This window comes from Photinus pyralis, unplaced genomic scaffold, assembly GCF_008802855.1.
Source record: "Photinus pyralis isolate 1611_PpyrPB1 unplaced genomic scaffold, Ppyr1.3 Ppyr1.4_LG2, whole genome shotgun sequence".
Classification (NCBI taxonomy): domain Eukaryota; kingdom Metazoa; phylum Arthropoda; class Insecta; order Coleoptera; family Lampyridae; genus Photinus; species Photinus pyralis.
In genome coordinates this window covers 25,475,445-25,547,533 of record NW_022170403.1, presented here as the reverse complement: position 1 = coordinate 25,547,533, position 72,089 = coordinate 25,475,445, and the positions used below count along the sequence as shown (strand labels likewise).

The 72,089-nt window shown below is 37.3% G+C and overlaps 3 protein-coding genes across 4 annotated transcripts; 2 read left to right on the top strand and 1 right to left on the bottom strand.

Annotated features, from left to right (window-relative positions):
* Nucleotides 1–15,450: 15,450 nt before the first annotated feature.
* Nucleotides 15,451–53,433, top strand: LOC116163532 (collagen alpha-1(XI) chain-like). The gene is made up of 28 exons (XM_031477513.1): nt 15,451–15,659; nt 30,753–30,922; nt 44,465–44,695; nt 44,750–44,906; nt 44,955–45,117; nt 45,169–45,340; nt 45,389–46,153; nt 46,214–46,326; nt 46,729–46,947; nt 46,994–47,068; nt 47,129–47,239; nt 47,292–47,418; nt 47,470–47,603; nt 47,651–47,848; nt 47,903–48,208; nt 48,259–48,420; nt 48,478–48,729; nt 48,783–49,034; nt 49,092–49,415; nt 49,517–49,894; nt 50,078–50,204; nt 50,256–50,398; nt 50,447–50,608; nt 50,674–50,889; nt 50,941–51,173; nt 51,221–51,432; nt 52,587–52,771; nt 52,825–53,433. Exons 2-28 carry the CDS (start codon nt 30,823–30,825, stop codon nt 53,182–53,184), a joined length of 5,877 nt encoding a protein of 1,958 aa, XP_031333373.1. The 5' UTR covers nt 15,451–15,659; nt 30,753–30,822; the 3' UTR covers nt 53,185–53,433.
* LOC116163533 lies at nt 32,973–34,914 on the top strand. The gene is made up of 3 exons (XM_031477514.1): nt 32,973–33,408; nt 33,462–33,602; nt 33,649–34,914. The coding sequence occupies exons 1-3, from the start codon at nt 33,296–33,298 to the stop codon at nt 34,805–34,807; spliced, it is 1,413 nt and encodes a 470-aa protein (XP_031333374.1). The 5' UTR covers nt 32,973–33,295; the 3' UTR covers nt 34,808–34,914.
* LOC116163534 lies at nt 34,880–36,603 on the bottom strand. 2 transcript variants are annotated; one of them, XM_031477515.1, is made up of 4 exons: nt 36,521–36,603; nt 36,115–36,319; nt 35,480–36,065; nt 34,880–35,429 (listed from the first exon to the last, which is right to left on the bottom strand). In XM_031477515.1, exons 2-4 carry the CDS (start codon nt 36,310–36,312, stop codon nt 34,939–34,941), a joined length of 1,275 nt encoding a protein of 424 aa, XP_031333375.1. In that variant the 5' UTR covers nt 36,313–36,319; nt 36,521–36,603; the 3' UTR covers nt 34,880–34,938. The 2 variants fall into 2 exon arrangements, with proteins under 2 accessions (XP_031333375.1, XP_031333376.1); XM_031477516.1 differs by lacking the exon at nt 36,521–36,603 and having other exon boundaries at nt 36,115–36,368.
* Nucleotides 53,434–72,089: the final 18,656 nt, after the last annotated feature.

Here is a 72,089-nt window from a genome sequence, read left to right as displayed (position 1 = left end):
AGCGATTCCGAGTTAATTTTCCGTAAGAAATACCGAGGACTAGCTGAAAATCGTCTGATCATACCTTCGCAACTCACCACAGAGGTAGATCTGTACATTATTATAATACTCGTACATCAAAAATTAATATTGTACTTTTAGGTATTTACCACTTTGTTTTGCGTCCTCAAACATAATTATGAAGCATACTGGAGTGGTTCATCAGTTTTAAAAACACTGGAAACTGTAGTGGTAGATATTATTGCTAAAAAGTACCCGTCGTGGAACTTGAATAATAAATGCCAGGTCCACAGAAATTTTATTGTGCAATTTGCAATTTTATTGTTTTTGCACAAGAAAACTCTGTGGAAATCTAGAGAAATTCGGATGGAAGCAGATAGGAAGAAACGTATGAAAAGACCCGGCAAATTAACAATTTTACGCCATGAATGAAATAAAAATGCATAAATTTCTTTTTCTATTTCGGTGTCACAATGATGATTTTGTACAACTGTTTTCGGCCGAAAACAGTTGTACAAAGACAGTGATTATAGTCGTTTTTTTTGGTAACTAATCTCTTAAGTTGGCAGTTACTAGTTAGTACAAGTAGGTACTTCGTTGGGTACTTCCATGTTTGAACTTCAAAATGTCAGTCTTACTACGCTGCCAACCTAAAACTTAACGGCATAAAAAGTGTTCCCAACATAAAACATGTTAGTTCTAATGTTCCCTATAGTTTCTGATAATGATTTTTTTAATTAAATTAAAGCACCGAAATAGAAAAAATAGTATGAAAAACGCGTGTTACAATGCTTTATTGTAATACTCCTATCTTGCGGACACTCGTGGCTACGCTTCGCGTCGCCACTCGTGCCACAAGATAGTCGTATTACAATAGGTCGCATTGTAACACTTGTCTTTCAATATACTATTCACTTGTTTTATTTACCGACTGCACATCACTCGACTTGCAAACACCGACATATGATACCTATTGAGATAACGCGCCGAAGAAATAAGTTGACCTTCAAAATAATAATATACAATTAGGTTCTATGTTGCATTGGGCAACTTTAGTTGTGGTATCTAAAAGAATATTGTATCGCGGCGACACCTGTTACTTATATCAATAATAAATTTTACTCACAATCGATCATTTAAGGTAAAGTATATAATTCAACAAGGTGTTACTTTAACTGTCAGTAATAGTGACACCGCCAATGTAACCATTAATGTTTACAACAATAGCAAATAGTTTCGTTCTTCTTCGTAATTTGCTATTGTTGTAAACATTAATGGTTACATTGGCGGTGTCACTATTAGTATAAGTTTCATATAAGGATAATATGAATAGCATTTGCAGGTAAGGAAAGTGACAGATGCTAGCCGGGAAAGTGACAGCTAGCCGGGAAAGTTACTTTCCCGGCTAAGGTGAGTAATGAGTCGCTTCGCAACCGCTATGAAGGTTAGGAATTCAGATAATACTAACCGATTGTGAGTAATAGTAGATTACATACCGAGCTGGGAGGTGGTTCATTACCTACCCCGAGGGCTTAAGGTAGCGAAGCGCGGAGGTGAGGTATAAGCGCGAGGCGTTGGTTATGAACCACTGACCAGCGAGGTTTGTATACTATTTTACTGACGACGTTATTATGTTTGAAGTAGCTGTCTATGGGGGAGTATTAGTCAATGGTATTACAAATACTATTCAATGTAAATGCTTAATAAATACGGAGTGAGTTAAATGACTTTGAAAACATTTTGCTTCAAATTATCCCTGTAGCGTGCGTGCGTTTAGTAGAAAGGCAGGTATAAGACTATTTATTGAATATGGAAAATACAAAAGTGATAAAATTCAACCCTCATTCTAATATCTAACCCAACACCCTTATCCTTAATTTTAAAGTACAAAAATTATACAAATTAAACTTATTTTCCTGGTCGTAAATAATACCGCGTACCTTCCGTAACTGAGCTTTCAGCAACACAGGTTATTTGTTTAGATTGCAACGTCGTTTGTTCTATCTATACTAAGGATTCATCCAAGGATCTACCTGATCTAATGTTGATGTAGGTATTGTCCGGATGTGCATTTGTCAGTTCCTATGGTGCCACACCATTATAATCCTGATTACTATAAAAGTAAAAATTGATCGCGAAAGCGCTCAGAAAAATTGTTTCCAAATTAACATTTACCGGCTAAATTGCGTAACGCTGATAAAAATTGTGTACGTCTCTTCTTTTTATCGAAAACGAAGCACGGCTTCTGCTCATGAGCGTCGGGTAGAGGGGAGCAGGGAGAGCACAATCAATTTGGGGCCAAATTACAACACGAATAATAACTGTTTTGTAACAATTGGGATTTGGGAGCGCTAAAACCATGTCATTTCTGCGGACGCCCATGCTTCTGCTCGTTCATACACTGTGTAATAGGGTGTCTAGCGATCTCGGCAACCAAGATACGAAGATGGTCAAATTAGAGAAAAGTTGCGTACTTAAATTATCATCTGTAACGGAAACCAGAGCATTCCGATTAATTCAGAAGCTATGCTTTATCTTTTTAAAAGTATGGCTCGTAAGAAAAGTACATACTGTATTCAGTAGCATTTTTTATTACGAATATAACGACGTACGGCACACAAAAACACAACGGTTGGAAACTATTGGTTTCAACAGGATGGGGCACCCGCACACAATGCTTTAATCGCGCTAGAATACCTATCAGACATATTTTCCATTTTCCAGGAAATTTGTGAAATTTAAAGTTCTATAAGGTGAGCTTTTCTAAAGATATATTTTTACCTTAAAGAAGGAAAGAGTGAGGAGTGATAATAATGATCATAAGGTGAAACCCAAATTAGTTTGATATTTCACCGAAAACTAACTTATAATTACCTATGAAACGATATTCCTTCGTGCGTGTTTTTTGGCTATCACTTCCATGCACTACAATGTACCATTATCCAATAATGTTTTTAATCGCACACTTCAAGACTTAAGGATCGCATAATCACGCAAATGAAAAAAATAACCAAACGTTGGCTCCGAAAATATACCCGCCACGGGCTTCAACGCGCAGCATTACCCTTGATAGGATGTTATCAGTCTCTTTTCTTTCATAGTCTAAGATTTTTACCATCTGGCAGCTGATATATTAACGACATGGTAAAATTCTATATCATTGCGCTTTGTTCGGATGGTAATGACAATGTAAGTAGTAGAATAATTTTTTTGGCCGATGTTAACTGTGATGTTAGACAGAAAAATTTTAAGTTCTAACACTAATATCTTACATTAGGTACAAGTCCCATTTACACCATGGATAGAAGATTGAGGAATTGGCGAATCCTTTACGGGTGTGGGTAAAACCCGGACCCGGACCCGCATCCGGACTACACAGCATTTTATTTCGATGAGACATTTCATTATAGAATACCACGAAAGGTAGAGTTGTCAGTGCTCAATGCTCAGTGCTTAATTCTCAGTGCTCAGTTCTCAGTGCTCAGTGCACGGTGAACAGTTCTCAGTCTCCAGTGCTCAGTTCGCAGTTCTCGGTTCTGAGTTCTCAGTTCTAAGTGCTCAGTGCTCAGTTCTATATGCTCAGTGCTCAGTTCTCAGTGTTCAGTGCTCGGGAACAGTTCTCAGTCCCCAGTGCTCAGTTCTCGGTGCTAAGTGCTCAGTTCTCAGTCTTCAATGCTCAGCACTCAGTGATCCGTGCACTGTGAACAGTTCTCAGTCCCCAGTGCTCATTTGTCAGGGCTCAGTGCTCAGTGCTCAATGCTCAGTGCTCAGTTTTCAGTTCTCAGTGCTCAGTCCTCAGTGCTCTGTATTCAGTGCTCAGTGCTCGGTGAACAGTTCTCAGTGCTCAGTTCACAGTTCTCCTCGCACTTCAGTATTTCCTCGCCAGTAATGTATCATTTTCCAGAGTTTTATGTACCTAAATAATTGTTTGTAACAACTATACGATCACTCGAAGAATGACTAATTTACAAAATATGTTATTTTTAAATTAGACGCAATATAGTTTACTTTTTCCTATTAATTAAGTGTACCTACACGCGACTGAAAACGCCTCTCTTTTTCAGGACTTCCATGGAAGTAGATTGATATTAAATTTATTATTTACAGCCAGCCAGTTTACCAAACTCAATTTATGAGATTTCGTATAAAACCAACTCGTTGCATTATTTAATAAAGAACAAACTGCCTTTTAATAGGAGATTTATATGAGAAGAATAAAGCGCTGCTTTATGTATGCCAAATTGCTTCCTGTAAAAGGTTCTCTCTAAATTGGGTTTATAAAAATTGCGATAAAACAGTTAAATTAAGTATAACAAATTTCGGAGCAATTACCCCAAACGTGAAAAGGAAAACTTGGTGTGCTCTTGCTTTTAGATTGGCGATTTGCCATATCGATATAACCGTCAGGTGTTTGGTGGTTTTCAAACAAACTATTAATGTAGGATGCAATTCTTTTGTCTGTGACTTGTGACTGTGACTAGGAGTAAATTAAACAAATTGTAATGTACCCACCCAGGCCAGCCCCGAGGGACTGCGCAACTCAAGATTTAAAATTCAAAACTTTCCCTCCCAAACTAACTGAACCCCATGGCACGTGATCGTCTCGAAAAACCCACCTAACCTGAATAACCAAATAATAGAACCACTTACTACGTTGTGTTTTTAAGAATCGCTACAAGATATGTGTTGCTTGTCGGAGTGAGGATCAAGTAAGGAATACAAATAAAACAAGTACATGCTTTAAAAACGGAGATTTAATCCAAATCATTCGCATTGCAAGATTAAATTTAGAAAATGGTAGTTCACCGAGTACAAATATAAAAATAGGCTGGGAAAAAAAGAACTGACCAAGAAAAAACCCAGCCAATAAATTAATATTGAACTTTATAGCAAAATTAATTGCCTATAATCGCATGAATGCATATTAGGATGGTTGTCAAATAAATTAGGATCATGTTGAATGACAGGCTCCGCTGGAATTCCTAAAGAATCAATATTTCACACACATAACAAAAAAAACAATCATTAAAACATTACAATAAATTCATATAATAGGTTTGGATATTGGATGGCCAGTCCAAATCCCACACAGAGTAGTCTTTAGTTGCTCTGGTCATGACATGTCAACATTGTATGAAATCGCTAGGAGTTGGCCTCTCAGAAGAGCCTTTCACATAGGAAGCATACCCCAAATTGATAACAAAAACAAAAGGTCACAACGAGACCACGCCGCACGCTTTTAGCGAATCCCTGTGCAAGTGAGGCCGGGTTTAGCCAGCGCCCTCATGTACGACTAAGCGGGACCCCAATTCTTTCATTCACACATCTCTAGGGCCAGTTCAACCCACTAGTCATAAAGTGCCGGGTTATAAATTACCGAACTCCAGGCTCTCTACCATGAGTACTGGCAGTAACCGATCAAAAGACAAATCATGACATAACAAAAATCACAGAGCAACCAACTGCAAACTCGCACGCATACATAATTATACACAAAATATACAGAATTTATGTAGGCGTTGACAGATGACATATTTGCACTGGCATAACAAAGACTGACACAAAACCAATATTCGGTCACTACATGTCAGGGATCGACTAATAGGATTGATTTGCAATATCGGCAAGATGGCTCTTAACAGTACATAAAACATCATCTCTGCGTATGTCAGTTCTGAACTTTAGCCAGCCTCTGCTACGTCAAATCGAGATATACTGTCGATATCAAATATGGCACAGTACATATTTGAAACAAGTCACCCCGTCAAATATTAATAATCATAATAACCCGGTTCAAATAAATAGTAGGAGCATAACGTTATGTACTTTCACATTCCAATAAAACAAAGGAACATGTCGTGGCAAACATTAGTGTAAAGTAATTAATTCACAATGCCAAGTGCAATACGTAACAATCAACCACCTAACGTACGTCACTCGCCCCCAGATGAGGCACCCTGTAAATAAACAGTAACATATTCATGCAAACAAAATCGAAATGTGCTGCAATAAATTCAATTATAAATTAAAATGTAGTTCTACATACTTGTATTGAATATTACCCCTAAGGGAACATACTGTATCTAAATATAAATAAAAACACGTAAATCGGTCAGTAATTCATGTTGCCAGCGTTTGGAACAAAGTAGTACTGTAAATTGGACAACATATTTATGTAGAATCTCTATGCATTTAATTCAAAGTATGACCAGTATAATTAAAAGTGCAAGTGGTATCTAGAATGTGTTATAAATAGCAATAATCAATACTGTACGAGAATGAAGTTAAATTGGCAAATAATCGAACACGTACATATCATTATTAAGGCGCGTATACATCTGAGCATTGGGTCGAATGAGCAAGGCGAGCGCGAATGAGCATTTGGAAAGGGGGCTGAGTACACATCTGAATGGGACACGCGATCGAGACACATGAGCTTCGCTCAATGAATGCTCGTAGTGCGCGTTTCAATATGGTATGTCCTTTCCGTTCCCTGTCGATGTCCACACTGAGCACGTATGAGCGTGTTCGCCGCAATCGCTCGCTTTGATCTACTGACAAAATTTGGATCGGGTCGAGCGTGCTCGGCGCACGTTGCTCAGTCGTCCACATTTGAATGCTCATTCGCGCTCGCCTTGCTCATTCGGACCCAATGCTCAGATGTATACGCGCCTTTAGATGGATGCAATAGACGTAGAGATAAAAAAACGAGTACATCACCTTTGTAATTGTCGAAGCTGCACTCACTATTCGAAACGTAAAAATTTACTTCTGCTCTCAACAAAAGCACCAATACCTCTGCCCAAATCTCTCCTTTTTAAACAAATCCTAGACGAAAATTGTTAATATCGACCGCGCTCCGAAACGTCGGGTCGATAGGGATCATTATGTTCCCTCGCATAGCGTTATATTTGACACTTTTATTGTAAATTATGGCCCATTTCAATGTAGAGTAGAGAAGAAAAAAAACACGTGTTCTACGGAAACGAAACAAAGCGCAATCTTGACTTTTTCGTCGCGCCAGGGTTGGTTTCGAGAATATTTAAATCGAATTTTAGCGGGCAAATTCGGTTCCATCACAAAATATGGAAAACGAGCTCCTCAGTATGGCAATAGCATGTGCAAAACCAAATTTTGCAACTGGTGTTACATTTGCTTTTATCCCAGGTGGCTATGTATCAAATTTCATTTAAATACCTTCACAAATAAAAACGTTTGCAATTCGGTTTATAAATGGTCGAGATGGGAAAAGGGCACTATGAATGTTGATCGATTGGGCTCAATTTTTGGAATTGCGGTTTATATGGCTAATGCCCATTTGCACCGACAAATTTAAGCGGAACTTAGCTTAAGCGTAGCTTAAAATCCATGGCAACCATTGTCCAATAATCGTTGCCATGGATTTTAAGCGACGCTTAAGCTAAGCTCGCCTTAAATTTGTCGGTGCAAACGGGCATAAAGCATTATGGCTCAATGGTAGAGCGTTGGGGTATAAATTCGAAGGTCGGATGTTCGAACCTGGGTTGAGGTGAATTTTTCATCTGTGGTAGAGATGGAAATTACCTTAGACCAGTTTCGAGCATTCTGCTGGCTACTCCGAATTAGGTTTTCCTGCAGTTTTCCTAATTCGTAAGGTAAATTCCGGAGTAGTATAGACCAACTTAAGACCTCCTGCAGAGGCACTTCTAAAAAGCATTATGCGGGTCACTCTGTAATTGGGCGCAAGCCTGTTGAGGGCCCAGAACAAGAAAGGAATAATAAATAAATAAATAAATATTGAATTTCATGCAATTTCCGATTTTCAAGAATGGAATAAAGATCGATTACAAATACTATACAGACCAATATCCATCCAGTCGGCTATACCGAAACTTTTCGAATCCATAGTTGTCCGGCAGTTCACCCAGGCCTTCTCGCAAGTGTTATCGGTTAATCAACATGGTTTTACAAAAGGAAAAGGAACATCCGTGGAAACAAACCTGTTTCTATACTTGAACCTGATTTTTGATTCTCTTGATCAAGGTATCGAAGTGCACTCGATCTACACAGATTTTTCCAAAGCATTTGACCGGGTTAACCACAAATTGCTGATATTCAAGCTAAAAAAGTACGGTCTAGGTAATCAAGCAGTGAAATGGTTGGAAATCTACTAAGCTGGCCGTAAAGCACGAGTCCTAATCGATGACACTTTATCGGATCCCATTGACATCAAATCTGGAGTTCCGCAAGGGACACATTTCGGCCCACCTCTGTTCCTGGCAGACGTCAACGACATATCTTCGATATTCTCCTCAAATCATGCCCTTTTTGCTAACGATCTTAAGCTCTACAGACCTATCGAGAACACCTTGGATGTGCTGATCCTTCAACAAGATTTGGTACAACTTGAAATATGGGTATTAGATAATGATTTGCAACTGAACTTAACCAAATGTTGTTCAATTTGTTTTTCGAAGAAATCATCGCCTTCTGTTCCGCTCTACCATCGTTGTGGTCAAGAACTTCAACATGTGGGCATCATCAAGGACTTGGGGGTAGTACTTGACACAAAATTGAATTTCCAGTATCACTACGATCATGTTATTTCGAAGGCTAGCAAAATGGTTGGGCTCATTCGTCGCCAATGCAAGGATTTCTTCAACATAACCGCACTGATGACTTTATACTTCTCCCTGGTTAGGTCGCATCTGGACGATTGCTGCACGATCTGGTCACCATACTACTTAACTCATGTCAGTCGGTGGGAAAAGATACAGAACAATTTTCTTCGCCTTATAAAGTACAAATTCCTTCTTCATGGAATCATATTGGATCGCACTGAAAATGTCCGACTTTACTTGGGAATACTGACTCTTAAACAGAGAAGAAATTTACTTACCGCATGTTTTGGTTTCAAACTACTAAATGGTCACCTAAACTGTCCGGATATTTTATCCACTATTAATTTAAACGTACCGATTTGTTCGTTCGGCTCGACTTCTACATGCACGACAATGCCGAACGCTATACTTCCAAAACAGCCCTTTAAACCGCATGGTTGACCTGATCAACAGCTTTCATCTGAAAATCGATTTCTTCGGACTGCCACTAGCCGCCTTCAAACGTTCTGGGAATTCACTGTTGATTCAATAAACAAGTTTTTCGCTATCTCTCCTACACGTCGATCTTCTCCGTTTTATTGATTTATGTTGTGTATTTTATTGTGTATCACTATAATTTTAATGTGTATGCAAAATGCGTTGTAGCGTTAATAAAATTATTATATTATATATAATTTGGTTCATAACTCACGGAGATATCGGGCCTTCCTTATTTTTTGGGCTACATTGCCAATTCACGAACTCCGATCTACAAATTTGATAAAGAATCCGTCTACTAAATTTTATCTTAATTGGTCCATTCGTTATTGAGATATCGTGCTAACGGACGGACAGACGGACAGACACCGCAAAATTATAAACTGCTTCAGAAACAAGATCGTTGCGTTTTGCACATATGCAACACAATTTTTTGAATTTGACAATTTTTTTCTCCGTTTTTTGATAATATAACCCGGCCCAATTTTTTGTAGGTTGTACACAGGAAAATAAGGTCTTCCAAATAATAGAATAAAAATTTTAGGTTGCTATTTGAAAAAAAAAGTTCAATGCCGTTACGGCGCCCCAAAATTTTTTTTCAAAAATCCGGCCCGTTATTTTTCTGTTCGGTATGCCTAACACATATATACAAAATTTCAACAAAATCCGTCGAGCCGTTTTCTCAGAAAATTGCCAACAAACGTACGTAGGTACGTACGTACGTACATACAGACGGAAAACCAGGTGTCAAATTCTTGACAGAATAGCTTCCTAGCTGAAACCAAAAATTGCCAACATATGTAGGTACGCACTTACAGACGGGAAAAATTTATTCTTTAAAAGTTGCTTAAAATGATCTAAAACGTCAACATTTGATGAAATTTCGCATTGTACCTAGCTCATGCTATGAAAAGAAAACCGTCAATTCGTGTAATTGTATGCAACCAATATTACACGATTTCAGGATACGTCAACACTATTTTTGCGCATGCATTTTGTTAGCTTTTATTAAAAGGACCTACCATCTAAATTTCGTTAAAATTGTTCCATAAATAAGAAAGTTGCATTTCTGCACATAGCTCGTTAATAAAGCTTAACATTAGAAAAATTGCCACAAACAGCTATTTCAATGACAAAAGGGTTGTGTTACAGTCACTTAGTCTTTACAATATTTTTTTACTAGCACAAATGTCAAATACTAACTCCTATGAGAAAGCATACAGTAGCCAAACGAAACAAAAAATCTGATATAGCCCCTAGGATGACTCAGACATGAAATAGATCGGTACTACTCTTTGAAAGTGATGTTCAAAATTCTTTTCTGATCTCCGCCTATCCCTTGATATAAATTTTACGGTGACAAACTGAAGATTTCTTTTTTTTTCTAAAAATTGACTTCAACCTGCTTTTCCAAATTGCTTGCTCGCAAAATTAAACACCACTATAATGAATAAAATCTATAGTTTACATTCCTTTTCACAGGTTTTCTATTGACAACTTTCCTTGGGATTTTTTATAATTTTTTTCGCGACCACGGTCTTTTGAACTATGTTCAAATACAGGGTGATTCCTATAGTACCTGCCACCGTTTGGGAGCGTGTAGGTGGTGCGTAGGGGAGTATTTTGATATAGGACACTTGGGGTCGGAAATCTAAAATAAGGGTGCCAGAGCCAAATTTACCTTCTGGAATTTCGCGCCTGTAGGTAGGCAACCCAACCGGCCGGCGGTGCACACGGAGCGATCTCAGGCGGCGATGTGTGGCTGACACTTGATCAGAATTTTGTTTAAACCCACGAAATCCCGTCTGCAACGACGCGTATCAAGTGAATAAACACTATGGCAATAGTATAATAATAGTTGGCTAGATGTAGGAAGTGCATTGAGAACAACGGTGGCCACGTTGAACACTTGTAAACGTTATTGCTTTTGACTGTCGTTTTCCCTCCTTCCCTCCCATGTCGCTTCCTCGCGCTAACTCGCTCTGCATCGCTCCGCGCGAAACGTCGGTCGGTTGGGTTGCCTACATACAGGCGTGAAATTCCAGAAGATAAATTTGGTTCTGGCGCCCTTATTTTAGATTTCCGACCCCAAGTGTCCTATATCAAAATACTCCCCTAGGCACCCCCTATACGCTCCCAAACGGTGGCAGGTACTATAGGAATCACCCTGTATAATAACAATATACGGCAACATTTTTCATGAACTAAACACACATTATTAATTTTTTGTAATGTTTTATTACTGTTTGTAATCAATATAAAATCAGTAAAACTATAATACTATAACGATGGGTTGACCGCAGAGGAAATCTCTTGTACACGGCAGGGGAAGTCGGGAGGAAGACCGGGAGGTCAGGAGGAATTCAGAGGAAGTTGGGGGAAGTCAGGGAGAATACCGAAGAAGTCAGAGGAAGTCGGGAGAACCCCGAGGAAGTCTTCAAGCTTTAAGTATTAAACGCATACGCATTGCTCTCGAGATGACATCATACTTGTCGCAACAACGATATCTGATTTGCCGTTTTCATTGTTTGGCGATAAAAAGACATTAAAACCGACGAAACCAGTTAATTGCGCATTCCTGTTCCGTGTTTACCAGTAGTTTAAACGTTAAGAGGAGAAATATTTTGCTAGTTAATTTTTGCATGCATATCGATGAAAATGTTGGCATAAAACGGGTTACGGCCGGTTATTCCTGGCTAATAGAATGCTTTGTAAAATTAGAGAAAGTTACGAACTGTAAAGTAGTTCTTTCCGTCGGATACCTTTTCTTCTACGAATTTGTCAAGGAGTTGTTACCTTGAAGTTTTTCGTTAACTTCCAATGTATATATGTTACCGGCAAACTGAAAAATCCGACATTTTGCAAAATGCCTAGGCATTTCGCGAAATGACGAATGCAACAGGCAAAGTGAGAAACGCACTTTGCCTGCCTCTCTTTAGGGATTTCGCGAAATGCCTAAACATGCAGGCAAAGTGCGAGGCTTCGTCATTTCCCACAGATTGCGCATACAGCGTTACCATTGGATGGTAAACGACACGACGATTGCGATTTTATTTAAGTAGGTACTCGCTAAATATTGCGCTCCCGTTTAGACTGCATTTCATCTATAAGTTTTCTGTTGAGTCAAGCTTTGGATTTACTGTGGAGAATATATCAGATGGGGGAAAGTACTAACGCGACGGTTTTACGTTTGGCACTCCCGTACGCACAATCTGTGGAAAATATCCGAGCATTCTCACTTTGCCTGAACGTTGAGGCATTTTGCGAAATCCCTAAAGAGAGGCAGGAGAAGTGCGAACTCGAGTTCCATTTATCACTTTGCCTGCTGCATTGGCCATTTCGCAAAATGCCTAGGGATTTTGCAAAATGCCGGATTTCGCAGTTTGCCGGTAACATATACATTGCATACAAGCAAAATTAACCGATCGACGAGAAATTCCTACTGGGCAAAATCGTAGACTTTAAAAGTTTTGTGAAGGATACGTGTGTTTAAATTCAGTTTATTAAGGATCCTCAGATCCTTTATAGTTTTGTATTGTCGTCCGTCCGTCCGTCCGTCCGTGTGCGCTCTAACTCTTTTTAAAAGTGGCCGATTGAGTTGAAATTTGGTGTACGGGTTCTTTGGACATTAAGGACGGACGCTATTGATTTTCAGGAAGCTGGTTCAATAGGAACAAAAGTTATAGGACTTCGAGTGAATCGGGAACAGGAAAAACTACGGGCTCAATATAATAGAAATCAACATATTTCATTCCCTAGGTCATGTATCGGGTTGGGACTTCCGCTAGATTATTCCCTATGACTCTTAGATGTGTTTAATATAACTCTTCTCTGTGGTATAGGTCGAAAGTTTTAGAGCAAAATGTAGCAAAAATTACACTTTATACATGAATTTAGAGTTTTAAAAGGTTTCAAACGCATTATCTTGATGCAGCAAGAGTACATCACGTGCACATTTGATAACCGCATGTGTGTGATTCAAAAATGTTAAATTATTGCCATATGGGTTTTGATCAAAATAATCAAAATCGTTATTTATGCACCAAGATCGTCGAGAAAAAGACTAGGGGCATTATCTCAATGCTCAAGACATAAATTTGATGCATTTCTGGCGACCACATGGATTTTGATCAAAACATGTCAAAATCGTTATTTATGCACCAACATCGTTGGGAAAAAGACTAAGAGCATCATCTCAATGACCAAAACATGAATTTGATCTATTTTTGGCGACCACATGAATTTTGATCAGAACATGTCAAAATCGTTATTTATGCACCAAGAACGTTGGGAAAAAGACCAAGAGCATTATCTCAATGATCAAAACATGAATTTGATCTATTTTTGGCGACCACATGGATTTTGATCAAAACAAGATTAAGAGCATTATCTCAATGGCCAAGACATGAATTTGATGTATTTTGTAACATTAAAATAAATTATCGTTAAAAGTTATTGTAATACTGAGGATCCTTCGATATTTCGTTGTATCGGTTTATTTTTGTTACGAATTCTGAGTAGGAATGCCAATCCCAAATTCACGCTGGATTGGCTGATTGGTTGTAAAATATATTCTGTTGTGGCTAAAAATAAACAAGACGCCTCGCCGCGCCGGCACGTTTAAGCGATTTGTCCTAGACCGGTAACAGTTGTATTTTATTCCCACAACTAAACACGGAAATTCAGTTACAAATTCATTTCTTTTTTTATTAACGCAAGTAATTTCTTTTCGCTTAAATTCAGATAATTACTTGACGACGCACAATATTCGTTCGGCTAAACCAAAGAAGTTTCTTCTGCTTCCAATTGCTTTCACCGCATTTTATTTGTGAGATTTTCTGAAAACTCGCGAGAAAATAACGTTTGAAATCAATGCCCAAAAAAATTGGAACTTCTGATAAACTCGGAGCAACATTCTTTACGGCAACCGGACGTAGTCTTAGACCGAACAGACACTTAGGTACTGCAGACTAACCCCTAATAATTTTTGAAATATCTTCTTATCGCTCGATTTGCACTATACGTTTTGGAAGGTTGTACAATTCGTTGAAATGTCTTTACGAGTTCATCATAAAACTTTTATTAATACAAACGATACACTTCGTCCGTCCGTCCGAGGCGTTTACTCCTACAGTGTTCAAGATTTGCATTCGGTAGCTTATAGCTGTGGCACCTCAACTAAGAAGAATCTTGACGATTAATATGCGCATGCGCAAACTGCGCAATGCCTTCGTTCTTATTTTTGGAGATATTTTTTAGAAATTTTGACCACAGATGCTTCTAGTAAAGACAGGTATATCAAAAATTTTAAAAATCAGATGTGCGCATGCGCACACTGCCCATTGTCAACTTTCTTATTCTATATTTCTTCTCAATGGTAACTTATGTTGGCATTCTCTAGATTTCGGTCACCAGCCGATAAATCCAAGAAAATTCGCGAAAAATTCGTTCGGGATTATTTTCTAGTGTGCACGGCTTCCCATAGTATTCACAATAGCTATACCTATACTGCATACACCCGCTAAAATAAACAAGTGCATGAGAAATCAGTCATTCGGAGGCATGTGGGCAGAAATAATTTGGGAATATTCGGACCAACCCATTCGGTCGAGTTCGTTTGCCATATAAATACGAACCTTTAATGACTCAGGCGGACGGAGATATTGTGTCTCACCGAAACCATTACTTTAAGATATTTCTTTTCAAAATTTCAGAACAAAAAGTATCCTCAGAGATCGAGCTATGTCGTAATAGAACAATCACTAGACTAGTATCTTTTATTCTAATTTCAGGTAAATAACACTCCGTAGTTTATGAATTGTGCTTCCGTTTCATGCACATAGCCTGAGGCGCATATTGAGGTTTTGCCAAAGGCTAGGCAGAAACGAAGCACAGCAAAGTAAAAGTTTTGATTCGTGGTTCCATTTTGTCTAAATTTTGTTACTGGTGTACAAGGCAGTAACATGCACACACATAGCGCACATAGCACAGTGTCCAAATTGCCTAAATTCATTAATTCTGCTCCTTACGTGATGCTCAATTTATAGGTATCAAAAAAATAGCAATATGTTTTATCGTTGAGTGATTGTTTTATCTATCCTAGATCGATTTCAAACTCGCATAATAAAAATAATCTTAATTAAATGTTAACTAATTTATATCCAAGGCTGGCTAATATAGAAATAGAACAAAATAATTGCTCGATATTATAATGTAATCCATTCGTTCCGTATCTTCAGTTCATTTTAATGTCAGTGGCCCGTTCTTATTAGACATTGCGAACTACTTACGTAAGACAATTCTGATTTCAGTGATTGTCATCTAAAGCTGTTTCCCATACGCAATCGTGGTATGCCATCATCATCAGTAAGAAACATGTGGTCTTAAGTACTACCGCAATAAAAAAAAAAACTAAAAACGCGTGTCACCAGTGATACTTCCGCGGTTAGTAGCAATTCTTGGCGCCTTCATTTACCATCGGTGCGTGAATTGATTGCGTAGCGGAGTTCGCGAGTGCGTCGCTTTGGTATGGATTTCCGGAGTGTTTAACATTTTCGCAGCAGCTTTAAATCACACATACAGGTGACAATTCTTTTAATTAACAGTAATTTAAATTGTGGTCCTATTTAGAAATACCTATACCTACTTTAAGATCCAATATGTACAATTAAATCCCTAAATATAAATTAACACAAGTTAAAAATCTGGAAACAATAAGGTACCGAAAATTGGACGCATTATTTCCTGCAGTAGACTTGTCAAATCCGAGGTTCGTTCAAAGAGGGGACTTCCGGAAAAATTTCGTGGAAGGGAACGATTTGTGATTCATTATTAATTTATATAATGCTCATCGGCTAAATTCCCATGTTTATCTCCACCACCCTTATTTTAAAACCCATTTTCTGAATATCTAGAAATCCAACATGTACAATCGCGGTTCGCGAATTTTGTACACCTATATTTTTGTGCATTAGTTTCCATCTATGCGGAAGATACTGTGCGATCAAAAATGAGTTGCTGTCGGGTCACCTTTGGAACTTTGGTTTACATGGGAAATCGTACTTAACTTGAACTCAACTTGAAGGCGACTCGACAGCAACTCATTTTTGATCGCCCGTTATGTAATGCGTACTTTTCATTAAAAAAAGGCCCAAATTGTTCCATCGATTGATACAATTCTCCATTTGAGTGCGATTATATAGTAATTTCGAAGAACATATCGTTGTGATTCTTGATTAATTTTAATTTTGAGTTGGGTATATAATATCTCATTTAAATACGGCGTTTGACAAAAATAGTGTACCTTTTGAAATCTTTTTCAAGAATTTGATAAGTTTCGAGTATGATGCAGCATTCGCGTTTCCTTGTGGAATGACTATATGACTATATCTTGCGCATCAAGAGTATTTTAATAAAGCCAACGCTTTCAACTGCAATACACGACAGCAGAAACGATTTCTCCATTTACTCCATGCTGAAAATGTGTTACACAGTTACTTACACTCAACATATTGCAGGATAAGTAAATTCGTCTGAAAATGGCTTTGAGCAACAGAATAGGCGATTAGAGAAAATGATTAAAATTGGCAATACATTTTTCCCGTACCTGAGTAGGTATATATGATCACCATAACGACGCCACAAGAATAAAGTTTTGGGATAGTTAATAATTATGCAAATTTCCGCAGGATGTAATGTTTTATGCAAATAGGTACGTATAAAAATACAATTCAATTCCAGAAAAACAATTCAAAAATTCCACTTCAGTATTGGTACGAGGAAAATGCCAACCAAAAATCGTTTCCGTTCCATTTCAATGTTATTATAATAATTACAATACATTACAAACCAGTTCCAGACGTTTTCGTCGATAACTTTCCTTCGGTAAATTGGATTTTTACGAAATTTTTACACGAGCCCCGAATTCCGGCGGCCGGTGCGACTTTTCCGATGCGCGGCTAGTACAATTTAAAAAGAATAATTCTAGTTTCGGACACAAGACTTTCTTCGGGATCCGATGATAGAAAACGGTTATTATAAAACAATAATGTTCCTTATCAAAAAGCGAAAGATTTTATGATGAAAAACTTCTATACGAAATCATACTCGGTTTACTTGTTTGTCCGACCGGAAGACCGGAACCTCGACCGGAACTAACACGAGAACTCAACAGTGGACAGATATTTTTATTCTCTTTTCAACAATAGGTAGCTTATACCTGCTGCTTCCAGTTCCAATTGGTCGGACGATTTCAGAATTATTAAGGATCCTCCCTGAGATCCTCAGATCCTTTATAGTTTTGTATTGTCGTCCGTGCGTCCGTGTGCGCTCTAACTCTTTTTAAAAGTGTCGGATTGTGTTTAAATTTGGTGTACGGGTACTTTGGACATTAAGGAGGGACGCTATTGATTTTCACGAAGCTGGTTCAACAGAAACAAAAGTTATAGGACTTTGAGTGAATCGGGAGCAGGAAAAACTGCGCGCTCAATATAATAGAAATCAACATAATTCCCTAGATCGTGTATCGAGTTCGGACTTTTGGTAGATTATTACCTATGACTCTTAGATGTGTAGCAATTCAATAGAACTCTTCTCTGTGGTATAGGTGAAAAGTTTTAGAACAAAATGTACCCAAAATTATTTTTAATACTTGGCACATTTCTCTGTTTCATTACTGCATTGCATTTGGTATGTAGTTTATACGTATTGTATGTATGTATTAGTCTAAGGATGTATTATAGAGTATAGACCGCGTTGAGTACGAAGGAGCATTGCTTACCCTCAGCAGTCAGGAATAAATTAAAGATTTTTAAAAGGGATACAACATACCTTTTAAAAGCGCCTTTTACGAGTATTATTAACGATCCTCAAGATCGTTTATAATTTTGTTATTGCTGTCTGTCTGTCCGTCTGCCTGTCCGTCCGTCTGTTTGTCCGTCTGCCTGTCCGGTTCTTCAGGACATAAGAAAGGTCCCAATTGTTTTTCGGCTACGTATACTAACGGGCCAAACAGTTACAGCCCAAAAACTGCCCAAACCTCCAAAAAAGGGTTTCTTTTATAATTCTTGTTACAAAGAACATATGAAGGTCCAGTTTTCTGTTTATTTGAATATGCGAAAACTAAAACGAGGTACTTTTATTCGAGGTGTCTACAAATTTTATTTAAATAGGTATCTTATTTCATCGTAATCGATCCATCCGTTCTCTTTTAAATCGACGGAGATTAAGCCAATGAGCGAGCGACCGAGCGATCGGACGATTTGGTGTTTATTCACAAGCATATATGTACCTAATACGTCAATTGCCAACTGTTTTGAAGTTTGGAAGTGAGCAATTGTTTAACATCTTTTGCGAACCTCGTCGAGATCGGTAAAGTACTTCCCGACTTGCACGCCAATGTCGACTAGATTTCAATGTTACGCTGACACTGGTGGAATTTGTTATAATAATGGGCGATCAAAAATGAGTTGCTGTCGAGTCGCCTTTGGAAGTTCAAGTTAAATACGATTTCCCATGTAAACAAAAGTTCCAAAGGTGACTCGACAGCAACTCATTTTTGATCGCACAGTATTATCTATTTAAGACAGATTGTGAATAATGTAAATAGTGTAATGGGGAGTATTTTATATAACAACAAGGGAAATCGCTAATTAAATGGGAGCTAATTGTTGGTCAGAACTCATTATTAAGATGCGACAAATCTACTGTAAACTCACCTTTCATTAGAAACGTCCTTATATGTAATCTACGCATAAGGGGTTGGAATGGCAGTATTCAGTCATGTGAACAAATATCGCGACTGCTTAACCCCGATCCTCGCTAATTAATTAAGTAAATCACCGGAGGGCGTTAGCTCCGAGCTGGCCCTAAGCTCTCCTGGAGCACTCCGGTTAGCGATTGGGGTTGAATGCGTCGTTGAGGATGACTTCCTGAAGGGTTAAGATGGAGCTCATACCTATTTGGGAAAGGGTTACGCCGCGCGCACGTGTATTATTTAGGATACACATCCCGCCTCGGCCCTCTGATCAGGACCCTCGGCCAATAGATCAGTAACGTCGATCTATGTCGCTCATTGCTCTACCTGGGAACGACATCCAGGTCAAGCTCACCCCCGAACTCTTTTTGTTAACAATGGGGCCTTTATTTGTCGTATTGGGTCGACATCATGATCTACTCGAGCGAGTAGATTACTCAGCGGTATAATCAACGGGAGCTACCCGCGGGACCGCGTCATAGGCACATGCGCATAATGCACTCTAAAAGCCTAGGAATATATCCGGATATCTACCAGGGGTTTTACCATAGCCCAACAACAAAGCACGACCAGCACGATGGCCTGCACAATACACTCACCACCTACACGTGGGAGACACTCACATTAAAGGCTATTACCGCAAACTCACTAGTACTTCCGATGCTCTACTTAGCATCCCTTACGATCGTGAGCAGAGCGCGTACGCAACTTAACTGCCAAGACCCTTGCACCCATATGTGCAGAATCGCGCATACTTGACCAGCCAGCTTGCCACATTTATCAAATAGGGATTGCGTTGACATTTTACTTTTTCGTTATCAAGGACTATCCTAAAATATGGTTCTTACAATAGTATACAAACCTCGATGGTCTGTGGTTCATAACCAACGCTTCGCGAGTCGGTGATGTATGTACCTTAATCCCTCTGCGTAGGTAATGAACCACTTCGCAGCTCGGTATGTAATCTACTATGAAATACATTTAACGTGTTCTGAAATTGAAGTGATTAATCTGAAATACATTTCACCTTTTCTTAAATGAAGTTGACGAATTCTGAACTACATCTGGAAAAGGTGTAGTACGCGGGGACACTTTCTGACCCCAAGGACCAATCTGTAAGTAGTATAACTTTTGTTTGAAAAGTGATTTTAAGAAACTGTTCGACAATTTTGTTCCATGTACACAACGAATTTCATGGAGTTCTCTCAATTTTCGTTGTTCGACCAAGAATTGCAGTGGAATTTTTTTTGAATTTTCAAAAACTAATATCATATTCGTGGTTTTCATTTTCAAAAACCCCCAGATATCAACTTCCATCGAAATCAGAATTTTTTCGCACCCCTCGATTTATTTATAGAAAAAATGTTTGTTTTGATCCCCTCTTCCGCCCAATTTGTTGTATATACTGGTATGTAACACTCTATACATGTGACTTGCGTAACGCATCATAGGGATTTCAATGTAAAATTCATAACATGCGATTATTTATTTATTTATTTATTTATTTATTTATTTATTTATTTATTTATTTATTTATTTATTTATTTATTTATTTATTTATTTATTTATTTATTTATTTATTTATTTATTTATTTATTTATTTATTTATTTATTTATTTATTTATTTATTTATTTATTTATTTATTTATTTAATTAATTTGAGTTGCAAACAGGACAAACCTAAAACAGCAACTACATCGTATTGAAAAAAATAAAAATCAATGGTAAATGTGACACAAGCATAATCAAAATAAAAGCTTGAACAAGGTTAACAGAATAAATTAAAATAATGTTTTTTTTTAATTTTAAACACATAAGTGATAAATTAGTATGCAGGACACAAACAAAATGTAATTACGTAGTATGAAATAAAATTAAGATACAGTAAAATAAATGATGTATGGCATGATAGTAAATGCGATGCGACGTGTCGAAAAGGAAAAAGGATAAATAACAAAGTTAATAAACCGAAGTAAGAGATCTCAAATAATATTTTAAATAATTTCTTTTTAAATAAATTAAAGCTAAACCAAAAAATGTCCAAGTTTCGAAAAGCATTGTTATTAATCAACAAAAACATTCTATTCATTGGGACATTATAATAGAAATTGGTTCTAGCTTGAGATGATAAGAGAGGCTGTTGACGAGTGACATAGGAAGGAGTAATCAATAGAATTTTGGAAAGTAAGTAGGAGTTGTTAAGAAGGTGATTGATAATTTTGTATAAGCACATAACATCAATCTTAGTTCTATGCAAAGATAAAGGACAGATTTTAAAGTTGACACAGGCAGTTTTATAATCCACATATTAGACACTTTTTTGAAATAAACTTGAGAAAAGTTTTCTGAACGCGTTTAATGCGATCACTGTAGGTGATGTAATAGGGATTCCAGATCACAGAGCCAAAATTAAGACGACTAAACACATACGAAAAATATAAGAATTTAAGAGCTTCCATAGATTTAAAACTCTTAGTGGCACGAAAAATGAATCCAAGTAGTTTAAAAGATTTGGCAACCATATATGGTCAATATGTGAGCGAAATGTAAGTTGAGAGTCAAAAATAACTCCTAGATCTCTAACTTCCTGCACTCTCGAAATTTGTTGATTACCTAAATTATAAAAGGTTGTTAAGTAATTTCGTTTACGTTTAAATGAGATGGTATAACACTTAGAAAAATTTAACGACAAGTTATTAATGCGACAGTAATTGAAGAGTCGATCAAGGTCGTTTTGAAGAAGTTTAGAATCATATATGTTGTTAACCACTCTGAACACCTTTAGGTCGTCAGCGTATAGTAAAAAATTCGAAAATTGAAAGCAGTGTTTGATATCATTGATAAATATATTAAAAAGCAAAGGACCTAAAAGTGATCCTTGCGGAACACCAGATGTGATACGAGACTGATCTGAGTGATAACCATTAACTACAACTACTTGGTGTCGGTTTTCAATATAAGATGACAACCAGCGATAAAGATTCCCACATATTCCAATGAGCAATAGTTTTTGTCTAAGAATTTCATGATCAATCCTGTCAAACGCCTTGCTGAAGTTCAGTATATACAGAATCAACCTGATATAAATTATCCATCTTTTCCGCAATGAAGTCACAATATTCAATCAAATTTGAATCGACCAGTCTCTGTTTAATGAACCCATGTTGCTCATCAATTAAGCGATGCTTGATTAAGAAATAAATACGGCGATAGACCAATTTCTCAAGTATCTTGGCAAAGAGAGATTGAATTGCGATGGGTCTATAGTTTTGAGCTACTGATCTATCGCCACTTTTGAAAATGGGTTTTACATGAACCGTTTTCCATGCTGTAGGATATTCACCTATGGAAATAGATTAAAAATTAAGAATAAGGATATGACAAAGATGACGCACAGTTCTTAATAAAAAGTGCTGGAATATTATCCGGTCCAGAACCTTTTTGTAAAGAAATTTTCAGTAATTCTGTAATAATTTCGTCTTCTTGAACAGTAATACAGAAAATGTTCGATCCCGCATAGATGACCTCATTATTGACGGGATGCTGTGAAATCGAAGTGGTAGTGGAAAAAGTAGAGGACAAATACTTAAATATTTCAAGAATTTGTACAGGGTCATTGGAGACAATGTCATTAAACGTAATTCGAGAAGGAAAACCTGATGAGTGTCGTTTGTTGTTAATAATGTGCCAGAAATGCTTAGAATTATTCAAAATATTACTAAATAACGTAGTTTCTATAATCCCTAGAAATCAAAAACTTAGCTGGTCCACGCAACAGACTGAAGGTGGCATAATCTAATTTGTTTTTATATTTTTTCCATTTCCACATGAAATTTCATTTTTTCTTTAACAGTTTTGATAGCCTCAGATGAAAACCAAATGGGATAGCGACTTTGATTAATACGTCTAATAGGAACATAATTAGTGTGACACTGTCGAGTTTACAGATAAATTATTAAATAAGTGTTTCCAATCATGAGAAAGTAAATATTCATTTATAGCAACATATTCGCTTTTTAGCGCATTTCCACAAAAATAAAAACAAGTTAAAAAGTAATCGTAAACGATTTACATAAAGCGCATTTCCACTTGCATTCATTTCCCATTTGTAAGATGCAACTTCTGTTAAAATCGTAAAAATCCGGCCACAAATATGAAAGATAGCGTTGCACATGGGCAATCCATTGTTGACGTGCTACTTCAATTTCAGTTTATGAGAAGAATTTCATTTCAATGCTTTTCTAAATAAGAAAGTTGGAACTGCGCATGCGCAAACCTAAATTTTAAAACTAATGTTAGATTTTCCTTTGTTCCAAGCGCCTAAGTATCAAATTTCACTTAAATAGTTCCATAGATAAAAAAGTTGGCACTGCGCATGCGCAAAATAAAATTTTGAAACTGGCGCTAGATTTTCCTTTATTCCAAGTGCCTATGTATCACATTTCATTTAAATTCTTCCATAAATAAAAAAGTTGGCACTGCGCATGCGCAAAACCAAATTTTGAAATTGGCGTTTGATTTTCCTTTATCCCAAGTGCCTATGTATCAAATTTAGTTTAAATTCTTCCATAAATAAAAAAGTTGGCACTGCGCATGCGCAAAACCAAATTTTGAAATTGGCGTTTGATTTTCCTTTATTCGAAGTGCTTCTGTATCAATTTCGTTTAAATTCTTCCATAAATAAAAAAGTTGGCACTGCGCATGCGCAAAACCAAATTTTGAAATTGGCGTTTTTTTTTTATCCCAAGTGCCTATGTATCAAATTTCGTTTAAATTCTTCCATAAATAAAAAAGTTGGCACTGCGCATGCGCAAAACCAAATTTTGAAATTGGCGTTTGATTTTCCTTTATTCGAAGTGCTTATGTATCAAATTTCGTTTAAATTCTTCCATAAATAAAAAAGTTGGCACTGCGCATGCGCAAAACCAAATTTTGAAATTGGCGTTTGATTTTCCTTTATTCCAAGTGCCTATGTATCAAATTTCATTCAAATACTTTTATAAGTAAAAAAGTTTGCAATTCGGTTTATAAATGGTCGAGATGCGAAAAGGGCACTGTGAATTTTGAATCGATTCGATTAAACTTTTGGCATTGCGTATTATATGGCTAAATCTATGCCCATATTGAATTTCATGCAATTCAGTTCATAACTAACGGAGATGTAAAAGCGATCGAACATTTCTAAACAAAGTTATCGTTCACACGGACAGATAGATGGACAGACAGACAAAGGAACAGACGGAGAGACCAACCGGCAGGCGACAGATAGCAATGCAAAATTATAAACGATCTCTAGGATCGTTAATAAACGGCAAAAGTGTAAAATTATGGAACATGTAAAAAACGGTTTTTTGTTTTTTTTACAATAACTTTTTTTGTAAGCGGTACAGAAAAAATTCCTTCCTTGGTACAAGACTCGACACCATAACGAACCAAATAGCGAAAAAAGTAGAACAATAGCTCTTAAGATAAAGAACTAGTAGCGTCGCAAAGCTAGCGGACGGACGGACGGACGGACAAAGTGGCCACAATAGCGCATTTTTTTTGTGGAAATGCGCTAAAAATGCGCTATTGTGGCCACTTTGTCCGTCAATTCAGTGGTGTAGTGGAGTGGGAACGCGTGGCAACGGGGCTTTTCCCAAGAATATATACGAGGGTTGTCCGTAAATTAAGGTCTCCAATGATTTTTCACATACAATTAGGTACAGATTCTGAAATCTTTTACTGTTCGCTATACTTTAACGTAGTCCCCGTCAGAAACAATGAACTTTTGGCCTTTGAAAGCTTTTTCATACCCTCTCTCACTGACCTGCACAGGAAGGAATCGACCGCTACCTTCAGCTTCTCATCTTTTGAGAATTGCACTCCCCCAAGTGTTGTTTCAAGTTGGGGAACAAACAGAGTAGTCACTGGGTCACCAAATCAAAGCTGTACGGAGGATGGTGAATAATTTCCCACTCGAATTTGGCGGCGCTCTGATCCATCGTGGTGTGGCGCGGCCGTTTGCGAACTCCCTGTGCCATTTACGCACATTCTGAATCGCTTATGCTAGTCATTTTTCAGAACCTGGTGAGCGCTCCCATCTTGGTTCCCACATTGGAAAATGTACGACTACCCACTAAGCCACTAACGAACATGCGCGTTTTGCTACCTTCAAGGTACCTTAGGCTACTTATTCCAAAATCCTCTAAAGCTCAAACCCGCAGAAGTGGATCCGGACGGACAAAACGAAAAACGAGCAAGCTTAATGTTTAGGTAATATAAGTGTTGTCTGATAAGTTATTCAATTTCTAAAGTGACACAAAAAAATTCCTTAGTGCACCCCCGACACCATAACGAACCACATAGCAAAGGAACTGACGGACAGGCGGTTGGATAGCCACAATCATATTTTTAATATTTGAGGAAATTCATTTCTTTGCAAAGAGAAATAACACAAGTAGCAGAGGATCTATTACAATTTAACAGATGCGGCACTTCTCTTCTAAATCCCAGCAATTTGTCACGCAAGCAAAAGGTTAAATGCGAATGTATACATTTATTAGCTTCATTATGTTGTAATGAATCACACTAAGGTTTTTTCTTCGTTTATAAAACACCAACTAACGATATAAATGGAAAAAATCGATTGTTTTGTAACAGATGGCACCGTACACATGCTAATTTAAACGGCCATTTAGTAACATATATCATCACATTACTATACAGTTAAATGTTGATAAATGCGGGATAATTACACGAGATGAGCTATGAGTTTATTTATTTTATTTTATTTATTTTTGCCTGTATTTTTGAGTGCACGGGGTTTCAGCCAAGGCTGCTCCACCAACCCTCCCGACTATACATTTACAAATATCCATGCCCGCACCCGGATTCGGACCAGAGATCCCTTAGTACCGCAGTCCAGCTTCATCTGAATTGCGCCACATGGGCCGGCATTGTCCCTCTCCTGTTCTGGATCCTCAACCAACAGGCTTGCTTTTTAGCGGTGCCCCTGCAGAAGGTCTTAAGTTGTTCTATACTACACCGGTATTTATCTTACGAATTAGGAAAACTGCAGGAAAACCTACTAATTCGGAGTAGTCGGCAGAATGCTCGAGTATCTACTAAGCTACACTACTGCCACCACCTCTAGATCTACCCGAACGGCGCGTACCGAACCGGCTCTCCATCTTTTGGGACAGATTTTAATAATAAAATAATATATTGGTTTTGTAGACCATTTTGGCTTGTCTGCCATCTTAAGCTAGGGCCAGACGAGCGTTTTTAAACGGACGCCACGACGCGCGTTATTTGAAACGCGTTGTCATAGTCACACTCACACGAGCGTTCAGGTGCAGCAAACTATATCGACCTGTCTGACGAGTTAGAAGTTGCCATGTTTTTGTATTTATCTTTTAAATTAATTTTTAAAAAAACGTAAACGGTGAACTTTCACACGGCAGCTTTTATACCCTGTACCCGCGCTTCTTTAATTACTTTCGGATGTTCCAATCTTATTTTGATGAACTGGTAACTAAAATAAATCATTCAATAACCCGTCAACAAAACACCAATATGAGATCTGCCATTACACCTGAAGAAATGACCACAGATATAGGAGTATAGCAATGTTGTCAAATCAACAAGTAAATGCATCATGCGTATTCAAGAAACGCGCGGCTAATTATTCACTGTGTCACTGCGCTACAACGCTTCAAACGGACGTTGCAGAAGGGAACAACCATCGACTTCTAGAACGGGCGTCAATAATTAGGCGCGTTTCATGTGTGACTGTTTACACGATTTTATGTATGTTTGAAACGGACGTAGATATAAACGCTCGTCTCACTCACTAGTAGGCAGGGGACACTGTAACCCGAAGGCCCAATCTTCAAATTACTTTTGTTTGAAAAGTTATTTAATTATTTTAAAAAACTGTTCGACATTTTTGTTCCTTAACTCGTCAAGTATGTACACAACAAATTTCGTGGAATTCTCTCCATTTTCGTTGTCCGGCCAATAAATGCAGTGGAACTTTTTTTTCGAATTTTCAAAAACTAATTCCTGATTCGTGATTTTCATGTTCAAAAACCCCAGATACGAAATTTCGTCGAAATCAGAATTTTTTCGCACCCACAACTAAGGGTGTGTACTTTCGTGGTAAAAATGTTGTACATTTTTTTTCAAAATCGGATAGGACATACTCGAAAACCTATTCAAAGACGTGCCACCCATCTTTGTAACTCTTATGGTTGCTGAGAAAAAAATTAAAGTAGAAATTCAAATTTCACCACTTTTGTTGGGGTGGCTCCCAAACGAAACACGTTGGACCCTCGGTTTATTTGGAAAAAGTGCTTGTCTTGATCCCCTCTATTACCCAATTTTTTTTTACATACGGTCATGTAACACCCTGTATAAATAGACCCTGCAAAACTAATAAGTCAGTTTGTTTCGAACTTTTCAGTTCATTTTCACCTTTTTAGCGCATTTCCACAAAAAAAATGCGCTATTGTGGCCACTTTGTCCGTCCGTCCGTCCGTCCGTCCGCTAACTTTGCGACGCTACTAGTTTTTTATCTTAAGAGCTATTGTTCTACTTTTTTCGCTATTTGGTTCGTTATGGTGTCGAGTCTTGTACCAAGGAAGGATTTTTTTCTGTACCGCTTACAAAAAAAGTTATTGTAAAAAAAACAAAAAAACCGTTTTTTACATGTTCCATAATTTTACCCTTTTGCCGTTTATTAACGATCCTAGAGATCGTTTATAATTTTGCATTGCTATCTCTCGCCTGCCGGTTGATCTCTCCGTCTGTTCCTTTGTCTGTCTGCCCATCTATCTGTCCGTGTGAACCATAACTTTGTTTAGAAATGTTCGATCGCTTTTACATCTCCGTTAGTTATGAACTGAATTGCATGAAATTCAATATGGGCATAGATTTAGCCATATAATACGCAATGCCAAAAGCTGAATCGAATCGATTCAAAATTCACAGTGCCCTTTTCGCATATCGACCATTTATAAGCCGAATTGCAAACTTTTTTACTTATAAAAGTATTTGAATGAAATTTGATACATAGGCACTTGGAATAAAGGAAAATCAAACGCCATTTTCAAAATTTGGTTTTGCGCATGCGCAGTGCCAACTTTTTTATTTATGGAAGAATTTAAACGAAATTTGATACAGAGGCACTTGGGATAAAGGAAAATCAAACGCCAATTTCAAAATTTGGTTTTGCGCATGCGCAGTGCCAACTTTTTTATTTATGGAAGAATTTAAACGAAATTTGATACATAAGCACTTCGAATAAAAGAAAATCAAACGCCAATTTCAAAATTTGGTTTTGCGCATGCGCAGTGCCAACTTTTTTATTTATGGAAGAATTTAAACGAAATTTGATACAGAGGCACTTGGGATAAAGGTAAAGCAAACGCCAATTTCAAAATTTGGTTTTGCGCATGCGCAGTGCCAAGTTTTTTATTTATGGAAGAATTTAAACGAAATTTGATACATAGGCACTTGGGATAAAGGAAAATCAAACGCCAGTTTCAAAATTTGACTTTGCGCATGCGCAGTGCCAACTTTTTTATTTATGGAAGAATTTAAATGAAATGTGATACATAGGCACTTGGAATAAAGGAAAATCTAGCGCTAGTTTCAAAATTTCATTTTGCGAATGCGCAGTGCCAACTTTTTTATCTATGGAACTATTTAAGTGAAATTTGATACTTAGGCGCTTGGAACAAAGGAAAATCTAACATTAGTTTTATAATTTAGGTTTGTGCATGCGCAGTTCCAACTTTCTTATTTAGAAAAGCATTGAAATGAAATTCTTCGCATAAACTGAAATTGAAGTAGCACGTCAACAATGGATTGCCCATGTGCAACGCTATCTTTCATAACGGGTTTACCAATAAGAGCGATAGGATTTTAAATTGAAATAAAACACAGTCAATTTGGTCAAATTTAGGTTTGATTGGTTTTATTAGATGCTGTATTTCATGCCATTTATGATTTAAACAAAATATCCTTCAAATGGCCACCGCGGCTCTTTTTGCACTGGCTCATCCGATCGGACCAATTTTCGATAACTCGGTGGATCATATCGGGTGGAATGGCAGCTATGGTCGCTCGAATGTTGGCCTCGAGCTCGTCAAGAGTCTTGGGTTTATTCGCATAAACCTTTGACTTCACATAGCCCCACAAAAAGAAGTCCAATGGTGTTAAATCGCATGATCTTGGCGGCCAATTGTGGGGGCCATTTTGAGAAATCAACGATTCACCAAACTGTTGACGCAATAAGTCCATTATAGCGTTCGCTGTGTGGCATGTTGTTGGATAATTTCCAAGCGTTGAGACAACGTGAACTTGTTCATGATGAAATGGCAAGCCTTACTGATGACAACTGACAGCATATGTCAAATGTTTGGCATCCAACATAGCCGCCTTAAACGTTTAAAATCCTATCGTCCCTATTGGTAAACCCTATATTTGTGGTCGGATTTTTACGATTTTAACAGAAGTTGCATCTTACAAATGGGAAATGAATGCAAGTGGAAATGCGCTTTATGTAAATCGTTTACGATTACTTTTTAACTTGTTTTAAACGCAACCCTCGTATTTTAACGGTTTTGAATGCGAAAAAAAATCTCGTGCATGATAATAAGCACCACTTCAATCAACATATGAATATCTTATAAAGATAATATCATTCACCTTGACGGAATGAATTTAGGGGTGGCTATTAAGACAATTAAGTTTCGACACAGGCGTCGGCGTCGTGATGCCACTTAACGCCTAAGCTACTAATTGAACGTGTGGTTATCTAACATAATTACATAAAATGAGATGCCCTATTAACAAATTGCTAAAGAAATGTGATACAGCTGTTCACGTCGATCTCGTACCGCTTTTCACTAGGTTAAATCAGAGTTAATAATAAAACTTTGGTGTCCCCATTAATTGTAATAGATTGCGGCAATAATTTTATGATTAATTAAGACGGTTGTTGCAACACTAATGTCGTAGAACATAAACGGAAACCCCTTCACTTGTATCAAGCTGTCTGTCGGGATTTTAAAAAGAAGGAATAGGTAGGAAAATAAGCAAGTGTAAATATATTATATTTGTGCAAGCTTTAATATTATGATGCCTTTGAAAATTTGCCTCTATTCATGAAAAATATATTCTCCCTTTTACCCAACGAACGTTTTATTTAACTTGTAAAATAAAATTAGTGTTGTGTATTTACCTTAATAGAACTAACTGTTTTAAAAGAGTTAAAAGTACAAGAGTAGTGATTAGGGTAATTAGCAAAATTTACTTTCAAATGGTCCAGTTATTATAGACCCGATCATTGTATAAATTCATAATCTAAAAAACCTTTGTCAGATGAGCACGTTAAAAAACGAAAACATGGCAAGCATGACTGAAATGGACGATCAAAAATGCGTGACGGTCGAGTCGCCTTTGGAAGATCAAGTTAAGTACGATTTCCCATGTAAACAAAAATTCCAAAGGTGACTAGACAAGCACTCATTTTTGATCGCTATGTATAAACATCAGCTTCAACTTTAGTTACTACTACAATTACCTACTTTGTGGCAATAGCTAGGCATATACACGAGCGCTCTTTTCTGCCCGATTGGAACGAACCGCGCCAATCCTCTCGGAGAGCGTCTTCATTAAAAGGGATCTACCGCTCACTTTTGCTGTAGCATTTCGAATGTTCTAAAATAAGGTGCATTTTGTTATTATTAAACTTACGAGACAGCGACACTCTCTCATAAAGTTGGGAGAAGTAGAATTTTCTTTACCAACATTATTTTGCGGTATACCTATATTTGGAGATCGCATATTATTATTGTTTACGTTGTGTCTTCTATCTACTTATAATATTATTATACTATTAAAAGAGTTTAATATAATGTTTATCTTTGCAGTGACCGCCCGTGATGCGAATTTAGTACAAGATTACATCGAAAGAAGCACAGAAAACAACACAAAACAAAAATGGATTGGCGGAAAAAATATAAAACAGACACAATTCTTAGATTAGCTTTCGTAATAGCCACATTATACACATGTACCTCAACAACATTAGCCGTTAGTGGTAAGTTAATAAATGAGCCATGTCATGTACGTACACCATACCTACTATACCCATTACCCGCTAACTTACCTTTACAAACGCACTAGAAAGGATTCGAGTAAATCATGAAACGATTTTTGTATCTTTTTCATCAGAAGTCAATGTAGTCAGGGAACTGAAAAAGGTTCTCGTAAAGAAACCTTATGAAAATTCAATAACCATGGCCACCTACATACATGAATTTTTGTTGTTTGTTTGAGTTGAGAAATTGAGAGTGTAAAAATTAGGCAAGCCATCTGCCTGTCTGCAAGTTTAAAAAGCCATTATGCAAACATAATATGACGAGAGCGTATTTTCCTCCTAATAATATTAATGCTAGGACCAGGAAAAAATACCAGTAGGCACGAGATCCTTAGACCTTACCCCATTCTCTTTAAAATGAGCCGCCTGCGTCGAAGTCTATACAGTTTAATGAAAAATAGTGGAGAGTATACAACTACAAACAAATTTTGAAATGGGCATTAGTTTTACTTTTATTCGAAGTGTCCACATATGGAACTTTTTATAAATGCTTTCGTAAATAGCATTGAGCATTGTCTACATTAGAAATTTCATTGAATAGCTTCATAAATAAAACATACAGCATGCGTTAACAGTAATTTTGAAACCGGTGTTAGTTTTAGTTTCATTCAAGGTGTCTACATATGATATTTCGTTTAACTGCTTTCATAAATAAGAAAGTTGCCATTGCGCCTGCGCAAAACCAAATTTTAAAAATAGTTTTAAATTTGATTATATTCCAAGTGCCTATGTATTAAATTTCATTTAAATGTTTTAGGAAATAAGGAAGTTGGCATTGCGCATGCTCAAAACCAAATGTTGCAACTGGTGGTAGATTTGTCTTTATGCCAAATGCCTATGTATAAAATTTCATTTAAATGCTTTCATAAATAAGAAAGTTGGCATTGCGCATGTGCAAAACAACATTTTGGAAACGTCGTTAATTTTACTTATATTCGTATTGTTTACATATTGTTTCATTTGCACCTCTAAATAGCATTATGCGGGTCACTCAGTAATTGGGCGCATGCCTGTTGAGGGCCCAAAACAAGAGAGGGATGATAATAAAATAAAATAAAAAAAATATCTTCATAAATAAGAAAGTTAGCGTCGCACATGCGTTAAACCAAATTTTTGACACTGCGCATGTGCAAAACCAAAAAATATGGGTATGCACGGAATCCTTGGAAATGAGTCCTATATCGCCAAAATCGGTTCAGTGGTTTAGAAGGAGTACGTGTGACGGACGGGCGGACGGACGTCAAAGTGCAGCTAATAGCGATCTTTCACTTTGAGGAAAATACGGTAAAAATGAGCATTTCTTTTATACTTACGAGTACCTTGTTCTAGTTCGTATCTTCAAAGTATAGCACGTGAGCTCGCCTTCAAATGTTACAACGACTCTATTCAGCTCCCGGTGAAATATAAATCAAAGCAAATTTTGTCATCACTGTCATCTTATATAAATTGGTGGCCGTTTAAAACAATTGCTGCTATGACAACTAAGTATTGTCATTGAATTTTCAGCCAACGGTATTACTCCTCAAACAAATTGTGATCAGGAAGACGCATTTTTAATACACAGACTGATTCAAATTCGAATTCGAATTTACCATGGGGATCTCAGTAGGTGGTTTAAATTTGTCAACGTTGCATATTTTGATGCTGAACAAAATGCCGTTTTGAAACTGAAAAAATTCCAACTACTTTCGGAGATATTTCTGAGAAAATAGAGATTTTTAAAAATCGTTTTTATTTTTTACCGAAGTTTTTTTTTAGCATTAGACTACGTCTATTTGCCACAGAACTATTATTGAATAGCGCGGATTGATGTTAAATTTCTATTTTGGATCTAACTAAAAATCGTATTAAAATATCGTACACTTCTTTATATGAATAAGACAAAAGAGTAGGAACACTAATGGGGAGAGGAATATTAATATCAATTACCACTTGATATAGAAGAGAGGTGGGATCTGCATTTAGACTCCACAAGTTCTGACGTCACTACCGCCATTTTTTTAGCGCAGGTCATGGCCATGTTCCAAACAAAGGATTTGTATGTGTGTTTTCCCCATTGGTAATTTTTTTAAGTGATTTTTATAAGTATTCTTGTGCTTATAAAGACGGTTACGTATATTTTCGTGCTTACACGGACAAGTGCAAAGTGAGATCGATACATATTGGTTATTAAAATTAGTTTTTAATAGAATAAAACCATAAATACTTTAAGTTAGGTTATGTTGTGCTATTTAAACTTCGATCTTCAGCCAAGTATTTAAATAATTTTTAAATTAGGTGATTATAGGTAGTGATAGATACTTAATAGTAATAATGGTTATGTGTTTTGCTCCGACCTGTAAACATTATAGTGAAAGAGACGATTGCAAATGGTTTGCATTCCCACGGGATCCTCTCGAACTGCGAAAGTGGCTAAAATTAATAAGGTGATTAGTTATTTTTCTGTATTATATGTATAGTTTCAATTGTTTGAATGCAGGCGAGAAGATAGAGACCCTGGAAAGCACTCGAGGATTTGTAGTTGCCATTTTGTGGACGGCGATAAGGAAAACAGACCGACCATTTTTGACTACAACATAACTAAACGGTTTAAGGGAGAAGCTTTGCCAAAAAAGTCACAGTAAGGTTAAAATCTAATGTGGTCAATCATTTATCAGAGATTTTAGCAAACACTTCCTTGCCAACGTTGACATTAACCAGCCAATACCTGGACCGTCCGGATTAGATGATCAATTCGAAGCAACCACCTGTGCTGAAGAAGTTGGTATGCAAGTGTCTGAAAGTACTCCATCGACATCGACAACTGTAATGGCATGTTCATCAGCTGGAACTAGTTATCCGTTTGGTGCCATGGTTGATGCAGAGAATTATTTTCTAAAAAATGAAGTGAACAGTCTAAAAACTGAATTGCTACATTTAAAACAGAGCTTTTCATTTAAAAAAATTGAAGGGAATTCTCATTTAGTGACTGTGTACACTGGTTTACCCACAAAAGACATTTTTTTGACATTGTTTTCATTATTTGAAAACATGAAATTAAACTATTTCATGGGGTGGCAAGTTGTGTCAGTACCGAAAATCGATCAACTGTTATTGACATTAATGAAATTAAAATTAAATTTACTCAATGCCGATTTAGCTTTAAGGTTTAATATTAGTCGAGAAACTGTGGCAAATATATTTAAAACGTGGTTGTTTGCTCTTCATGAAATATTATTTGTGCAATTAATGAAAAATAGTCCATCACGTTTTAAAAATAAATGTTGCATGCCAAATTCTTTTAGTTCATTTACCAACTGTAGAATGATAATAGATTGTACAGAGGTATGCACTATTCAATCAAAAAATATGGAAAAGCAAAGAATAACATACAGCTCCTACAAACATCGGAACACACTAAAGGGTTTAATTGGAGTTGCACCCAATGGTGTTGTGGTTTTTGCCAGTAAACTTTATCCTGGATCTCTTTCAGATAAAAAAATTACTGAACACTGCGATGTATTACAAACACTGGTCCCCGGCGATTTGATTCTTGCCGATAAAGGTTTTTTAATTTCAGATTTGCTACCTCAAGGTGTTTCTTTGAATGTTCCTCCATTTTTAAACACACCCCAATTTTCACGTGAGCAAGTAATAAGAACAAAGACTATAGCTAAAGCTCGTATTCATGTTGAGAGAGCAATTAATAGAATAAAACAATATTTAATATTACGAATGATACCATCCACCTTAATACCACATGCGTCTGTAGTATTTCAAACATGTGCGGCACTAACAAATTTACAATTTCCCCTGATCAAGGAAGTTGAATCATTATACGATTAAATCTTTACTTATATATAATTATTTATAATCTGATTTGGACTGCCTTAAAATCTAAGTTGTTATAATATATGTACATAATTTACAAATAAATTTACTTAAACTTAAAACTATTCTATTAGATAAAAATCAAGTTATTCTACAAAAATACTTTCTAATATTTGTGGGATATAATGGTCCATATAAAATTGTTTCAAAAGGTCTACATTTTTTGACCAGTTAAGGTCCTTGTTTATTTGAACAATGATGGTGTCTTTTGGAGTCCAAACCACCAAGAAACAAACACTTCGACCAGTTAACTCTAATGTACCTTGTATTTGGTCATAATATTCATGATCACTATTTACAAAAATGTCACTTTCATTTAGGGTAATGATATACGATTTATCACCTTCAAGTTCTTTCCGTATATCTTTCTCACGAAATTTATAGGGGCACTTCACTTCTACAATTGCATTGTCATCCACAAGACCATCTGGACTGGCACCGAGAAATCCACAGCTATGCAACCATAATCCTGTTGGAGTGACAGATTTTTTTGTAATATTGCTAAATGTTGCAAGTGCTTCCGATTCATGAGCTATGCCCCACTGTACAGCTGTTACGCCTCCTATATTATAAAATCCTACAATAAATGAGTTATATATATGCAAACTAGTGCAAATAACATAGTACCTGTTAAGCGTTTGAACAATGATGGAGGATAACTTTGCCTACGAACAGCAGCCAAAACAGCTCCAAAATTACTTGCTGTCAGACGGTTTGTTCTATAGGTTAGCCAGTTTTCATTCTGACTTTGGCCAATTGTATTTCCGCTAACCGTTTTGATGGTTTCAGATGAAACTTGGAGTTTATTAGCAAAAAACTCTACTTTATTTGTTGCAGACAAGTATTCCGCAGAGAATAAGAAATCCTCTATATTTACAAGTAAACTTCCCTCTGACACTGGTTCAGGACTTAATAGCCACGAAAATCCTACAGCAGTCCCTGTTTTTTGTAGCTGTGCACGAAACATGGCTATTTCGTCATCTGTCAGTTCTCTGGTTGTAGAATGATGATTACCTTCCTTATAGAAATTTTCTATTGTTTTGATTTGTGCTTTTTCGAGTTTCTTTTTTGCACTCCACGAACACCCCACATCAGTTATGGAGATGTTATGATGCCCATAAATACAAACCGCTGCCATATGGTGACATAGGTATTGTCCTCTTGGACAATCGCAATGTACATCAACAATGTCACCATCTTTATCCAGATTTATCTAATAATGTATAAATAAGACCATATTCATTTATTACCATTTACATTACCTCAACATTGTATAAACGGTTTCGCATACTGGCATGTACTTTCGCTTTCATAACTAACAACTCAGCGATGAATTGAAAGCTTTCCACATGGTTTGACTCGATGGCATTTTCCCCTCTTTTAATAAGCTTCCTTTCATCGGCATCACAGAATAAATTTGCAATTGCACTAAACTTTAGCACATGCTTTGGTTGAGTCATTGTAGCACTATTGACAGATAATTAACACATTAGATTATAATATTTAACTATATATAAGATTATATAAAATACACGGATGTAAATAAAATATGACTACATAACCACACTTTGCATTATTAACATCCAGTAAAATTATAACATTAACTATGTATTTAAAAAAGTGAGAAGTTTATTTATAGTAACATCATTATCATTTACATTCACTTACCATATAAAAAAACACTACGATTTTTTAAAAAAAGGCGTTTAAAAATTTCCAAATGGGTAATTACACACAAAGTGTTGTTTGTTTGGAACACGCAGTAGCAGCTAACTTCACTAGTGACGTCACGCTTGTGCAGTCTTAAGATTAAGTATATGGTTTAGTTCTCCAATACTTTCATTATCACAAGTACAAAGGGGGGAATCAATTATACCATTGAATAAAAACACTATAAGAAGCCTAACCCCGTGGAAATAAAGCGCGACAGAGTTTGAACTGAGAATATAATAGAAACACTGTCAATAGAGTCGATTCTTGAACTGAGAAGAATGAGAATTTGCTTTCCTCCTATTTACCGCAATGAGAGTTCGGGGGTCACAACCAATGCGGGTGCAAGGGGATTTGTGAGATTTGTCGCGCTTTCTTCCATAAGCGTTAGGCTTCTTATAGTGTTTTTATTCAATGATTATACCAATCCTATGAAGATGAGCTCGAAAACGGCCATGATTGAGTTTTAAACGTGTTGTAAAAATCGAATGAGTTTTCTTATAATTGAAGGTCAAGTATGGAATGGTTTTTGGTAAAGGACGAGTGAATACTGAAATACTGACGTTTAGAGTTATATGCAATTTCTTCCGAAGTTATTTAAACAGATTTTCTAAAATGAATGACACATTATTATGACTACTTTTTTCTCACTCGCTAGTTTTAAATTTTAAGTTTGATATCACCTCCGGTTACCCATCATCAACTTTTTTTTTCTTATGGAAGTCATTTCTTTCTGATCTCAAAAATGTAATTATCACTATTTTTAATACGAAATGGCGCTATAAATTCGTAAAAACGCAACAAAGTACGAACATACACTACCTAAGACAAAGTTTGCCGGGCACAAAAGAAGATATTTTAATAATATTTAAAAAACAGTGATGTTTACATTTTTGAAATCAGAAAAAAAAAAGCTCTATCAAATGACACAACAAGTATAAATGACTTCCATAAGAAAGAACAAAGTTAACCGGAGACGAAACGTCAGACTTAAAATTTAAAACTACCATCTTATAGAGGGAAAAAGTGGCCATGTGTTATTTATTTTAAAATTTCAAAACGGCATTTTGTTCAGTATCAAAATACGCAACTTTGACAAATTTAAACTACTTACCTATCTCTTATCGGTTCTGAGATCCCGAGATTTAGATTTAGTTTTGCTTACAAAAATGTAGTCATGAGTACTCTTCGCCTTGAGCTTTTCTGAGCTTAAAATTGTTTATTGACATACACACATAAGTAGAATTCTTTGTATTCTTCCGTTTTTAATTCTTCCGATTCATTCGTCTTTCAATTTTCCCGATTTTTTAGATTTTTGGGATTTGTAAATTCAGTCATTAATTTGTTAAACATTCGTTATGTATTTTTCAATGCGTTTTTTATGCCATATAATAAAGCAATAAGATCAAGTTACTTTTAGAAGTCGGTAAGTAAATGCAGATGCTGTCAAGTTGGCATCCTCAAACATAAATCTTAAAAGTGCATTGCAATTTATATTAGAAATCCATTAACAAGATTAATGTTACCTACCAGCTTTGAGCTTTCGACGTGAAAGTAAAAGCATTCAAAAACAAGAAGGTAGCAGGGTAACATATTGAACAATTTTAAAAGCAAGTTTAATAAAGCGTAAACTGATGATAATAATGTTAAACTTGCAAAGTAGATACATTATAACCTAAATTAATGGGTATACTTTTTCGTCCGCAGCCTTTTCCTTATAGTGGAGTGATAATGATGCAGCTGTCAGATTTGCCGATATTTCCGGTTTACAAACTCGAAACTAGGCTCCAAACGGTAAAATTAAGCTAAAGATTGACGATTGACTAGAATACTATTCCAAAGTCGTAATTCTTAAAATATTAACGAGCTCCTAAGCGTTGAGTGAAGGAATCGAGGTCCTAAGCGAGTTAATGATGACTCGCGAACGGTTTTCAATTAATTCTCCAAATCTGTTTTGAATATTGTGTTTCTAATTACCCGAAGAAGAATTGGTTACATGTTCAGTGACCCAGGAGGTCCAGTCTGTCCGCCTGTAACAAATATAGCAAACGATCTACTGGGTCACTGAAAATTTAATCATTTCTTTCTTGGGTGATGATAAAGATAATACTGAAAACAGAATTGGAAAATTCGAAACTGTTCGCGAGTTATCATATACACAAAAAAGGAAGAACGCGTTTAATTGTGATTATGATCTTTTGTGTCTTATAGAGACTAGAAACAGCTTTGACTCCTGATATTCACGATAACGAATTGTTACCTGATTTGTTTAATGTGTTCCTGGTGTGTGACCGAAAGTTAGAAATAACCAAACAAAAATAGGTTGGTGGATGCATGATCGCGATCAAGGACAGCGTTTTTATGTGAATATGGTGTTCTGTACATTTTTAGCGCGTTTTTGAAAAAAAGTCGCGCTTATATATTCACTTTGGCTGTTCGGTCGGCCGGTCGTCGGTCGGTCGGCTGCAAAGGTTTTTTAAGTATAACCACAGACAACATATAATATGTTGTCTGTGGTATAACTCTCGAAGGAATCATCGTAGAATGCTCGGGTTCGACGCATTAGCTTTGTGTCACAATTCTTTGCATGAAGCAGATTATATTTCAGCACAAAAAGTTTCCTTCATAATGAAACAATTGTAGCATAAAATGAGTTTGCTAATCGATCCGTCGCACAAAAACGCGCTCAACTAGCTCAACGAATCCAATACTTTCCAACTTGTTTTAATATACAGTGTTATTCATTTAGAAGTAGACATAGGAATTTCCTATGTCTACTTTTAAATGACAAAAATCCTTCTGAAAGACGCCTAATTTTATGCAACCGAAATAACATGCGCACGCATTCTAGATTTTAATAAAAACGACAGTAAATAGTATCATTGAATAATAGTCCAAGAGCCAGCGCCAAAAAAAGTCTTTGAATTTACTAAGGCCGGTTTTTTCATAGTGCATTACAATAGTTGTGTGTATAAACATACTGCGGTCAGACAAATGAAAGTGAGAACAGGCGCCGCCGGTACGCTCCCGAAGATGTCGTACCTGCCTAGTAATTAATAAAGTCACTAGATATAGAAAGTACCGCAATCATCCGCCATTTTTGGGCAAATTTGCTGCCAACTTAAAAAATTGACAAATAAAATCTGAATAGCTGTCATTTTTTATAACCTAACTTCATAGTACTGTCATGTTTTATAAAAATATATACCGATATCTCCAAACAGGTGCAACAATCCCTAACATTAAAGTTACTAGAATCTGGTAACTTCCGCCATTTTTGGGCAAAAATCATGCGTTCTCTCTCTAACACACGAGCCCAATGGATTGCGGTACTTTCTATATTTAGTGACTTTAGTAATTAAATGAATTTACTAAGGCCACAGACAACATATACTAAGGCTGAAAATTATTACACAAATAGTATTGTTGTATATTATAATGAAAGTCACTTAAATATCGGGACGGAACTGGTCAGTCAGCGATTTTGTGGGACAACGCCCGCCAGTCAGCATCAATAGAATTAAAAAATTCGCACGCGCGCGCTCGCCATCGCAGGTGGCGGCTTACTTTTTCTTTAGTGACACCATTTAGTTTGCTACAAAAAGTTTACGATTTTAAATAAAAAGTATAGACAAGAGTTAGGGAAAAATATAATTCAATATACTTGTACTAAACATAAGCATTTCCAATGCTAAAAGCATGTAAAAATTTATCGATTTATCATCTTGGAGTAGGAATTTTTAAGACAGATTTACAAGCATAGGTACAACTAATCAGGACTGTAGCCAGAGGTTTGTTGCTATCAGGGTCTTGATTGTTATACCCAGCGCGAATTAAACAAGTTAAAAAGTAATCGTAAACGATTTACATAAAGCGCATTTCCACTTGCATTCATTTCCCATTTGTAAGATGCAACTTCTGTTAAAATCGTAAAAATCCGACCACAAATATGAAAGATAGCGTTGCACATGGGCAATCCACTTTTGACGTGCTACTTCAAGTAACAATTTCATTTCAATGCTTTTCTAAATAATAAAGTTGAAACTGCGCATGCGCAAACCTAAATTTTGAAACTAATGTTAGATTTTCCTTTGTTCCAAGCGCCTAAATATCAAATTTCACGTAAATGCTTCCATAGATAAAAAAGTTGGCACTGCGCATGCGCAAAATAAAATTTTGAAACTGGCCCTAGATTTTCCTTTATTCCAAGCACCTATGTATCAAATTTCATTTAAATGCTTCCATAAATAAAAAAATTGACACTGCGCATGCGCGAAACCAAATTTTGAAACTGGCGTTAGATTTTCCTTTATTCCAAGTGCCTATGTATCACATTTCATTTAAATTCTTCCATAAATAAAAAAGTTGGCACTGCGCATGCGCAAAACCAAATTTTGAAATTGGCGTTTGATTTTCCTTTATTCCATGTGCCTATGTATCAAATTTCGCTTAAATTTTTCCATAAATAAAAAAGTTGGCACTGCGCATGCGCAAAACCAAATTTTGAAACTGGCGTTTGATTTTCATTTATTCCAAGTGGCTATGTATCAAATTTCATTTAAATACTTTTATAATTAAAAAAGTTTGCAATTCGGTTTATAAATGGTCGAGATGCGAAAAGGGCACTGTGAATTTTGAATCGATTCGACTCAACTTTTGGCATTGCGTATTATATGACTAAAGCTATGCCCATATTGAATTTCATGCAATTCAGTTCATAACTAACGGAGATGTAAAAGCAATCGGACATTTCTAAACAAAGTTATCGTTCACACGGACAGATAGAGGGACAGACAGACAAAGAACAGACGGACAGACCAACAGGCAGACGACAGACAGCAATGCAAAATTATAAACGATCTCTAGGATCGTTAATAAACGGCAAAAGTGTAAAATTATGGAACATGTAAAAAACGGTTTTTTGTTTTTTTTACAATAACTTTTTTTGTAAGCGTTACAGAAAAAATTCCTTCCTTGGTGCAAGACTCGACACCATAACGAACCAAATAGCGAAAAAAGTAGAACAATAGCTCTTAAGATAAAGAACTAGTAGCGTCGCAAAACGAGAGGACGGACGGACGGACGGACGGACGGACAAAGTGGCCACAATAGTGCATTTTTTTTTATTTTTGTGGAAATGCGCTAAAAAGTGGTGTTTACGGGGCGCTAACTATAGGGGGAGAGAGGCAATTTTTTCAAAAGTTAAAGTTCAAGTTCAAGGTCATTGATTGATTATTTCATTGCGTTTAACAAATTATCAGCCAACAACAGACAATGCAGCAGTAATAAAAGTGTATTATCGCTTGGATTGGATATGATAAGGTTAAGATATTTTAACCGCTTATCGTGACGATTATAATTCCTTATACCTCAAGAGTGGATTATGGGAGGAGGGTACTTACAAAGACAAAATGAATGTTTTAAAGAAAATGCGCTTTATCTGCACAAGAGTATTGCACAATTTATCCTTGTTTAGAATTTCATCGCTATTCTCCTGCCAGGGCGAAAATTTTGTCTGCCAGGGCGGTGCCCTAATTCGTCCACCTCTGGCTACGGCCCTGCAACTAATAACGACGCACTCCTAAACGGAGCTGTAAAATTGCGCAAGTTGATCTCTATAATATTGGTATTTATCTGTGGTAGTGAAAATATATCTAATACAAAGATAGCTTAAAAATATTTTAAATACACATTAAGAATTCTGCTATAAAATATTAGGGATGACTTTTTACAACCGGTTATATTGTAAGGATTTTTTAGTTTAGTTTTTAGTCTAAGTAGCCATGGACTATGATAAAAGAAAAACATAGTCCATGGCTACTTACACTAAAAACTCGAGAAAACAGAATCCTTTTAATTAATTTTTTCGCGTACAAGAAGAGGTAGAATAATCGTTTCACATGATTTAGATGCAGAATTTATATCTCTATAACTTTTATTTGAACTATTTTTGCGTAAAATAAACCGATACAACGAAATATCGAAGGATCCTCAGTATTACAATCACTTTTAACGACAATTTATTTTAATCTTACATAATACATTTCATAGTTAACAAAAATGCTTCAAATTCATGTCTTGGTCATTGAGATAATGCTCTTAATCTTGTTCCCAACGATATCAGTACAAGAATAACGATTTTGACAATCCATGTGGTTGCCAAAAATAGATCAAAATTCATGTATTGGTCATTGAGATACTGCTTTTGGTCTTTTTCCCAACGATCTTGGTGTATAAATAACGATTTTGACATGTTTTGATCAAAATCCACGTGGTCGCCAAAAATGCATCAAATTCATGTTTTGGGCATTGAGATAATGCCCCTAGTCTTTTTCCCAACGATCTTGGTGCATAAATAACGATTTTGACGTATTTTGATCAAAACCGATGTGACCTCGGAAAAATAATTTAACATCTTTGAACCACACACATGCGGTTATCAAATTTGCACGTGATGTCCTCTTTCAGCATCAAGATAACGCGTTTGAAAGCTTTTACAACTCCAAATTTGTGTGTAAAGAATAATTTTGGGTACATTTTGCTCTAAAACTTTTGACCTATACCACAGAGAAGAGTTATATTGAATTATTACACATCTAAGGGTCATAGGGAATAATCTAGCGAAAGTCCGAACTCGATACATAACCTAGGGAATGAAATATTTTGATTTGTATTATATTGAGCCCACAGTTTTTCCTGTTCCCGATTCACTCGAAGTCCTATAACTTTCGTTTCTGTTGAACCAGCTTCCTGAAAATCAATAGCGCCCGTCCTTAATGTCCAAAGTACCCGTACACCAAATTTCAACACAATCGGCCACTTTTAAAAAGAGTTAGAGCGCACACGGACGGACGGACGGACGACAATACAAAACTATAAAGGATCTGAGGATCCTTAATAATTAGGAAACGTTTGCCCAAAGAAAAAGTAATTTCCCATGTTAAACGCGTACGCCTATGTTCCACTTTTCGATTTACACCCTGTACATATTTATTAGTATTGTAATTTAAGATGTGACATGTCTCTTCTTTACGGTTCCGATTCCGGTTTCGATTCAGATTCCGGTTCCGAATCCGATTCCGATAAACCAAATTTAAAAACTCCGCTTCCGAATTAGCTTCTAATATAACCACTTCTGTTACATCTCTAGTCCAAATAACAAAAAATTAACGATTTAAGTCGATATTATAATTACATGATGTTAAAAAATTCGATATGTCGGTCATGGTATTCAAGTCTACAAATTCGATTCCAATAATATGTAGATTGTGCGTGGCTCGGTTGGTGGGAAAATGTTACATTACATGCGAAATTAGATGACTCACTAGTAGGCGAGGGACACTTTCTGACCCGCCGGACCCATCTTCAAATGAGTATAACTTTTGTTTGAAAAGTGATTTTAAAAACTGTTCGAAAATTTGGTTCCTTAACTCATCAAATATGTACCTACACATCAATTTTCATGGAATTCGCTACATGTTCGTTGTCCGGCCAAGAATTGCAGTAGAATATTTTTTTTGAATTCTCAAAAACTAATTTTAGATGCGTGATCTTCATGTTTCAACCCCCAAATACCAACTTTCGTCGAAATTAAAATTGTTTCGCACCCCATTTAGAGGCGCGCTCGTTCGTGGTAGGAATTTTGAAAAAAAATTTGCAAAATCGGAAAGGGAACACCCCAAAACCTATTGAAAGACATGGCACCAATTTTTGTAAATCTTATGGTTACTGAGAGATTAAAGAACAAATGCAAATTTCACCATTTTTTAAGGGTGGGTTAACGTTGGGCCCACAGTTTAAGTGCAAAAGGTTCTTGCTCCCCTCCCCTCATAACCCTACAATTTTTTTATATACTTATATGTCACACCCTGTATTGTTTGCTAATGCAATTCATTTAATTAGATAATATAGTGGATTTCATTGAAAAGGCTGATTTATGGGATGAACCTGAGGGTATTTTAAGGATAGTAGGAAGATGCGCCGATTACATACCAGAAGGAAGGGATCCGCCGCGCTCAGAATGGGCCTATAGATTTGGAAGTCGTGCGCAAATTTCACTTACGGCTCAACAAATATTTCCCAACGGATTTCCAAAAGACTTTTCCATTTTATTAGTGATTAGACCGTCGTCAGGTAAATTAGCCTATTGTAGTACAATATATTAATCAATATATGTGTAACCTTTAGGTCAAATGTCTCCCCTGTTCACTATCTATAACGATGAAGGTGAAGAGCAGCTATCTATTACAGTAGGAAGGGATATTAGCATCTACTATGAAGACTTTGAAGATATTCCGGACGAAGGTACTTTTATTTCCTTCGGTAAATCTATTGACGATGGAGAGTAAGTTCACATTATCGCAAAATGATTGTGTCATGTTATGACTAACAGGTGGCATCGTGTTGCGATCAGTGTAAAAGGTGATTCCGTTACTGCAACTATAGATTGTACAACAACAATCACACGCGAGTTGGCCCGTTCCAGTACATCGACAATTGACACTACTGGTATAATCACCATTGGATACGAACTTTCAGACGAAGGATATTACAATGTGAGTGCTAGCAAGAATGTACTCCTTATCAATTAAATCATTTAATTTAAGGGCGATTTGCAAATGTTAAAAATTGCACATACACCCGATGAAGCTTACGAGCACTGCACTCAGCATGCTCCCAATTGTTTAAGTATGTATAACAAAGGAACATTTGATAACACTCAACATTCGTATAGACACGAAAGCGGTGCTAACCTAAACACGAACATGGGTCCTATAAGTAAGAATTCGGTTGCTTTCCAAACTCCAACTAAGCTACAAATTTTAGATAGTGGAACCACACACTACCAAACCATAACGGGTTCTACATATCCAACGGGTAATTCACACTTTAAACAGTTCAATGGCGGTACATCTAGCCATCAATCAGGAACCTTTCTTCGGGGAGGAGGAAAAATATCATTTAACCATACAGGTGGTGATGGTGGTTCCGGCAGTTTTGTCCAAGGAAATATTGCTGGAGGCAGTAACGCACAACAAACTACTGGTTCTTCGCAAGCAGGTGTATCACTTAGTCAAAATACTTATGCCAGTTTAGGACAAGACACTGCACATTCTGCCGTGGAACGTATACTGGGCCCCATACGCGTTAGTGAAACGGGTTCATTTCACCAAGCTAGTGGTGGCCGTTCAGAAAATCGTGTGACGACCTCCGGTGGAACGAACAGTATGAATATAGGCGCAACTCTTATAACGGACTCTGCGCCAGGAAGGGGCGAAGGCGTCTCTTTTCACCAGAGTGGGGGTAGTAGTGCAACTGGTGTAACTGACGCTATATTAGGTGGTTTATCAATTCATCACATCGATGGAACGTCGCATCATAACGCTGGAAGTATGTCAGAAACTAAAATAAATAACATCCACATTTCGCAACCCCAGGTACATTCGTCCCATCCGAATGGTATTTTAGTCAATAAAACCTTCATGAATTCAGTAATCACTACTGGGATCGCATCTCACAATTCAAGTGAAGAACAACCAGAAATTGTTTTCTCATTCGATGCAGATGCGTTATCTGAAACGCATACTAATGGTAGGTATAAATGTAGTTATTTTCTGCACCTTGTTAACTAGCGTTCCTATATATGTATAGGCGATGTAAATATAAACTTTGGAGAAGAAACATTGGAAGAACCAGATCTCTCTGTATTTAGAAACTCGTCAGTATCATTCGAAGAAGATAATAACGAAAATGGGAACAGTGAGGTGAGATACTAGCAATGTGTTGTTAACAGGGTTGTTAAAGACAAAGCTAAGACAACTAGATTATCTTTTAAAAAGCGGTACGTCTAGAGCTTTTCATTCTGAAGTGTAAGATTGGCTTTCTTGAGATGTTATACCCAGTACGAACCAGTTGGGTGTCCATGTGTCTAATATATTTGTACTCTAATGTAGTCAATATTAAATTCCATTATGAAATTAATTTTGATTAACACATAAACAGATATCTGCACAACATATCGCGCGTGGTGATGTACGGTAAACCCTTCGATCATACATACTATTTACATCTCTGATACTATGATCTAAGGTTAAACCTGTTTTAAAGGACAATTTATTGGAACATTACTGTATATCGATAAATCAATATTCTCACTTGTATTCTAGCCAGACAACGAACCAAGTGGCAATTCGCATTCAGAAACTGAAACTACTCACGATACCAGATACCCTTACTATGTGAATGTAGGGCAGCCTGGTGTCAGGGGTTATCCAGGACCCGCTGGTCCAGTGGGTCCACCTGGTCCAAAAGGTGACTCCGGTAGGGATGGCATACCAGGAACGATAGGCACCCCAGGACCACCGGGACACGTCTTTATGATTCCGGTAAGAATCCTGGATCGGGTCGAATTGCATTTTACACCAATTTTAGCTGAACAACCAAGGAAATGAAAAAGGTCCCGATGTGCAGGCAGAATCGTTTAGGCAAATGCTTTCGCAACATATGGTATTTTAAATATAATTATACACCTTAAGCTAAATGTATTAAACGGGTTTATATTGCAAGATGGCGATGCGGGGTGTGGAAGGACCTATGGGATTGGCAGGTCTTCCGGGTCCTTCGGGTCCAAGAGGTCCGGAAGGAACAAAAGGTGAACCAGGAGATGTCGGTGAACCGGTCAGTCTTTCCTAAAGGTTGATTTGTCCATAGTATAAAATCGATTTTTAAGGGACCAAGAGGTGAAAGAGGTCCAACGGGCCTTCCCGGTCGAGAGGGTCGTAGAGGAAAACCTGGCCGCGATGGAGAACGGGGACTAACAGGTCCACCAGGAGCAAAAGGGGAACAAGGATTAATAGGTGTGTCCATTTAAGATCGCGTAGGTAATGGTCTTCATGTTGTATTTTAAGGATTGCCGGGATTGCCTGGAGACAAAGGAGAAAGAGGAGCTGTTGGCGCAACCGGAGAACCTGGATTAACAGGTCATGATGGACTACAAGGAGAAGAAGGGCCACCTGGGTTACCTGGACTAACGGGAGAAATGGTAATCATAAACATGAACGATAGTTTTCCACTATTCTGTTCTAACAGGGGCCACGTGGATTTACCGGTCCTCGTGGTATACCAGGTTTACCTGGCAATCCGGGTATTCCGGGCATTGAAGGGCCACCCGGCCCGAAAGGTAATAGTGGACCCACTGGGCAACCCGGTTCTTCCGGACAACCAGGGCCGCCGGGGCCAGTTGGGTCACCTGGCCCACAAGGAATGTTGGGACCTCCTGGAATAATGGTAAAATAATTGCGAGATGAAACCTTTCAATTTCTACATGGATACTGAATGTAGGGGCCTCAAGGTAAACCTGGGTTACCTGGTCTATCTGGTTCTGAAGGTGCTCCAGGACATCCAGGAACGCCTGGAACCGCAGGATCAAAAGGAGAACATGGGCCTCCTGGACCTCTAGGTCCCATAGGGTTTCCCGGAAGTCGTGGGGTTAAAGGCGACGAAGGAAAGAGAGGATCAGCGGGAGAAAAGGGCGATAAAGGCGAACGCGGGATTGATGGAGAGAAAGGCGATTCAGGTGGAAAAGGAGAGCAAGGATTGCCTGGCCCGCATGGAATACCTGGATTAGAAGGACCTGAAGGTCCCAAAGTAATGCCTTTCACTACACTTCAATCCAATGTAATAACAAATTTCCGCAGGGTTTTGATGGGCCTCGTGGAGAAACAGGTGTGATTGGTCCACCAGGAGAAAAAGGTAAAATGGGTATTCCTGGTTTTGCTGGTTATCCTGGGGGACCTGGGGATAAGGGCGATAAAGGTAGTTATGGAAAGGTCGGGCCAACAGGTGACAAGGGCGATAGGGTAATAATACCTATTTCTGTTAATGTAATCTTAATGGTATTAGTATTAATTTAAAAGGGAAATCCTGGAACGACGGGAGAGAGGGGCGAAACAGGGCCACGAGGATTTCGAGGATCTAGAGGAAAAAGAGGAGCTGAAGGCACCCCCGGTCCTAAAGGTGATACAGGACAGCCCGGTCCACCTGGTGTTCAAGGAGACCAAGGCTCACAAGGTGCTGAAGGACCGAGAGGTTTCATTGGATTACCAGGTCCCACGGGGCTTAACGGTAAAGACGGTCTTCCCGGTCCACATGGTGAAAGAGGACCTCCTGTATGTTTCTTTATTCATATGTATCTATGTTATGAAACAAATTTGTATGGTAGGGTGAGTCAGGATCACAAGGAGCACCAGGAGCACCCGGTGTAATTGGACCGGTCGGACCGGCAGGGGAGCGAGGCCCTATTGGCGAATCTGGAATCCCTGGGAGTCCTGGGCATCCTGGGGAACCGGGTGTACCAGGAGACTCTGGCAAAGAGGGAGCACCGGGTTTGCCTGGCCCGCCAGGAAAACCAGGACCGCAAGGGGCTGTTGGTGCTGCAGGATTCCCGGGTGAAAGAGGTCCTGCCGGATTGCCCGTACGTGTCTAAGGTAAGAACAGCTTAACTGTAACTCAAACAACATTTTTGTAACAGGGCATACCCGGATTAAAAGGTGAATTAGGTCCACCTGGTCCGCATGGACACGCTGGAGACAAAGGTGCGCAAGGAGGAGTCGGACATGATGGATCCCCTGGACCTGAAGGTCGAGTAGGACCAGTGGGTCCTGCTGGCCCAGTTGGGGCGAAGGGTGAACGTGGTGGTACTGGGCCACCCGGACCGGGTGGAAGAGATGGATTACCCGGGCAAAGAGGGTTACCTGGCCCCCCTGGTCCAATTGGATCTCCAGGTGAAGACGGAGATAAAGGAGAAATTGGCCCTCCAGGAGAGAAAGGTTTTAAAGGAGCAAAGGGCGAAAGTGTAAGTGTAATATTTGTTGGTTAGGAGTTAAGAATAAAGAAATAATGTCGATTGTGCAACTGAAATTAGATAAAACTTTTTTCTGATATGTGGTTCATTAGGGTCCAATGGGTAGCTCCGGATCACAAGGATTGCGAGGTGAGCCGGGTTCAGTAGGTCCACCAGGAGAGAAAGGCCTGCCGGGCGAAATTGGTCGACAAGGAATAAAAGGAGAAGATGGCCCCGATGGAACAACAGGTCCTGCGGGACCGCAAGGTCTTCAAGGGCTCCCAGGCCCGGCCGGTTTAAAGGGTGAAATAGGAGATATTGGTCTAGTAGGACCCGTTGGTCCTGCTGGGCCACCTGGCGAACCTGGAATTAGAGGAGGAAAAGGAATTGAAGGAGTTACTGGGCCCCCAGGGCCTGAAGGTCCTCAAGGCCAAAAAGGAGATTCCGGTATGCCAGGGATAAGTGGGTCACCTGGAATAGAAGGGAAACCTGTAAGTAACATTTTGTCGATACGATACGAAGCTTTGGGCATTGAATAAAAAATTATTTTTATTATTTTATTCAATGCTTTTCGGTTAGAATTGCTATTATAGCAGCAGGGTAAAACTTACTTTATGCCTTTTAACTTCCTTGGACATTCTCTAACACAGTCTTCATAATATACGTTATTGAAGGGCGAGAAGGGTTCGCTTGGATCTAAAGGAGATGAAGGAAAAATGGGCCATCAAGGCGCACCAGGGCCGAGGGGAGTGGTTGGTCCGGAAGGGCCTAAAGGGTCCGCTGGTCCTCCAGGATTTCCAGGTATGGATAGCTTTTAAGTCAAACGAATAGAGAGTAAGATACCTTTCTAAGGTCCTCCGGGAGTACCTGGCGAAATAGGACCCAAGGGCGAACCAGGAAAAGAAGGTGCAGATGGCAAGCAAGGAGATGCCGGAGAACCAGGTGAAGCGGGTCCTCCTGGAAAAGTAGGACCCGCAGGTTCGCCAGGGAAACAGGTAAGAGTTCATTTTTGGTGTTGAGAATTATATTCATGTATTGACCAGGGTCCCGAAGGTCCAGCTGGTTTTCAAGGAAACACTGGATTACCTGGTGATAAGGGAGACAAAGGAGTTCCTGGACCCATTGGGTTGCAAGGACCCGTTGGCCCTCAAGGTGTTCCTGGAACGCAAGGTGTAGCAGGCCCAAGAGGATCTCCTGGACCGGCGGTAGGAAAATACGCAGTTTTCTGTTTGGATTGTTTTGAGTTTTGAGTATTTTGCTTTTTTATTAGGGAGATGTGGGTCCACCAGGTAAAGCCGGTGGTGATGGTCTCCCTGGTAAAACGGGCGAAACCGGTCCCAAAGGCGAGAAAGGGGAAAGAACACGAAGAGGCATGAAAGGACATAGAGGAGACATTGGCCCGCCTGGTATTAAGGGTGAAATGGGCGAAAAAGGTGAACCTGGTCCTAAGGGGCCTATAGGACCGGAGGGGAAGAAAGGGGAAATTGTAAGTTAATTCATTTAAAATAACAATTGCTAATTATATTGATATTGGTAGGGTCCTATTGGAAATATTGGGTTAAAAGGGAATGATGGACCTCCAGGTCCCATGGGTATCGAAGGTCCTACAGGACTCAAAGGCCTATTGGGTCCTACAGGAGTTAAAGGTGAAGCAGGTCCCCCTGGACCTCCGGGGCCTCCTGGTCCACCTGCTGATATGCCTTTACTACCACCAGAACTCTTATTCCAACAAGAATTATCCAGATCACGCAGAAGTGTGGAAAGTTTAATGTAATTATTTGACTTGCCCCTAACTTCGTCTAATTATCTATCTTCAGAAATGATTTTGAGAAAGATTTAAAGTATATTAATCCCCAAATCGCTGGACAAAATAAACTAAGGGACGAGGATTTGAAATTTTTGGATATGTATAACAGCATATATAGTATGAGACAAGATTTAGATCGCATTAAAAAACCTTTAGGTACAAAAGAAAACCCTGCAAGGAGTTGTAAAGATCTATTCTATGGACATCCACAATATTTGAATGGTAGGTTTCTTACATTAAGTAATTAAGCTAACGCAGTGTCCCACGTCAGCGACAACTCACGCGGCCGGCGTGGTCGTCGCAGCTATATCAAAGCATGATAGTTTACGCAGTGTTCTAAATGAGCGGCAACACGCGGCTAACGCCGCCGGCGCGGTTGACGCTGCAAGCGCGGCGTAAACGGCAAACGCGACCAGCGAATGTCCTACGTGCAAGCACCGAACATAAAGTGATGCAAGCGCATGTTGTTAAGACTGAAGCGGCAGACGCGGAAATATCAAATATTTTGACCTCCTGTGTCGCCTCAAAAACGCTTTAGCAGTGCGCGCCGCGTGGTACGTGGTTGCTAGGTAGGACATTCTAATAAACTATCATGCTTTGAAATAGCCGCGACGACCGCACCGGCCGCGTGTTTCCGCTCACGTAGTACACTCCGTAAGTTAAATAAAACAAGTTCTATAAATTGTAAGGGTATAATTCAGGTGGTATCGATTTTGATCTTGCTAGGATATTTAAAATTGGCGCTTTATCTGAGCACAACGTTCCCAAATTTGAATGTGATAAATCTACCCAAATTAAGCTTTCAATATACCAACAATTTTGTATTTATTTTGAAACACCATTAATGACATAACTTGCGTAAGACAACACCATTTAATTTGCCTCCGCGACTTCGTTGGATAACAGCTCATATACGGTCGGTACAATTTTCAATGCCTAACGAACGAACGCAAATTAGGTCCAATTTACGAATAAAACGTTTAGGTAACGTTACTCCCAAAATCGAAGGCCCGTTACTACGGGAAATCATGGGACATGTAAACTTCTACTTAAAACAATCCATTGTTTGGCGAGCAGCGTGGCACCATCTTGCTAGAACCACACTGCAGAGATCTGTACCTTCCAAAGTCAAGGCTACTTATGACTGGTGATAGACGTTTCAAACGAAATGTATCCTTACCTGTTTTTAGTATCACAAATAAACATAGTTTTGTGCTTTGATGACGGAGATGACTGAAAGTGTAGCCGTAGATTCTCGAATATTCTTTGTGCGTTGGGTTACACAGAATATTTGATGAAGAAATCTATTGCTCTGAGTGTTTGACATATTGGATCGCCGCTCGTCATATATAAATGTTTAAGTGGTTATTTTCTAGGTTGGTATTGGATTGATCCAAATAGCGGCATGCCAGATGATGCCATATATGTGTATTGCGACCTATCGAACGGTGGAGAGACATGCGTACCTCCAGATGTACACAGCGCCCATATGCCTAATATTCCATGGAGGAAGGAGGGAAATTCGAATAATTGGTATTCAAACTTGCGAGGTGGTTTTAAGGTAGATACATCTTATGAAATCGCCTTTTTGTTTTAAATGTTAAACCATTTTAGATAACATACGAGACAGTAGGTGTTGTGCAGATGACGTTTTTAAAATTGCTCTCTCAGGACGCATACCAAAATTTTACCTATTCGTGTATTAATGGAGTCGCGTGGTACAATTCAAAAACAATGAATAACGATCTCTCAATAAAGCTACTAGGAGAAAATGAACAAGAATTTTCCAATACGGCAATAAAACCAAACGTTCTTATCGACGGGTGTAAAACGAGAACAACCAAAAGTGAAACAATCTTTGAAATTCGTACCAAAAAATTAAGTCAATTACCGATCGTCGACTTTTATCCCGTTGATTACGGTAGTTCTAACCAAGCGTTTGGTTTCTTAGTTGGTCCTGTATGCTTCAAATAAAATCATCAAGAGGACATTATACCCATTACAGCGCTACAACCATATTGTACCACTAATTATATGTAGCTACCTGTATCTTTAAGAAAATGTAAACATTTATATTTTCTATTCCTTATACACTTCACTGCCATTACTATACAACTAATTCAAAAATTGTGGTACATACCTACATGTTAAAACCTTTGCAATACCTATGATGCTCAAAAAATTGGAAAATGTTGTATAAAAGTTAGATATGAATAAAAATAAATAAATTAGGTTAAAAGTAAGAATACTGTAAAAAATGTAAATTTTATGCAATTTTTATTAAAAAATCTGGAATTTGGGTTGTTTTCATTTTTGAAGCAAGAAATTCATTCTAGTAAGTACCTATAAATCTGAGACGATGAACGATATTTCCATGACTTGTATTACTTCCGGCACACAGTAACTACTTTATCTGTGCTTCCGGTCACTTTAAAGACCACTTCCTGATATCTCCAACGACATAGACGCTACAGTGCGTTTTCTATAAGTAAGTATGCACTACTTCCGGTTTATCAGAGTTTATCACTTCTGGTAGGGTCCTACGGACAAATTTGAGGTGGCTCCATATCTCTGTACCCCAAAGGAAAAGTGTCCTAAGTCACAAAACATAAATTTTACAGGAGCGAAAATAACAAAATATTTTGTTTGATTTTTAAATCTTTTTAGACCTGGTTAGCTTAAGATACATTAAACTTACAAAAGTAAAATTTATATATAAGGCCCGGGATTATGTTGCGCCAATGGCCAAGTGAAATTGACGCCATTGGTACCGCCACCAGAGCCACTAAAGCCCTTGGTTTCCGGAAATGAGCCAGATTCTATATTTTTTTGTCTCATATTCAGAAATACAATAATAATTGCTTTCAAATTACGGCGTTTGGCACAACAAAAAAAAGGTACATTGCTAGCTCTGAATCGCCAAAAGCAACTAGAAGTGAGTGCGTTTATTTTTTATTATTTTGGGGAGAGATGGGAAAATTTTGGGGCAAGTGTGTCAAAATCTCTTTTCCGACTAAACGGTTGAACCGATTTAAACCAAATTTGCAACACATATTCTTAGACATAAAAAGAGCAAAATTGCGCATGCGCAGGTGGGGCGAGTGGTACCTGTGCTAGCCACAGCAAATTTTTTGAAATAATTTTTTGTTATTATTTATTTTATTCCAGTCCGAATTGAATAGGTATTCACTATTCATACCTAAGAAAGAGGACAACGTCCGTCGGGTCAGCTAGTAATAATAATAATAATAATTTAATCGTTCGATCGTCATCACAGTCATCGATACGTCATAAGTTAAAATTAACAAACAATAATATGTATAACAATTTGGGCAAACAAATGTATAGGTATTACATCAACTATAGCCTAGAAGTATAAAAGTGTATGAACTCTTGAACCGAATAAAAAGCATTTTTCTGGAGAACAGCCTTGATGAGAGATTTAAATTGTTTAATAACACAGTTTGTCAGGTCCTGGGGTAGCAAATTATACAATTTAGAGGCCATATGATTTTTTATAACACTCATAATGGTGTTTGTGAATTAATATTTTGTTTTTCCTCTTGTGTTATAATTGTGTGTACTTCCTACTCTACGGAAACTATCTGAGTGCGAGCGCATGTACATTAATAATTTTAGGATGTATACAGGGTGGTGACTTGCGTAACGCATCATAGGGATTTCAATGTAAAATTCATAACATGCGATGATTGGCTCCCCAAATTATTTTAGAGCAAAAATGTATTAAGGTTTTTTGTAGGAAAAAATTTTTTACGTCAATCAACCCTATTAGTTTTCAATTTTTTGCATAATAAAGAGGGAAAATTGGAAAATAAAACCCCCATCTTTTTCAATAATCTGTGATGCCATGGAAAGGGAACGACTATGGCCCGTTTCCACTCATCAGGGTAGATACTATTTTCCCAACAAAAATTAAAGAAATCTAAAATCACTTGTTTCATCGGGTTGCTACAATGACGAAGCATCTGATTGTGGATACTATCGTGACTGGGAGCGCAGGATTTCGTGTTTTTAAGTGCAGATTCTAATTCATCCATACTAAAAGGTAAGTTATAGTAACGAACTACTGACCTGATAGAAATGGTCTGCCAAGAGGTACGAAATTTCTTGTAAATCTTTCGTAACCACCCCATCGTTTTTCCGAAGGAATGCCGGGTAGTTTAGTTTAGATTTGCCAGATATCGAACCCACTTTTTTCCATATTTCACTCATAGTCACGTCCGTCGTTATGGTGGATACATAGTGTTGCCACGACCTTCTTTGTGCCTGGAGAATTTCCCGACGACATTCAGCTCTGCGTTTTTTAAAGACTATCAGGTTATCCAGGGAAGGATTACGTCGGAACTTGTTTAATGCTCTTTTTTTAATTGCTATTTTTTCTTTTATTACAGATGACCACCATGGGACAGATCTAGTGATCTGTCTAGCCTTTGACATAGGTATACTTTTCTTTGCAGCTTCCAAAATGGAGGATGTGATATTCACCAGGTTTAGCTTGTCATCATTTGGAGGAGGACATAGTTGGTGAGTAAAATATTCCCAATCTGCTTGTTGGATTTTGAATTTTGCTGTAGATCTTATTGCAGGAATGTTGACACCTCGAAAAGTCAAGATTATGGGAAAGTGGTCACTATTAAATAGATCATTTTCCACTTCCCATTTCAATTCAGTGTATAGAGACGGAGAACATATAGACAAATCAATGGTGTCAAAAGTGCCTGATCTTATGTTAAAGTAAGTAGAGGAGTCGTCATTTAAAATACAAAGAGCTTTAGTCTCGATGAGATCTAATAGCTCTTTACCTCGTAATTAAAATAAAGTAAAATTAAAATAAAAATAAAATAAAATTCACCTACGCTAACTTACTGATTTGTAATATTATGTTGACAATTTCTAGATGTTATTTAAATGTTTCAATTGTGATAAGGACACACCAAATAGTCGCAGCTCAGTTGCATAATCTCATCATGCGATTAATACACTTCAATAATGTGAGTGGGGTCAAATTGGTTCCTAATACGACATATTAGGTAGTATGCCTTGTTTAATTTGCTACGAACGTGATCCAGATGAGAGTTCCAGGAGAGGTTATCGTCTATTTTGCATCCTAGGTACGTGGACGTTGGTTGGCATGGTATTACTGCGCTCTCTATGGGAGTCCCACTTTGACCCGAGACAAAATTATCGTCTTCTCAGTGTTCGCTGTAAGTTTGTTTGTTTGACACCAAAATGTAAATTCCGCTATAACTTGATTTAACTTTTCTGCAGCTTGGTCAGGATTATCGGCGCTCACTACTACAGCAGTGTCGTCAGCATACATGTAGGTTTTTCCGTGCAGTATATATCGTGGCAGGTCGTTAATGTATAGTACGAACAAGATGGGGCCTAAGTTGCTGCCTTGGGGCGTTCCTAAATTCAACGTATATTCGAATGAAGACGTATTTTCATAATTCACGATGTACTTTCGGTTAGCCAAGAATGACAAGATGAAATCCTGGCATTCATTGCGAATACCTGCATCCTCAAGTTTCCTTGATAAAATACCTACATCTAAACTGTCAAAAGCTTTTCTGATGTCAAATAACACAACAAAGCAATGTTTATTTGAATCGAGTTCCTCATATATATGCTGCACTAAGTGCGTTGTGGCGTCTTCTGTAGATAACCCAGCGCGGAAACCGTACTGACTGTCGGAAAGAATGTGGAATTTTTGCAAAAACGTTGTTAGTCTCTCGTTAACACATTTCTCAAAAATTTTCGAAAAGGAACTTAATAAGGATATCGGTCTGTAATTGGAGACAACTGCTGTGTCACCTTTTTTATGCACAGGCACTACGCGCGCACTTTTTAATTTTTCGGGAAATACACCTTGAGTAACACAGTAGTTAATGAGGCTGGATAGTTGGGGAGCAATGGCATTGGCACAGCATTTTAAGAGAGAGTTGGGTATATCATCAAGGCCCGGCGATGTACCACGTTTTAGAGAATGTATTATGTTATACACTTCACTTGAAGAAGTCGGTGTAAAAAAGAAGGATGTATTCAACACAGGGTTGTTTCTTGGGGTGAGTGTACTCCTTGGCGCCAGACTACGTGTGTGTGGTACTGAGGCCTTAAAAAAGACCGCAAAATCGTCCGCGGCCACTATGCAAAAAATCTTCGTGTACAACACGTGTTGAAAGTGTCTTTTTTTCATGAATTTGCATGATTAACTCGGGCTTCGCCCTCATTTATCAAAATGCAAATTCATTAAAAAAAAGTATCACTTTCAAAACTAGTTGCACAAATAACTATTCCGCGCGACATATCGACCACAAAATTAACTCAGAAACCATCATTATTAATTAGCGCCAGATTGGGAGCAACTACTTTATCATTATCGTCAGTCTGATCGTCCGTCCCACCGTTTGCACTATAATACGCCGGATGTCCACCGAATCGGGGCGACGAAAATCGGTCCAACTGTAGTCGTATCCAGATTGATCGGGCCGACTAAAATATTGGCAATTCACATAGATAGGTCGATCGCCTTTCGAACGATTTTTATCGGGTTGACAGTTGACATTCATCTTCGATAAAATGTCAAGTGAAGACGAAACAGTTGTCGCATGCTTTGCACCACAGGGGAAAGAAAATTCGCCGCCACAGTTATTGGCCCGTATGAATAAAAGTAAGCATGTGCTTATACTTGCAAAATTCAAAGTAAATACTCGTAAGTGCTCCTTCCCACTGGGCGACTTAGCAGCGCTGCTGAGCAGCAGGACAGGACGCAGTGCAGTGCTGCTATACAGACCAGCATGAAGGGGCAGTTACGAGTATTTACTTTGAATTTTGCAAGTATAAGCATTTGCTTATTTTTATTCATACGGGCCATTGGGTACATCCGTACATAACTAATAATAGAAACAGAGGTGCTTTCATTTGTGCCCGTGAACTTGCGAATCATGAACAAAAATTTAAATGTATGTCCAAGAGTAGTTTTTTTTTTCCTTTTGGCTGACCTTGCTCGACCATTAACTGCCAGAAGGGACACCAATTACATCTGTGACGGTAGAAGAAGGTTTATCAGCACTTTTGATTATTATGACACACGACTGCCGACAATAATGATCGTGCAAGAGCGTCGCGTCGGGCGAAAATAGTCGGTTGCGATTTCGATCGGTCCCGACAAAAATCTAGCCTGTGGACAAGCTTCAATAGAAGCCATATATATAAGAGAATATATGATAGAAGCGCACGCGCGCGATCTTTATCGGACGATTCAAATCGCACCGATCTTGGTCGTTCCGATGTGGTGGACATCCGGCCTTTTAAAAAAAAAGCTTTGGCGTATAAAGGACAAGTTCGGCACATAGATAGATTACAAGTGGGGTAACCACTCCCGAAATTACTGTACATTTGTCCCGAAATCTCACCGCAATCCCCCGAAATCCTCCGAAATCAGGCCGAATTCCTCGCAATCCTGCTGAATTCAAGGAAATCACTCCGAATTCACGGAAATCACTCCGAATTCCTAGAAATCTCACCGAAATCTCGCTGAAATCCCCACAATCCTGCCAAGTTCAGTGTATACGTTTTGTTCCTTATTCTCGTCGAAATTCTCCACAATCAGACCGAATTCCCTGAGCAATCCTGCCGAAATCACGCCGCAATCACCGCAGTCCTATCGGAATCGCTGCAATCTCACTGAAATCTTTTTGTCTTCTGGTATTGCACATCTACGTTACCTTAATTTTTTATTCAATGGTTACAGTTACACAGGCTTTGCCCGTTGTAAATGAGCGGACTGTATCTTAAGTAAGTTTATCTTACCTTTAATTTTTCGGCGATTCGGCGTAAACTTGTGAATGGGTCATGAAGGAAAGGAAAAAGGAAAACTCACCCCAATCAGCTAAAAGAACTAAAACGTTTAACTGTTCTGCTTGCTTTAACTTAACTGTGTGTGAATAGTTGAAATCAAAAATTATCTATTATTCTGTGCACGCATTAGTTATGCGCAGGTAACTAAAATTGTATATGAAAGCATTGAAATGAAAGTAACAAAAACGCGGCAAGTTTAAATTGCTCATTCATTAACACCCGTGACTTGATAAAAATACAACTGGCAAGCAATGAAGCAAGACGCAAGTTAGGCGTACAGTGTGGTCCAGTTTCGATGGGATTAAATGAGTAACTTTCTTATTAGCGCAGATAAACGAAAACGGTTTAAGTAAGTATACTGGCCGGCCGGTACCTCCTTTTTCATGCTTATTCCAATTACCATTACCAGAAATAAGCTGCCGTCTTGTAGTGTACTTAACCCCCAGGTTCTACGCTAACTTCACACTACAAGAACACGGAAATAAAATAAACCCGGCAACGTTTAAAAATGGACACCCGAATGACTATTCTCTCTAAAACTAAACAAGAACCCGCTTAAATTTGAAAAGTGGCACGTGATAAAACATCTAAGGCAGGCCCCCCTTACGTTAGTTGTAGACAACGCTTTGACCTGAAGCACAGTAGGGAAGGAACGTTAAATAAAACACTGAAATTGTGAAAAGTTTGTTTAATAATGATCGTAATTATTATGATTGTGAAAACCCGGAAATTTAGTTGATGTACATTAATATAAACAAAACAAACAAAGCCAAAAGGTGTCGTACTCTCGCAAAAGTCACTGCCAAGGATAAAAAGAGTACGGCGTAAGAAAAACCTTGCAGTTTGATTAAAACAGTCCAAAAGTTAATTAACAAAATATTTTGTAAAAGTTTAAGCAGTAGTTAACAAAGATAGTAAATGCATATACACAATGTTTGTTACACTCAAGGTTAAAGCAAGTTTTTGGGGACAATGGGTCAGGTAGGAGCAGGTACCAAGATTCTGAGAAAGGGTTAAAAGTACAGATTGTGACTCATCTTTGGTGCAATAAAGTCCTTTTGTTGAAAGCAAGATGGAACATTACATGGCCTTGTAGGCAAATTTGACTAAAAACAAGATATGTGGAAATTATTGAATCGCCACTCATTTAACGCACATAGATTCTAAACTGAAGAGCTTTGATTAGCGTAATCTCGCTCCTGCAAGATGGGTAGTCCGCCCCTGGTTTCGGGGTGGGGTTTCGAACCTACAGTTGGATGTCGAAGACAGTGCACGGAATTAGGTGCCCTAACACATAATTATAGACTACAGTTTCTTTTTCCCCCTTCCCGAGACTGCTTCATTCACGGAGAAAATTGTTAGTAACAAACAACAAGTCAGTACATACATCAAACGAATCAGCAATTTCCACATATTAAAATAAAATGAAAACTTAACATGAATGTAACTTCAGGGACAAGACCAAGTAATCAACATCAATAAACATAAATTAAGCAAACATTACACCAAAAATGTAAACAATTATAAACAATAGCATAACGGTATCACACATATGATTGCATTGCGGTTAAACAAAGTAAATTTCAAAAACAGAGATTCAAACACACAACAAATATAAAATGCGGAATACAAAACACAAATACGATATAAAGAAATGCAAAAATTACTACCTGCATTAAATAACACAAAATAACAACAAACATTTATGGAGCGAAACGTTCACTACCGCCATTCAAGACAAGATGCCAAACGCAACCTAGTTCGTGCTTTTTAGGTGGCGCAAGCAGCTTTTTCCCCCCTAGAAATTGCATGGTTGCCAACTCTCAAAAATGTATGTATCGTCGTAAGCTGTATATACAGGGTGGAACCTTTCAATATCAACAAACAACAACTGAAAATGTCAAATTTCGTTTTCATTTTGCCTAGCTTAACCGAGGCTTATACGGTCGAAAATGGACCATTCCCGTTAGCACTATGGGCACTTTTTTCGGAGAATTCGAGGGAGAATCTGAGTCTGTGATCAGCGTGTTCATAAGTCATAACACACTAGATGTAAACGCTACGGGACGGGCTACTACTTCCTTATTTCTTATGGACGCCATGTTGGATTTTTACATAATGAGATATCTTCGGAGATATAGGACTAAAAAAGACAAATATCATAATCAAAATTTTACATTCATTGCATACATTTAAGACTCGCATTTAGATATGTCTCGTCTGCTTTCTTTCGACAAACCGTTTTCCCAATCGCCCTTTGTGAGTACCCTCAGAGGGATGTATAGATTTAAACTTGGAAATCGTAGGTAGAAATAACTTTACAAGTGCGCACGTGTGGTTTATTCAGTTTAATACAGATCAGTGATCACATTTTAAATCCGTGGAAGGATTGTGTACTTATTTGCAGATAAAAAGAATCTGTAAGTTTTGTAATGACACTGAGCACAATTAAAATTTTTTGACGTATTGTGTTTTAACAGTTGCGCATTTAGACTAGATTTGAAATGGGCTACATAATCGCACTGGCTACATTTAATAGTTATTTACATTATTAGTGCGGGAACAGTTATTTTGCAGATGAGCGCGAAGTTTGGCGGCGCGAGTGCGCAACGCGCACGAGCGACGCATCTCGCGCGAATCAAGCAAATACTGTTCACGCACGTAACATGTATTCTATTTTTTGCACGGATTAGTTAAATCGAATTTATATAAATTCAAATCCTTTTCGCGAGATTTTTGCGACATTACAATTCTTTTGAAGAAATCAAGTCTTCTATGCCGATAAAGTAGAAATTTAAAATGTCAATTTATTGTTCAAAACTTCTGGTTTAAGCTTATTTTTGCCCGTGTACTACTACAGGGAATGCTGTAAAGTGTATTTATTTTTTCTATTTTACTCTTCCATCATACTACTTTTTAGTTTATGATCCGCACTAAATAGATAATTTCGTTGAATTTTTAGGCACTAGTGCGCGAAAGTAGATAGTCAATTGTAAAATTGACGTTCCCGACGTTCGTGTTTTATTGGGAAAACGCGATTTAGAACGAAGGAGTGCAAAATAGTATATTAAGATACAAGTGTATAATCAAGTCTTTAAAGCACGCGCAACGAGTTTAAGGGCACGACGCAAAGCGGAGTGCTTTTAACGTTGCAAGTGCTTTAAAGACCAATTATACACGTGTATCTTATAGTATTTTTTATTATACCTGCAGTATAATTTACAAATAGGAAATACAATGAAATCATATTGACGTTATACTCGAATACATGTCTAATTAAGTGGGCTGGGTGTTTGTATTTTCACGATTGCCATGGAAATGTCACTTGACGTTTGCTTATAAAAATCATCGTCTTTGCGAATTAAACGATTTCCGTTGAAAAAGATAATACACCGTCCATTAAATCGATTGTTGTGAAATCTAAACAAACGTTGGTAGGTGTAAAATCCAAATCCAGTAAAGCCTATTATAAAGAATATGAAAAGTTGTTTCCATGGATGGAATAGGAAGTTACTTACGAATAAAGTCTTAAATGCATCCGCTGGCATATATGAAGCATGGACTAATTACACTAAGTCTATGTATGAAGGAAATGTCAAAGGTATTTAAATCTTCTATATTTTGGTGCATTCATTCAAAACTTTAATGCAATGCTGCGATTAAAAAGTGGAACAGATTTGGAAGCATACCCTAAATTACGCGCGTTTGTGAAAGCTTCAACCAAAGGATAGGTACAAAAGCCAAAGAAATGTTCCGCATTTACAGAAAGCGACCTAAGAGGATTGTTTATTTCGTCCAGATGACAGTTTCAAAAGTCATACTTGAAGTATCGTTATTTAGCAACTTTAAAGCACGTGTGTTTTAAAGGCCCTTTTTCGCACGCATTTGAGTGTTTAAAACGGAGATTGTGATTCAGGTATAATAAAAAATCTTTTGCAGCACTGACTAATGTCTTCTAAAACGGGATTTTTTATTGGTTGCATAATCACACTGGTCAGAACGAGGGTCACAATTTAAATTCTTGGAACTCGGTTAAAGTCGTTTGGTTTTGGTCTCGGTTTTGGTTGAACTTAAAAATCGAACAGTACCTACCTAATTTGCTAACACAAAAATATAAAATTTGAATACGCGTTTGAATATATTTTTAAGCGATTTAACCTCGGGTTTACCTGTCACTATTACACATTAATTGCAATGCTGATAGGTACCGGAAGTTTGAATATGCGATCAGATATATCGCAATGTCACATATAAATAATATTTAACAAATTTTTCGTATCTCCCCCAATAAAAGAGATATTGAGGCGACCATCTTATCTAAAACGCACTGTATAGTAACTATACCTCCAACTATACCGGCAAACATTCAATAGCTAGACTTTACACTAGCGGAACTTATCCAAGAAATTGAAAGTGCATGTTCAATAATTCTCCTGAACACTGCGGTTTAGTTTACCCCTCGAGTTACCCAAGCAGTAAATTGTTTCCCAAACAAATATATGTTCGGAAGCTAGGTATAATTGTCACCATTTTTGGCACATGTAAAAACCTTATGAAAACATATCCTGTGAGTGCTTACTATTTAATAAGGAAATCGTAATGATAAATTGCCCACTTCATGGCCAAAATTATATTCAGCGGAATCTTCATTTCCTGAAGTAATTTGGCATAACTAAACGGGCCATTTATCATATTTTAAGTCATGAACCTCCGCCCATCGATACATTCGTACAATTTGAAAGCTCTTGAAATCTATTTTGAATCCTGAATGAAGGAGAATGACGCCACACTTTGATTGTTTCATCCTGCTGGGGGCGAATGTTACACATTTTAGAATAATAAAAGAATTACCATTTGAAAAGAATAAATCTGATTTTGAAAACAACACCGATTTTGTTATATTAGGTATGATTGACTACCTAACAATGTGACGAGACCCTTCATGTTGGATTTTCACATTTACCCCAATTTCTTTACGTGAAAATCCCGTGACGTGTTGTATACGCGTTTGACAACGAAAATGATACAAAAGACCGGCCATTCCCACGGTTTAGTTATTATTATGAAACGCAGTGCGGTGAACCAACCCTTCCGGATATTTACTTAAACATTAGGGCCATACGTATACGTAGGTATAGGCACTTCAACGTGTCCATATCTTGTTAGAAACCCTTTCAATGTTATCTTGTGTAAATAATTCAAATTTTACCGAGCAGTAATGAGCGCACTTGATCGAGTAAGGGGTGAGAAATTTATGTAAATGTTAAGTTGCAGTCAAGAGGTTCCACTTATACGCATGAGTGTTTATGGGCGCATGTAACATATCCGTCGTTATATCCCTATTATGTAGGTATAATGTTTATCAACAAAGAAATTACCAGGAAAATAATGTGCATCTAAAGTGAATGGTACAGTGTGACACTGAGTATCGAACTTCTCCCCGTTATCTGCTTATTGAATTTTCTTATAAAAGCTGACTGAAAAAGACTACTATAAACTATCATTAATCGGTTTCAGTTATAAACAAAAGATAAACAATTTCAATAAGTAAGTCAGTAGTAATAAAAGGCCAATCGCCTGCCAATGTTTGTCTTTTGCAATTCCCGTATCATTTTTCCCATGCGCTCTAGCGTGACATCACCTGTTATGAATAAGGGCATTTTTCAAACTTATTGTATTTTTATTTGCGGTTGTTTTCTTTAATTTTTCTCACGCCTTTAATTAGTTATGTTTTTTTAAGTAATCATACTTTTTGTAGCGTAGGTTACAAGATAAACAAACTTCCCGTCCAGGAATGTACCTACCTACTTGATATACAGCGTGTAGCATCTAAGACCCCTCAGATCCCTAATTCTGTTACCATAAAAGGTATCGAAGAAAATGTAGATGCAACATTGTGCAGAATTACCGTCACCATGTTCCTTAAATATCTCTGGCAACCAGTGGCGTGCTGTATTCCAGTGGCGAATCTAACTTACGTTACGTTAGCCCATAATTTATTGCCTATTTGGAAAGTAGGTACTTGAAGAGTACACTCACTTTTTCGAGTTGTTTTTCTTCAAAATTTGACCGTTTTTGTATTTCTTTTTCAGAGAAACAAAATCACGCCGGCGTCAGTTAGATTTTGAAGTGAGGAACAGGCTAAGACTGATTCCCTCTCTTATTCCACATTTTTAGGCATCTAAAAAAGAAAATTTTTCATTGACCCTTCGCCAAATGTCCGAATGTTTAAAGCGAGGTTTAAAGTGTTAAATGGCACCCCCCCAAAGAAATTATAGCTTTGGGTTGGCGAAATTACACAATTTCCATTGACAAAAAAAAACACACAATATATTATGTTCGTCGATTTGTGCACAGATAACAGATTTTAAGAACATTGACCTAATTTTGAGTAACCGTTATATTTAAATCGAGATTTAAATAAGGAAAATCTTCCAGCTGGGTTCAAATTATATTTTTTATGATCGTGAATTGCTAGTAAACATTTTCATTACTTATTAGTCAAGGGAGCGTTTGGGCAACCTTAGTACTGGGCTTTAGATGAAGGTAGACATTGATTTGTTTAAATAAATATATGTAAAGACTTTGAGATTTAGATTTCTGCGAGGATTTTTGTCGTTATTTGCAAGTACCTAACATTTTTATATCAAAGTTTTAAGTACGAGTGGGCATTTTGTTACTATTAGGCCAGTAAATGAACGTGGAATACGGCGATACTGTATAATTTTCCGCGTCTCCACCGAATCGCATGAAAATTTGGATTTAGGTTCTACTTACCATCCACTTCAAAGTTGAACTTGACCCCAGGGTTGCTTTTACTTTTTCAAAATTTCAAAATTTTTTTTTTACCTCAAAACTACATTTTTTTCAAAACTAACCACTTTGCTCCGGTAAAACTTACAGATCATATCAACCATACATAAATAAAGTAAACTGTAAAGCGGTAACGCTTAATTACAATTAGGGTGCTAATTAGGGGGTGATTTCCTCAATTTTTTTTACCAAAAAACAAAGGACTAACTTTATTTTGAGCGCAACTCACTTAGTTTTGATGCTAGGAACTTTTCTTAAAAACAAAATGAAAGGTTTTTTCAAACACTTTAAAAAAGTATTCATAAGTTTTCCCCGAAAAGTGCTTCATTTTTTGGTTATTTCACGTTGAAGTACTCGATTTGGAATTTGACGAATGAGAACCTACTTTTCATGAGCTACAACTTTGTTTCTACTGGGTCTACAGACTCATATATAGACCATTTTGTTTGTTTTTTTATAAGCTATATTTTTGCTAAGAATACTTTTTTCGATACAATACTTACTTTTAGAGTTTTTTGCGAAAAACCGTCTGAAAACGTGGGTTTTTTTGTTGAAAAATGAACATTTTCACTCGCAAATAACTCTAATACTATTGACTTAGTGAAAAAACTCTATAGAACAAAAGTTGCTTAGAATTACTCAATTTATCAATTTCCGGACTTATTTTGAACGTATCTTTTTTCCCCCCCGAGAAGGGGTGGCATTCACCCCCCAAGTAAAAGCAACCCTGGGCTCAAGTTCAACTTTGAAGTGGATGGTAAGTAGAACCTAAATCCAAATTTTGAAGCAAATCCGTCGAGGCGCGAAAAATTACAAGGCAAAACGGTCATTTACTGGCCTATATAACAAATAAAGAAAAATTAAAAACGATCTCATCATGAAACATATTCATAGACAAACACGAAACATCGTAAGGGATCCAGAAATGAATACTTTATGAGGGAATGAGATAGTAGAAACAGCCGGAACGGTCCACAGCTAAAGAACAAAATAAAAGATTTTGTTTTTATTGTTATCCCAGTCGTTATAATCGTGTCCATAATCATCATTCCCATTTATTACAAACGTTCTATGGAAACATCTATTAAATTCTTCTTTTTTCGTTACATATGCTCTAACTTCTTGGGATTGTAACGGTAGCTCTAAATTTAGATTTAAATTTTTTCGTAATTTCCTTATGAAGTTAGAAACGTTGGTACTTAATAAGTAGTGATGTGGATTGTAAAATAACGATTTGTAAGTTACATAAAAAACGGTTATATTACGCGTAACTTACAAGAGGTCGGTTTTTTATGTAATTTATGTCTTTTATGAAATTTACGTAACTTACGTTTTTTATGTAAAAAACCGTAATTTTTGTAAGTTACAATACGTATTTGATACATTTTGATCGGTACTACCACAGACCATCAACGGTACTACCAACGTAAACGATTCACCGTTGAATCTAGTTTGATTTAATGGAGATGATACAGCATCTAATTCGCGATCTGGAACTTCTTCCTCCAAACGACGCGTGATGGCGAAATACCTACTGCTTGGGTATTTTATTTAATACACCAAAATGTATCATTTAACAAGTGTTTTTGTTTTCAAACACTCACAAAATTCAAAAAGGTTTATGGAATATTAAAAAAAACGTAGAAAACATAAATGACAGGTAATTTTACAAAAATATTTGTAAATTACATAAAAAACATAAATTACTGGTAATTTTACTGTAAAATTACGGTTTTTTTTAATAAATGGTAAGTTACATAAATTACATAAAAAACATAAACAATTGGTAATTTTACACGTAATATTACGCACTTTAAAAAAAACGTGTAATTTAACATCACTATTAATAAGAGTAGAACAATTTGAGCATTGCATATTAGCGGGTGAAATTGGTTTTCCAAATAAATGATATCTTTCATAAATTATGTCTATCAGACAATTTTCCAGTTTCCAGGAAATTTCTCCGATAGGTATTCGTGCATGATTAGGTGTTGTGCGCGGGTGCACCATCCTGTTGAAACCAACCGTTTCCAACTTTGTTTTTTTTGTGTGCCGTATATAGTTTCGTAATTAAAAAAAAATGCTATGTACTTTACGGGCCATAGCAAAAAAAAAAAATTGATAATTTCTTCGAAACGAGACGTGAGAAAGTGATTTGTATTTTTTTGTATCTCATCAAATGTCATTAAAAAAATTAAAACAATTGTCAAATTTCGGTTTTTTCCGCCATAGCTTCGGAAGTAATCGGAATTTTCTGGTTCTCTTTACGGCGTGATAATTACTCTTTAATTGCACAACTTTTTCCCTACTTGACTATCTTCGTATCCTTATCTTGGACATAGTGTATTTAGCTCGGTATTTAGTTAACAGCTCTGGTTGTTCGTAGTCGGTAAAAATCATCCTAATTGTATATCAGAAAAAAATCAATAAGGAACATTAAAGTGCAAATTTTGACGTAGGGATGCTTGTGATCGAGCTTGTGATAATCTAGCCAAGTGTTTCCAACTTTTTTGGTCAAGTCCGCTAACGCCAAACAGAGGATATTCTGCTCTTTTATCAGTTACGGCATCCTCTTCTATTTAAGTAATTGGGCATCCTCCTATTTTGGGAAGGTGAAATTGATTTCTTTTACCGATTTTTGTTAATGTAGTTCTGGACACTTGCGAACATTTTGGATATTCATCTTTTAGTGTTGAAAACACTTATAGGATGCTTGTTTCTAAGTTTATATGTAACCTCGTATGTAACGTTGCCCCCATTACCCTACAGTACTGCTTCTCTCACCGTTGCGGAGCTTCCAATGGTGAGCCACGAATTTGAACCACCCTGTACAGTGTACCTACACCTATCATGTTTTTGGAAACTTGGCGCTTGCTCGACCAGATGGCAAAAAAAATTCGGTGAGATTGCGGTAGGACTACGGGGATTGCGGCGTGACTTCGGCAGGATTGCGCGAATTTGACCTGATTGCGGAGAATTTCGGCGAGACAAAACATACACCGAATTCGGCAGGATTGCCGAGATTTTGGCGAGATTTCTGGAAATCTCCTCCCCTCCCTCCATGCATACATACAGACGCAAAAAATTTGATTCTTTTGAAGTTGCCTAATAGTACATTATACCTATATCAAGGTAGAGAAGTACAGTATTATTGCCTGAGCACCAAGATTACATCTCGAGGCGAGGGGTGTAAGGTGCGAATTAACTCAAGCTAGGAAGCTATAACCAAAACGAAATACGCACTTATTAGTACCATTTATTATTATAACCATTTTCAAGCCCTTATGGATCAACCAGCTTACATTAATAATCTCAGTTCAGATTTGTTCTCGGATTTGTTTTAGTTGACCGATACTTCTCTCTAGGGGATGTGCAGAATTGCGGTATTTATAGTTGTATATTCGTTTCGAATTTATAGTGGGGGGAAAACGAAATTGATATTTCAAATCGGATAATAAAAAAAAATAGATCTCGCTGACCATATTGATAGCGGACGTGACCGTTAAATAGTCACGTACAAATACAAGGTGTTGTATAAATGATGTTTATTAGCATCATATAGAACATCGTTTATTGTTAAACACATACATAGAGAGACCCTCGGAGTGAACAGAATCTTTGCCGTAGGTAGGTATACGTTTTCCTTTATAATGGCTTAATTGTAAAAATTCGGTTCTTTATAGCGGTGCGGGGTCATTGACGTTGATCCTACAACAGAATGTCAATAATTAACTTCGAGAATAGAAAATTAGAAGTAAAAATAATTTAATGATTCATTGTTAGAACTAAATTAAACAAAGACTCTTCATCAGTTTTAAATGTCTAAACTTCCGCAACGATGAGACGTTGCACCTGTTCGCGAACCTGCCGGTTGAAAAGAAATTCCGACGGCTCCAATTACGGTTACTGTATTAAGGTATCTTTTTTTGTAACGCAATGCAATGGATGTATTTCATACTTGCAGTGCTATCCATCCTATCCTATTACGGTATCCTTACCAACACATGAGCTTTATAGAAGCGGATTTCTCATGCAGTTAATAATGTGAAAAACTGGTATGCTATTAATCGTTGACATAACCTAAATAAAAACAGTTTCTAGTATGAATTCCCCAATACGACAGGAAATTGATTTAGAAACCTACAAATTTCGAGAATGTCGAGCAAATCCAATCAGATATAACAAAAGTTCAATTACCTACGCCCAACATCGACAGTAATATGAAATTTTCAAAATTAGATGGAATAGGTATAGTAGTAATAGGCCAAAACGAAAGAAGATTATTTCAACAAAAAACAACAGTGAGAGGTTTGCCAAGATTCTTTGGATGGTTAAAGTTGCAAATCATCCGGCATGAATGTCAAATTTCTAAATTAGTTCCCATTTAATTGATACAGTGATTGCACGAAAATAAAGTAATATATGCTATCATATCATTACGAATAGATAGTTGTAGAATGAAAACGCAGCGAAGTGTAAAATAAAAAAGTGTGCCAATTATTTCTGATCGTTTTTCAATGAACTTTTTTTGTATCGTATTTATTTTACTTTCGTGTTGCCCAAGTCAACAGTAAAATTTGTCCATAATATTGACATCTTTTGGTCAAATTCCTGATGGCCATTAAAACATTCATCTAATCGAGGTACATAATACCTTTCCGAGTTAAAATCTTAAAAATTAGGAATATGTGTAAGTGTATGAATTTTATTGAAATTGACGTGACTGTTTTTATACTAAACAAGCAATAGTATCTACAAGCGTAATTTAGTGGAGCGATATGAAGGCGCCATCATGTCAATAAAAGATAGTCACCGGCGATAAGGATTGAACGCGACTGTGATGAATTAGCTGTATTCGTTTCAAGTGATTTAACTACCTAAGTTAAATCAGTTTAAGTGATTGCACTTTTTTTCCATATAGTACATGGCTAGGTATATGGTCTAAGATTGTAAACAAAAAAAGTTAAATCACTTGAAACGAATACAGCTATTGTTTCCATGAAAAAGTACGTGAGAAATAATAATCTGACCGTTATAAAAATCATTAATAATTAATCGTACATCAGGTAATTAACTGTACGTTACATTACTTTCAGGATTAAATTTTGCTGAAAGATTTATGCTAATACCCTCGACTAATACTTATTAGATATTGACGGATATATGTTAACAACATCCAGCGTACAGAATGTAAAAATGTAAACACATCGGCCAGTACGACGCAAGCGACTTGGTGCATGTATCGATCCGTATACGAAATAGCTGAGTGGGACATCAACGAAAAAATAAGTTAAAAAAATCCTATGATCCGATTGGGCTCAAATTCATCAAAATCCGTACAGCCGTTTAGTCACAAACACACAGAAGCACAGAAGAATATTGCTGTGTGCAATGGCAAACTGTCACTAAGCCACCCACAAAGCACCTGTTCAACTATCTCAAAAAAAAACTCGATTAATTCTCGGCTTAATTTTATTAATTTAGAAATTTCAGCAGCGTTGATCACTTTCAACAACTTCAAGGAGTTATTTAAACAAATTTTGGATATCACCTAGGCACTCTGGGCACGAATATGAAATTTAGAACATGCGAACTTGCTAATCATGGGTCGTAAAATTTAGTATTCGACACAAAATTGTCCATTGACACACAAAATGACATTTATTGGGGTTACACACAAATTGAGAAAGCTGAAAGAAAGAGAGACTTTCAGAGCCTGTTTACACCTACCACGTATGCAAGCGATCGATAGACAATTAAGTAAACAAATCTTATTTACTTACAGTTTTTAGTAATCTAATAATTTGGTTGTTAACTGCGACTATTTGGCGTACAAAGAATTAAACAAAGACTCGGTGACAGCTTTAAAAACTTCTTTCCTGTTACATTTGACCTTGATAACCGAACTGGCTTTGTTGAATCGAATGACTAAAATCTTTTGACTTTTTCGACGGTGGAACACATACTTTTAACAAGAGCACCTTGTAGAAAGGCCTCGTTATCAAATTGCTTGACCAGCACATAATCGAACTTTAATTCTTCCGAATAGGGATGAAACGTTTTTGGTAAATTTCTCACGAACACATTTTGTAACGTCGTAAATTAAATCTCTTAGCACAATTACTTAAATTCCTTTCTCAAAACTCTATTAGAAAAACAACTCGGAAAACAAGGAACTGCGTCTC

Bases quoted from the DNA above. Each gene is read 5' to 3' on its own strand.
- LOC116163532 (XM_031477513.1), top strand. From the start codon at position 30,823: ATGGATTGGCGGAAAAAATATAAAACAGACACAATTCTTAGATTAGCT. The intron at 45,118-45,168 runs GTGAGTGCTAGC...ATTTAATTTAAG, and splicing joins CAGACGAAGGATATTACAAT to GGCGATTTGCAAATGTTAAA. The intron at 46,327-46,728 runs GTGAGATACTAG...CTTGTATTCTAG, and splicing joins ACGAAAATGGGAACAGTGAG to CCAGACAACGAACCAAGTGG.
- LOC116163533 (XM_031477514.1), top strand. From the start codon at position 33,296: ATGGTTATGTGTTTTGCTCCGACCTGTAAACATTATAGTGAAAGAGAC. The intron at 33,409-33,461 runs GTGATTAGTTAT...GTTTGAATGCAG, and splicing joins AAGTGGCTAAAATTAATAAG to GCGAGAAGATAGAGACCCTG. The intron at 33,603-33,648 runs GTAAGGTTAAAA...CAGAGATTTTAG, and splicing joins GCTTTGCCAAAAAAGTCACA to CAAACACTTCCTTGCCAACG.
- LOC116163534 (XM_031477515.1), bottom strand. From the start codon at position 36,312: ATGACTCAACCAAAGCATGTGCTAAAGTTTAGTGCAATTGCAAATTTA. The intron at 36,066-36,114 runs GTAATGTAAATG...ATACATTATTAG, and splicing joins ACCGTTTATACAATGTTGAG to ATAAATCTGGATAAAGATGG. The intron at 35,430-35,479 runs GTACTATGTTAT...CATTTATTGTAG, and splicing joins ATTGTTCAAACGCTTAACAG to GATTTTATAATATAGGAGGC.